Source organism: Denticeps clupeoides, chromosome 3 (genome assembly GCF_900700375.1).
Source record: "Denticeps clupeoides chromosome 3, fDenClu1.1, whole genome shotgun sequence".
In the NCBI taxonomy this organism is placed as follows: Eukaryota; Metazoa; Chordata; class Actinopteri; order Clupeiformes; family Denticipitidae; genus Denticeps; species Denticeps clupeoides.
Genome location: NC_041709.1, coordinates 1,172,259 through 1,244,347, shown reverse-complemented (window position 1 = coordinate 1,244,347; position 72,089 = coordinate 1,172,259). Strand labels below are relative to the sequence as shown.

General features: G+C 46.3%; 3 protein-coding genes across 3 annotated transcripts in view; all 3 read right to left on the bottom strand.

Annotated features, from left to right (window-relative positions):
* The window catches only part of urm1 (ubiquitin related modifier 1), a 10,014-nt gene extending 1,187 nt beyond the window's left edge, over positions 1–8,827 (bottom strand). Inside the window, exons 1-4 of the mRNA XM_028970990.1 lie at positions 8,761–8,827; positions 6,203–6,273; positions 1,461–1,542; positions 230–278 (exon numbers count right to left, since the gene is read on the bottom strand). Coding sequence (XP_028826823.1) covers positions 230–278; positions 1,461–1,542; positions 6,203–6,273; positions 8,761–8,795 — 237 coding nt within the window. The 5' untranslated portion in view covers positions 8,796–8,827. The remainder of the gene's footprint in view (positions 1–229; positions 279–1,460; positions 1,543–6,202; positions 6,274–8,760) is intronic.
* An 8,292-nt stretch (positions 8,828–17,119) lies between these two features.
* Positions 17,120–38,721, bottom strand: LOC114786110 (SH2 domain-containing protein 3C-like). Its single transcript, XM_028972950.1, is given in 11 exon segments — positions 17,120–17,295; positions 17,729–17,935; positions 18,032–18,143; positions 18,541–18,579; positions 18,581–18,713; positions 19,477–19,592; positions 20,842–21,308; positions 21,590–21,714; positions 23,123–23,544; positions 24,641–24,769; positions 38,595–38,721. Coding segments are annotated over 11 exon segments (2,007 nt in total). The 5' UTR covers positions 38,676–38,721.
* A 13-nt stretch (positions 38,722–38,734) lies between these two features.
* On the bottom strand, positions 38,735–50,740 carry LOC114786111 (uncharacterized). The gene is made up of 5 exons (XM_028972951.1): positions 50,571–50,740; positions 49,553–49,609; positions 47,766–48,459; positions 42,890–42,929; positions 38,735–38,912 (listed from the first exon to the last, which is right to left on the bottom strand). Exons 1-5 carry the CDS (start codon positions 50,584–50,586, stop codon positions 38,766–38,768), a joined length of 954 nt encoding a protein of 317 aa, XP_028828784.1. The 5' UTR covers positions 50,587–50,740; the 3' UTR covers positions 38,735–38,765.
* Between the last annotated feature and the right edge of the window lie 21,349 nt (positions 50,741–72,089).

The following is a 72,089-nucleotide window of genomic DNA, read 5'->3' as shown; positions in this document are numbered from 1 at the left end:
CTGTGATGTATTTACCTACTGCCAAATAAGAATAAAAAGAACAGATCAAAATTAACTGGTAATTGTTCCTTTTCTGTGACCGTAACACACACAACACGGTACTGTCTGCCGCATTTATGTCTTCTCTTCGCAGCAGCTGGGACACGGACCTCCCCCCGCTGCCTGAGTCCAGACTCCCATTACGGCCAGTGTGAAAGTGAAGGGGCGTGGCCGCCGCACGCGCACTCACCATCAGCTCCCAGTCGGTCTCGTTGATCAATACCAGAATACCGGGCCTCCTGGAGGGCCAAAGAGAAGACAATGTTAGAAATCTGGAGCCACGCGGCGTGTCCCGTTCCATCGTCGAGAGCATCTCTAGCCCCCTACTCACAACAAGCACAAAGAAGGGCGCACATATGGACACGCACAAACACCCACATTTAGCGGCATTAGCAGAGTGCATTAAAACCAAAAACACAAAAGAAACCATCTAAATACATGAAATAAGAGTCACTATTTAATGCAGGAGAAGGATGGGCCCACTTTATATACGCAGGACATTTACAGTATTGTGGGTGCGCAATTCACAGCCAGTCTCTCTCTCTCTCACACACACACAGACACACACAGACAGATTCCTTATTTTACAGTAAGCTATAGAAACGTACACGCCCTCAGAAGCACGGACCTGGCCGACGCCCTCACATGCAAAAGAGGGTCTGCTGGGTCAGGGTTCGGCATTTCGACAAGGCCGCCTCTTCCAGGGTGCGGAGTGGCGGAGGACCCCCATGTCACCCAAACCCCCCAACACGCGCGCACACAAACACGCAGCTGCATATATGTACGCATGCACACACACACATCCAATCACACGCGTGCATAATAAAATGGTGGGAATGAAAATAAAATATTCCATGGCTCTGTCACCCCTTTTGTTCTCCAAGAACACATGAAGGCCTATAAAAGATCCCTTTAAAATAAGCAGCGCAGGGGTACACTGCTGTAGCCAAAGCACCCCTACAGACACACCATCACCCCGCAAACCTGTAACAACCGTCCCACAAGCAGGATGCAGGGCTGCGCTGAAGGCCATTAAAAAATATTTGTAGTTCCTAGATCTCTTACTCTGGGACACCGTCCTGTTGTAACATAATGTGACTTTAATGTATGCACGATTATCTTGAATGAAAGTGGAATTTAGAAATAATTTAATCAGCAACTGCAGAATTGCACAAATAAATGTCAATTATGAGAAGACAAAAAAATGTATTTTGTTTTATTTTATATAATATATACAACTGTACCCATAATTTGAGAATATGAATGTTTGAGTATTGTGTGACAATTATGAGACAAACAATGTTGTAAGGTTTTATTACTCAAAATTAATAGGAAATATTGATTTGTAATATTAAAGTCTCGGTCAGTGACTGGAAAAAATATGAGATAAATATGATATTGGTTTGTGTGTGTTTACTCACACAGTGCCTCCCTGCACAAAGAGCTCTGGCCGTTCCTTCAGAAGGTTACTCCTGATCCACAACAGCAGCTGCCGCATGTCCCCTGCAAAAACGCCAGCCACAGGTCAGAGGTCAGGGGTCAGGGGTCGGAGATCCAGCCTCCCCGCCGGTCGATGTGACGCGACAGAGACCCGACGGGGACAGGGAGGGGGCTGGACGCATTTATGGAGTAAATTAAAAAAACCATTTCATCCCCTTCACGGGCGTTTTTTGGAAAGAGATGTTCTGTCCATTTGATGAATTTAGCTTCTCAAAAACAAAAGTGGCAGCGATGAAATACCAATTTAAAAAAGAGGGACGTTTCAGAAGCTCACATACAAAACGGTCACATTTTTCCAGAAATATTTTATTACACAACATAGAAGAACGACTGTCGGCTCTTTCATTAAAGCGTCTCTTCAAGGAACTTCAGAAGACAGAAGCGCCGAGTGCTACAGAACGGAGATCTGGTCACGTTTCTGGCCATTAAACACATACACAGAATATAAGCACATACTGCGCAGATATGGTTTATGGGCCGGTAACAGCCTGAAACATGATCCTGCTGACAACTGAACGAACAGAACAGAAAAACCGTCTGTGATTAAACTGCTTGTGGCTGTGTGTGTGTGTGTGTGTGTGTGTGTGTGTGTGTGGTGATGGAGGAGAACACGACTGGACCAGTGCCGCATCAGCAGCCAGGCTGGACTCAACCGGCGGAGTGGAGGAAAAAAGGATGCAAACTCTGCGTCCGCTGGGCCGGGCAAGGCAGCGTTGTGCCTGGACGGGCGAGTAGGAGCGTTTGCCGTGTGTGTGTGTGTGTGTGTGTGTGTGTGGCACTGTGGGCTGCAGGTCCATCCACATGAAATGCGATTACACTGATCAGGAATGTGACAACACACTGGGTCCCTCACCACAGAACAAACAGCCGCCCTGCACCCGCTGCATTCTCATTTTAGATGCGCGCACACACACACACACACACACACACACACACACACACACACACACACACACACACACACACACACCCAGACATGTGTTTGTTAGTTGACGCGGCCGCAGCCTTCTCCGAATTCACCTTCTTCGGTGAATAATGACAGTAAAACGACATCTTTGTGATGAATGTGTGTGCACGTTCGAATGAATGCGTTTGTGGCGTTGGCTCACAATGGAGACCGCACCATTCGGGGCGACTTGGCCCGGCGTCCGCCAGCGCCCACTGTTTACCGAGACAGACGCGCTTTTCAGCCGAAGAACGTCGATCCCGCCTCCCCGCACCCCTCTCACGCCGCACAGCTCGCCGCAAAACCATTTCGGGGGGACACAGAGTGTTCCTGCGGAGGGGGGTGTGGCATGTTACGCTGTACGTGGCGGTGGTGGTGGAATAAGCGTTGACACAGGCAGCTAACCGCCATGAGTGTGGAGGGAAGCCCCCCCAGGACCACAGCCTCCTTTGTTTTTGAGAAGTCAGCATACCAGAGAGTGTGTGTGTGTGTGTGTGTGTGTGTGTGTCTGGGCAGCGGCGAGCCGGAGAGGCTGTTTCAGGTTAATTGGATCGCTGTCAGCCTCTTCAGTTGTGTAACGATCGCCGCACCTTCCCGCAGCCGCCAGCCGTACTGCGTGGCGACTATAAAGAAGAGTGATGCTCGCCTGGGCGCGGCGTGAAAGCGATGAATATCGACGTCCACCGCTGCAGCCCCGAAAAGCGGGGGCACTCGCCGCAGCCCCCATCATTCCTCCGCTGCGGCGACTTTAACAGAAAGATAAAAAAAGAAACACAAGGGCGGGGGGGTGTTTATGGGTAAAGTCACCATTTCCACTTTCCGCCTCGATGTGATCAGCAGATCAGGTGGGGGCGGGGTGACGCCGAGGGTCTTGGGAATTTTCTCTCATGTTTGCATTGTCCCTATTTCGTGGCGAGGGGACGGCGGCGTGGGCGTGGCAAAGGAAGGCGCAGAGCGAATGGGAGGCTGCGTGAGAGGAAGGAGGCGAGCTTACGTCACGGTAAACAGGTGCATGCTGGGAGAAGTGGCGAATGTGGGCGGGAGAGGAGTGGGATTTCTTCATCTCGGTTAAATATTTGCTGCATCTGAACCGCCATTATCAGTTTTATCGGCCATTCGCTTTGTTGGGGTTACGCGAAACGAGGGTTACTATGACGCCAACACTGGGAGGCGGGGGGGGCATGGGGTGAGGGGGCAGTCTCAGCCAGAGTCATTAATCACCAGTCGGAGATTCTGGAAGATACGGAAATTTGGTCGGAAAACCATTTTTGGTGGAAACCACATCATTGCAAACACTGATAAAGAGAGGGGTTTAACCCAGGATGTATCCCAGAATGCAACTCACCCAACCTCTCTTTCTTAGACACACACACACAGATTTAATATGGATCCAGCAGACCTCCACCAAGGTCATACCCTGCCTCATACGCCGTTCCCCCTGACCAAATTCCCTCCTGTGGTCAGCTTTTGTGCTCAGGTTGTCGTGGAGACTCCAGCGCCACGGCGACGACCCTTCTGTTGCTTCTGCTCTGGTGTTCTTGGGGTCAGGACAAACAGAGGAATATCAACAACCTTCACTTTTCCCACCCATGGGGATCAGCGCGCCTCTACGAAAGCGATTAGCAAATCAGCACGATTGGCCATGAGAGAGTTCACACACTCACACACACAGCAATTCCTTAACCCACACACACACCTACTCTCGGCAAGCAGGTTCTACTGCGGGTTCTAACATTTTAAAGACCATTATGAACACAGTTTAAACTCATTTATTCACATGCAACATATCAGGTCGGCATTCGCTGGGCATGGAGTTTTTCCGACTTCCCCATGCGACCGTACTGACTTTATGCCTCAAATTCTGACTCCTGAACAGCACACAGTATTTCTGAGATGGTAATTTTCAGTAACTCCTGACCACGCCCTTCCTGGTAATCCTTCCGCTCCAGTTTTTGTTGCAGTGTAAAAATTCTGATTACTGGACACTCCGCATCTCATGAACGGCAAGACTCTGAACCCTGGAGGTTCCCGAGTTCCTTGGGTCCTAAGGCTGCACCAATCCTGGGCCCATGTGCTCGTACCAACACTCAACCAAATTCCCTGAAAAGCACTTCAGACGCTTTCCGAAAAGTCCCAAATTACACAGTAACGTAAGATAGTTTTGTAAATGTTACTGATTCTGTGCCCTGAGGTTAACTCACCAGTGAATGGAATAGTACGCAAAAATTCTAGTCACAGTTAGCTACTGGTATTCAGTCCCAAACTAGACCAAAAATGTTATTACAATTACGGTTCTCTGGAAATGCTTGCTTCACCCAGTCCACCTTCCACGTCGATACCGGCGGTACGAAACAAACTGCAAGCTGGACCCTCCTACAGGGTCTCCAATACCGAGGCTTCTTTTAGCTTCTGTAAATCCTGATTTATTCGGTCGGGCAGGCCGAGGGTCTTTATTTATTCGAGGAAACCGAACGGCACCTTTTGTAGCGAGTTAACGGAAACTGTTTTAATGGAGGAAAACCGTTCATCCTCATATGGCTGCATTATTAGAGAACGACAAACTAATAGATGGGCCACAGAGATGCTGAATGGAACCATTTCTGCCTCCTCCTCTCGCCATCACTTTCACCCCAATGTCCCACCAGGAAGCCAAAGGAATGTGAGGGTGTAGGAAAGGAGGGGGCATTTGTCCTACCAACCGTCCAAAACGATTGCACACAAAAAGGACTTAGTGCTTTGTCACAATTGTCCCCGCTACCCCCCTCCAATGCCCCACCTTCCCTAAACCCATCCCATCTTGCTCCCCCTCAATGCACACCCCCCCCCCCCTTCCATACTTTTCCTCTGACCAGGGCGCCGCGGAGAAAAGACCCATCAACAGTATCACTGGCTGAATTTACAACTGAAAGCCGGCCAATAATGGAGCAGTTAGGGGAAGAATGGCCCTGGCCCGGGGAGCCCCACAGATGTTGGTGGTGGTGGCTGGGTGGGTGTGGATGCTCAGGGCCATTGTTGTTGAGGGGAGAGCGCAGGAGCGCGGTGGAGGCTGAAGGTGGAGGAGTGATTTGCGGTGAAGCCGCAGCGCTGGCCGGGGTGGGTTAGCTGGCTGGTCAGCCCTAATGGAACAGGTGTCCGGGGGAGCGTGTGAACCGGCCCCGCAGGGGTCACTGCCAGAGGGAGGGGTGCAGGAATATGAGTAAAAAAAAAGGCGAGGACAAGCAAGAGAAGAATGCACCTCCGTTCCTCGGTCCAGCTGGTGTGTTTTTTACAGAATGGTTTGTGGAAGAGAAGTAAATATATTTGATCCATTTTATTCCTTTACAATTAATTTATTTTGCTGCGATTTTGTTTTATTCAGTGAATATACAAAAGTAAACCGAGGAACTGTTTACACTCACACTGGCTATCCTTGTCAGGTAATACAAAAAAAAACTATTTCTAAAGCTATATGTGCAAAATTATTCCAGCTGCATCAAGAATTATCGTAGCATCAAAAAATCCGTTCAGTGGATTAAGTCAGCAAAACACTATATTACTATATTGTTTTTGGAAAGGAGAAGCCATTTCTTAAGTGCTTTACTTAAAGGGCCCTTCATTCCATAATTCCCTTTACTCAATTTTATTTAGTGCCTCTGCTTTAATGGAATGGCCAATTCTTATTATTGTTCCTAATTCAATTTCAAATTTTAAATGTAGCAAGTGCCTGTCTGTACTCACAGGGCTCTGATTGGCTTGGCAAAGTCACGTGATGATCTTTGACCCCATCAAAGAGCAGCTCGGCTCCTCCCCTGGAGAAGAAAGGGGAAAATGTTGGTGTCACTTCCTACAAGAATACAATTACTCTTTTTTTTTTTTTCCGTCTCAAAGCTTAAATTGATCCGATTAATTATTAATAAACAAGTCCCTCCGAATCAGCTCTATTGTGTCACCACTGGATCATAAATATGCATGTGGATCCAGCACGGGATTCAGATGAAAACCGCCCAGAACACACAACACTGTGTGGTCTGCTTATTCGCTCCCCACTGCCTGTGGTGGTGAGGGATGAGCAGATAAACGGGGTTCAGGCGACACCCTGCTGAGAAGATCCACGCGGCTTCACTGGAGAAGGTAATCACCCAATAATGGGATGAGTTCTTATCACAGATCACATCCACCCAAGGTCCATTCATGGAGCAACACCATTAACATAACACAACAACAAGGCCCAGCTGTTCCAGTAGAAGCAGACACACGCGCGCACACACACACACACACACACACACACACTGACCCCTCAAAAGGAAAGTGCTGAATTAACCAACTTGTCCTTTATTACTCAGCTAATGATCTATTGGTAACACATTAGGCACAATACGATTTAACTGAGGTGGACTGAGATAATGATCTCTTCATTGTGTCGGGCCTTTTGAGTTAAGGAAAAAACTACAGTTCAAAAAAAGCATGACAAAGGTCACCCAAACTTGAGAGAGCACAGAGAACAGTGAGAGAATGAACGGAGAAGAACTGCTTTTGTTAAGCCTGATCAGATGAGAAAAGCTCATCAGATGATGTCACCATTGACCAGTGAGCCTGAGGTTGAACCCAAGAGTGTTGACGCTGTGACACTGTGGTGGCAGACAGTGACACCACACAGATGTTCATCCTCTACGTCCCACATGCACTGTGCAAACACCAGAACCATTCAGGGCCTACACAAACGTCACTCTATTACTTCACTGCCCTGGGAGAGAGGGAGAGCAAGGAGGGATGAAAGAGGGAGAGAGCGAGTCTGAAGAGGCAAGCAGGGATGAAGGCGCACGGTGAAAAAAAAAAAAAACATGAAAGGGCAAGAAAGCGAGAGAGGGTGTATATACCGCGTGAAGGGAGACACGCGAAGGGAGGGAAAGAAAGCGCCCGATGGCCAGAGCACAGGGCTCTCTTGCAGCAGGTGCAGGAGCCATAAAGGGAGCTCACATCCCTCTGAGAATGCCCAGTTGTCCTCCAGACACTCCGCTGGCACGATGTCTGAGTTCCAGCAGCACAGAGACCCACAGTGGTCCAGGGAGAGGTGCTGGGCCGAGTCCCTGCCAGGGTCAGCTGGTTCAGTCGGGGAACAACATCTATCTCCATTAGGGGATATGTTTCAGGATGGGCTGTAGAGGGAGTATCTATAGGAGCTGATCACCAGACCCGCAGCTCACGGCCCCCGTTCAAAGCGCTACGTAAAACCGTGATTTCATTACTTACGCTCCCAAAAGCCCAGTTACATTTACAGCATTTATCAGATGTGCTTATGCAGAGCAACATACAATCAGTAGTTACAGGGACAGTCCCCCCCTGGAGCAACTTAGGGTTAAGTGTCTTGCTCAGAGACACAATGGTAGTAAGTGGGATTTGAACCTGGGTCTTCTGGTTCATAGGCCAGTGTGTTACACACTAGGCTACTACCAGTTAGTTACAGAAAGGCCAAAATGTAATTTTTCCTTTTCAGCTCCCCTTATTGGAAGCAGAGATTACAAATATTAATGTCTGCTTTTACACTTAATCATGCCATGCTCGTCCTTAATTCTTGCTTCATATGCAAACACCAAATATGAAATGCGCATATATTTTTCACACAAAATACAACAAAACTTGCAAAAAAATAAAATGAATCTATATATTCATTCTAAATTATTTTCCAGTGGCCTCTCTTTACAGTAAGTGCAGTTTTAATTCATCCATGAAAGATCATCATCATCATCCTTCATGTGATTGTGAAATGATGAGTTGTTCCTTGTGTCTAGAGAGGGTCCATGTTGGAGGGCTGATGTCTGTCTGTCAAGACACTGCTTCTGATTTTGGGGCACGAAAACACGAATAAAAAAAAAATGTTGTAGTTGTTTTGAAGAACCCAAACTATGACACAGTTTGCTTTTTCTATATTATTTCAGTTTGCAAACTGTTATCATGTAAAAACCTTGTCATGTACATTACAATACAGTGACAGACAGAAATGTCCACTCCAACAAGCTGCATTTTATAGAACACTGTAATAAAACGCACAAGGTACAGAGTAAAAACTGTCCAGACCTCCACCCCTGATCCAGGGGCTGAAGCATCTTGTTTCACAACGCGTGTTTATATTGAACACCGTGTAAACTGTCGGCCCAATCAGACATAATCAATATTATTATTGCTGCTCGACACTGAAGGTTAACAACAAATGTAGTAACAAGGTAGTATTCCAAACAACAGTTTATGTTCGAGAACAGAGGCGCATAAGTGAGACTGAAAGCCGATTTCGTACTAACCCGAACTCCAGATGAAGTCCTATGGGCGCCGCCATGATGGTCCTTTAAACCGGAAGCACTCGCGCCTCCTCACCGGAAGTGATCCGTCAGCTCGCGCAGCACATTTGAAAGTGAGTTCTGTGTGGTCGGTGTCAGGGGCGGGGTGTTTTTTTTTTCTGTCGAGAGTCCCAAATAATTTTTAATACGTTTTACAACCATTATTAGATGGGTGTTTGAAAGTAAGTGATGCACCGATGAGATAAGACCGTAAGGTTGGCGTTTAGTCGGACGTGTGTGAAAGGCTCGACGGAGATGGTTATTGTGCATTGGCGGTGTGTGATGGTCCTCCGTCCATCCAGCCACACCCCTGCCCCATTTGCCCTCTGTCATATCGTTGACAGCCCCGACCCGATTGGGGGGCGGATTGAATTGCAAATCTCTTGCCTTCTGTTGGCGTCCGAATGTTCAGTGTCCCTTTGCAGGCGTTCATTCATGTGGTAATGGGGAGTCTGAGGCTGGGGGGCCAGGGGTTAGGAGGGGTGGAAGGGTGATGGGAAGTCAGGCGACCGCAGACCAATGTCCAGGGGAAATATAAAAAACCGTGAATAGAGTTTGTTCTAGTGCATGGGGGAGCTTCGAACAAATGCTGCGCTCCTCAGTATTAACACCTGCTTTCGTGTGATGGCAGCACGGCCAGCAGTTCATATAATGATATGAAATCAATTCTAAAAAGCGTGTGTGTGTGTGTGTGCGCGCGCGGATGAATATGCATACATATATCTGTGGGAGGTTGTGAATGGGATTTAGACAACAAAGTGTTAAAGCACCAGGACATGTCATCCAGTCGCTTTACATTTGCTAAGCTTCTCAGAACATGACATGGTCTTCGTCCATCTCTGAGAGCTTTACCAGAACGCAGGAAAAAACGCATCCTAGTGTCAGTAGTTCATAATAAAAGTAGTCGGTTTACACGCTTACTGGTCGATTTAAAGAGAGCCGCGGGAAGAGCAACGTTTGCATCGCGTACCCCTCGGATGTCAGCGCCTCCGATGATAAAGTACCACAGGGTTCGGCTGTCAATCTCAAAATAATTGACAATGGGGGCAAAACGGACAATAGATTTGGCGTGAAAGGGCTGAGAAGATTAGGGGTGAATGGCCGACGATGGCGCTGCTGTCCTGAAAGGCCGTGCTCCTTGATTGACTGAGCACATTGTGGCGGGAAAAAATAAAATTAATATGTTAAGGCTGAAGTTCAAAAACAAGCCAGTCCTCACTCTTGATTCCATTAGCAGTCCTTTTCATGTTACCTGTTTCACGTTTGCTCCGTTTCTGCGCAGGATCAATGTTTTTTTCTTTTAAAATGTATTTTGCTTCTTTTAACAGCGCGACAATGAGCCCCGGCCGAAAAACATCTCAGCACTTGCAGTCCGCTGGAAAAGTGTAACGCGGTGACAGTGATTGACAGGCTGGCCGAGTGCTCTTCCTGTAGTGCCAAGGAAGATGCGGTGGGGTGGGGAGGCGCGGTATAATGCAGCGGCTCCGTCGCCAGGCTACCGGGGTGCGTCAGTGTGCCATGGGGCCAGTCGGGCCTGTCGCTGGCTGGCACACAGCTGTGCCACACATCTGCCTGAAAGAAGGGCTCTCTTTTTCCCCATGCCCCTCCTCCTGACGCGCCCCGACACTCTCCAACTGCACGCCAGGTCCTCCTCGCCACCATCTTGTCTCTGCCCGCCCTGGCCGCACAGCGTCACGTTACCCTGACGCAAACGCAGCACTCCCCCCCACCACGCATGCCCGTTGCCGCATTGCATTCACGCACACATACACACACACACACCCATACACACACTGACATTCATTCATGCCTTTGTGGAAAACATAAATGTACATTTTATTTGACACGTACCCAGTCACACACGGTACGATATGCAGTGAAATGCTTTTAATAGATGTATTAGATGCACATACATAGAGTAATCCTGAAAAGAACAAGTGAAAATCTGAATTAAGATTAAAACCCTGCATGTGTGAAACGTTCTGAAGTTTTAAACTCTATTCTCACATGACTGCCGTCTGGTACTCAGAAGTTCTCTGAGGGCCGGCAATGACTTACACTGAACATCAGCTGGCAATTATAGCACAAGGTCAGGTAGCACGACCAGCTCCTCTTCTGTACCTGCCTCAGCACCATTGGGGGCTGGCACATGTCCTCTGTATGAACCAGTGGCGCCACCTAGTGTCCGCGTTGTAGTACTTCGACGGCAAAAGGACGTTTGCACAGCATAACTAACAAAAAAAAAAGAATGTGAAATATAAAAATATTTTAAAACTTCTACTGCTATCTGAAAAAAATGATCTCCCGGGATAACTATTAAACCCATATGTAATGCATATTTACGCATGGTTCCCTCTAGTGTTGTGTCAGGGAAATACTCAGGTAAAAGATGTGTGTGTGTGTTTATGTGTGCATGCACACGCACACATATATACTGGAGATAAAATAGATGAGTATTCGCTCTCAGATGAGCTGTGAATGTTGTTGTGATCGTGGATGACAGTCAATAATATTCATATTCATATTAGGAATAAATTGTCCAAAATCTGCAAAACGCAATCAATTTAAATGTAAAATTGCCTTTTCTGTAAACTATACATTTGGGTTTAATGTATAGCTGGCCTATGCCTTCCAAATACAATTATATTATTTTAAGTATATATGTATATATTAAATATATATTAGATTCTACCTGTAACTGTACAGATACTATATTTATAGTATCTAGGATGTCTTATGTAGCATTAGTTTGACATGTGAACCTGGATGGAGAAGAGCATGGAGCATAAGGGCAGTGGTGGCCTAGCGGTTAAGGAAGCGGCCCTGTAATCAGAAGGTTGCCAGTTCGAATCCCGATCCACTGAGGTCCCACTGAGGTGCAACTGAGCAAAGCACCGTCCCCACACACTGCTCCCCGGGCGCCTGTCATGGTGCCCACTGCTCACACAGGATGATGGTTTAAAGACAGAGGACAAATTTCACTGTGTGCATCGTGTGCTGTGTATCACATTTGACAATCACTTCACTTTCTTATGGCCTTTGTTGGTGGTTACTACTCCTGTACATTTGACTCATAATGCTGAGCAATGTTGAGGTTGAAGTTTATTGTCATATGTACAGCGTACAGAGCACAATGAAATTCTTACTTGAAAACCTCTCCCACGTAGACAGAACATAGAACATGATACTTTGAAGACATAGAAGACAAAGTGCAGCAGCAATAAATAATAAGTCACAGAAGGGTGAATATATATAAGTTGCATAAGAAAGTGATTTAATTGCAGTGCGTACTATGTGTTGTATAGCCTGATGGCACTGGGGTAGAAACTGTTTCTAAATCGTGATGTGCGTGTGTGAATCGTCCTGAGTCTCTTGCCTGATGGCAGGAAAGTAAAAAGTGACAGTGCAGGATGGTTGGGGTCCTTCAGGATGCTCTTTGTTTTCCTGAGACAGCACGTGGTGTAAATGTCCATTATTGCTGGGAGTTGTGTGCCTGTGGTCCTCTGGGCTGTTTTCACCACCCTCTGCAGAGCTTTCTTGTCCTGAGCAGTACAGCTGCCGTACCAGGACGCGATACTGCCCGTGAGGATGGACTCCACAGCGCACCTGTAGAAGCCGGTGAGGACAGAGGTGGATACCCCAGCCTTCTGTCTATTCTCGTTTATAGACAAGAACAAAAATAATCCCGGATTCCTGTTTAAAACTATAGCCAAACTAACCAGGAATAAGACAGAAATGGATGCGACCACTCAATTTCATTATAGTAGCGATGATTTTATGAATTTCTTTAATACTAAAATTGTCGCAAATAGAGAGAAGATTAAAAGCACAACAAATAGCTCCGCCGATATTTCCATGGAAAATAATCTTCTAATAGACGACCACTGATTAGAACTATTCAACCTTATTAAAGAGCATGAATTAATCAAATTAATCTCGTCATCAAATCAATGTACTTGCGCTTTGGATCCGATTCCAACAAGGTTCCTTAAGCAAATAGCACCCAATGTTATAAATTCTATCCTCAAAATTGTTAACTCGTCGCTTAGCACCGGCCACGTACCAAGTTCGTTCAAGGTAGCAGTCATTAGACCCCTGATTAAAAAGCCGGATCGCAGTCAGCTTTCAAATTATAGACCGATATCCAACCTTCCGTTCATATCAAAAATCTTAGAAAAAGTTGTAGCCCAGCAGCTGAGCACATACCTAGACTGTAACAATATCCACGAAGTATATCAATCAGGATTTAGACCTCATCATAGCACTGAGACAGCACTGGTTAAAGTGGTTAATGACCTGCTGTTGGCCTCTGATCAGGGGCGCATCTCGCTGCTTGTCCTGCTTGATCTGAGTGCAGCGTTTGACACTATCGATCACGCTATTCTCCTTGCCAGGTTAGAGAATGTTATTGGGATTAAGGGAACAGCCCTTGAATGGTTCAGATCATATTTGACCAACCGATATCAGTTTGTGGACATCAATGGTGTTTCGTCTTCACATAGTAAAGTAGAGTTTGGTGTTCCACAAGGTTCTGTCCTAGGTCCGTTTTTTCTCTATACATGTTACCTTTAGGCGACGTCATCCGCAAACACGGTATTAGCTTTCATTGCTACGCTGACGACACACAGTTGTATCTGTCAGCAATGCCAGATCAGAGGCAGCAGCTGAACAAAATAGAGAATTGTCTGAAGGACATTAGACAGTGGATGCTCACAGACTTTCTCCTGTTAAACCCTGACAAGACAGAAGCGCTCGTAATCGGGCCTCAAGCAGCCAGGCATAAGCTGGCTGACTACACAATAACCCTGGATAGCCTTTCTATCTCACCGAGTATTGAAGTGAAGGATCTAGGTGTCATCATTGATGCAGGTCTCTCATTCAGTTCGCACGTAGATAATGTCACTAGAATAGCATTCTTTCACCTTAGAAATATTGCGAAAATAAGAAATATCATTTCAATGCATGATGCAGAAAAGTTGGTTCATGCATTTATTACATCAAGGTTAGATTACTGCAATGCATTACTGTCTGGATGCTCTAGTAGGTGCATGAGTAAACTCCAGCTAGTACAGAATGCTGCAGCCAGAATCCTAACTAGAACATCACCCCAGTCTTACAATCACTGCACTGGTTACCCATCAAATTTAGGATTGACTACAAAATCCTACTTTTAACCTATAAAGCTCTAAATGGTCTCGCCCCACAGTACCTGAGTGAACTTTTGGTTCTTTACGAACCGCCGCGCCCCCTTCGATCAATGGGTCCCCCTGTTAGACACAGACAAAGTTAAATTCACCAGTTAGGCTGTCCTAGTTAGGGTACCGGGCCACTGTAGCACCAATATACCACATATTTCAGTATCGGTGGTACAGTGCAACCGTCTGCCGCTGCTTCTGTGTGTTTTTCTCCGAGACACGGAATCAAGCGCCCAGACTACTGGCAGACCCCAGTGATCAGACCAGCAAATAAATCCTGGTTCCTGACAACTGCTTTACAAGGACAAAACATGAAACAAACCAGAGGGTCACTACAGCCACCACCACCGTTACAACTACAGCTTCAGGAATCTTCAAATGGACCAGTAGCATCATTATGGACACGTAATCTAGACCATGACACTGACTACATCCTGGACTTCTCCAACCCTACAACCGTAGGACTTCTCATTATATCATATCCAACCCTGCACTGACACCATTTGCAGGCTCACTCTACCCTGGAAGGGGGTCCCTCTCTGTATCACTCCTTCCCAACGTTTCTTCCTTTCTTTTTTTCTCTCTCCTAGAGTTTTTTTTGTGTGGAGTTTTTTTTTTGTGTGCAGAAGGGTCAAGTGTGGGGGGTGTCACCTGTAGGGCCTGTCAAAGCCCATTGAGACATACTGTATGTGATTTTGGGCTATATAAGAAATAAATGTTGTTGTTGTTGTTGTTCTTTAGGCGTCTGAGGAAGTGGAGTCGTTGGTGGGCTTTTTTGGTGACCGCTGCTGTGTGTTCTGAGGACTTGAGGTCGGAACTGAGGGTGACCCCAAGGAGCCTGAAGCTGCTGACCCTCTCCACAGCACCTCCTCCGATGTAGATGGGAAGATGAGCTGTATCCTGCCTCCTAAAATCCAAAACCATCTCCTTGGTTTTGCTGACGTTAAGAGAGAGGTTGTTCTCCTGACACCACTCTGCCAAGAGTCTCACCTCCTCTCTGTAGGCCGTCTCATCGTTGTTGCTGATCAGGCCTACAACGGTGGTATCATCAGCAAACTTGATGATGGTGTTGGAGCTGTGTCTGGAAACACAGTCGTGTGTAAACAGGGAGTACAGCATTGGGCTCAGAACACTTCCCTGCGGCGTTCCAGTGTTGAGGATCGTTGTGGTGGAGGTGTTCTTGCCGATCCTCACATGCTGTGGTCTGTTGGTGAGAAAGTCCAGAACCCAGTTGCACAGAGTAGAACTGAGTCCCAGCGCCCGCAGCTTCTGGATCAGCTTGGAGGGGATAACTGTGTTGAATGCAGAGCTGGAAATATCATAATAACCCTGTTACCCTGCTTATGAATGTATGTTTAAATATGACACCATTTATAAAAAGCAAAACCCACACGTGCTCTCACAAGCGAAATGTATTTTATTTCCTTGAAAAAAGATTGAAAAAAATATGACATACCAGAATGTATATACAGCACATAAGAAAAAAATGTGATCACATACTGTTTTTTTCCCCCCGCTTCATTCAAGAATGACTATTTACACCATGACGTTACCTCACACCATTCTGTACAATAATATGTGACAAAACACACATTACAGTCCCTAGTCAAAAGGCAAAGGTTTTCCACAACTTTCCAAAAAGTTCTCCGGCACACCTTTTTCTTCTGGCTCAGTAGCCCCTCTTGTGGCAGAAGGAGGGGCTTACACACTGTCCTCCCCAAAAAGTAACACACTGAAGGTCTAACAGAAAGCCCCTTTCTGGGTAAATGGTTGTGGCGCACCCAACAGTGCTGTGGAGGTCTTCTTCTTCTCTGTGGTTAATACGATGAGAGATGTGGTATAAATGAGTAGAACCTCGGACCGACAGAGCTCTAGACTTGCTGTGATTTGTGATCTGAACCCATCAGACAATAGTTAACGTATCCTGCCCAACGCCAGAGCATTTCAACATAATACAAAAGCTTCTTGCAATGCTAACTTGCTTATTTGTGTGTTTTATAAGATTCCTGCATAGTCCCTGAACATAGTTCTCCATGTTCTGAACTGCTATGGAGTCGAGGCTCCGTCACTGGGTTGGACGCAGGCTTCGTGCTCAGCTTTCGGTTTCTAAAGATGAAATCTAGTAGCTGCGCACACAAATACATGTACACTTCCCTGAGGGCTTGCTTACTGGCATTGAAATTCATGCACACTCTCACCCTGAACAGAGAAAGCCTGCAGGCAACGTTGTGTTTGAATGGAAGAGAAACGCTCTGTGCGTGCAATAGCGGCCGCCACTAAGCCACTAAGAAACAACCCTGACAACCTACAATCATTCACCATTTAAAGATTGCTTGTACTATCTGTGTGTGTGTGTGTGTGTGTGTGTGTGAGAGAGAGAGAGAGAGATGGTACATTTGTGAAGTTATGAGGCAGTGTGAGTGAATGTAGGGCTTTGTATTGTCACTGTGGCTGATAAAGAGGGGCTGAAAAGTTTGTTTTTTTTAAGCGTGTCAGCATGTAAAAATAAAGCCCTTATTCTCATGAATGACAAGGGTCAGTTGAGTTGAAGAATAAAGAATAATTAGCAAAACATTCAGCATATTAGGGCCAGTGCCAGCACTGCATAGCAACAATCCAGCCAAACAAAACAAAACAAAACAAAACAAAACAAAACAAAACAAAACGACCATGTTCCGTCGATATCTGTTTTGGCAACATACATTCAGGCGTAAGCTCTTTCATAGGAGACCAGTGGTTGTGTGTTTTACATTTACAGAGCCTCTTCCGTAGAACACAGCTGAGAGGCAGGAACGTTGCATCCACACAGTTTCACAGCATGAACTGAAGATGACAAATCAGGTGTGAGGGAGGTGTCAGTGCCCCAAGACTGATTTTTTTTGCTTTTTCACAGATATTCAGGGAGCAAAAGCTACACATTCCCTCTCTATGTCCCATAGACATACACGCCTGTCAGACCTGCATCCCATGATGCAATTTTGTAACGGTTTCAGGATTTTCAGGAAATGAGGAGAGTTCACCCCCCCTTGCAGGTCCCTTTAGTCTTGTGGGTGGGAACTGCAGTGAGAAGGGGCCTGTGCCGGGTGGGGAAATGGTGTGTACGGTGGAGGTGCAGCAGGCTGGAGGTGCTATAGTTCGCTTTGGCGGACAGGTGGCTCCAGCTTGTGAGACAGGGCGATGAGGACTTTGTCAAACTTGTCGTAGCGCTCACCCTGGCTGCCCTCTGAGCCACGGCTGCCCCACAGCAGCCTCATCTGGAACTCTGTGCAGAAGATCTCCAACACCTCGTCCTGCTCTTGGAAGCCTGGTGGGACAGAAAGGACCACAGAACATCAGTGGCTTCAAATACATTCGTCATCAAATTAGGGCAATGCAGGTTAATCTAATATTGTAATAATCTGATATTGATTATAGTGCTTGGCTATCATCAGAGGCAGACTGCGACTTTGTAAAACATTCGGATCCAATCATAAAAATTCCTGATCAATGTAATTTGCACATGTATGCAAATTTGTATGTCAAAATGAAATTTGAACGCTGAAGTCCACATATTGTTTTAATATAAATGGTATTGGGATGTAGTGGTTCCAGGGAGCTTCCCCCTGCTTTAAAAGTTAAAGCTGTTTCTTCAGTGATTCAGTATTGAACAGACTGGGTCTGTTTTTCCACAGCTCGTAGTCCTGGTGGATTTTTTGAGTTTAGGTTGTGAAAGTACACGACAGCCATACAGCTCGTACCCTGCAGTTTGCTCTCTGTGTTGGTGCGGTAGATGGCGCTGTGCTGGGCGACGGTCCGCGCCGCCTCCAGGTGGCTCATCACCACATCCACGCCAGACTCCACACTCTCCCACGGCTCGAGCCCCTCCCCTCCTGCCACGCCCCGCTCCAGCAGGGACAGGAGAGGCACCACGGGTGGGAAGGAGGTGTTGGAGAGTACGCCACACTCTGAGCAACACAGACACACAAAGATTCAGTCCATTTTTTAAAATGATAGAAACTTAGAACATTAAATACATGTTCAGTAATATTTCAGATGTTTACCTTTCCCTTCGTTCATGGCCTTCATAAACGGCTTGAGCTTCTTCTCGTACAGGACGGCTCCCTCCGTGTGTCTCTGCCGCAGAGCCGTCCACGTCTGCTCCAGCCTCGAGATCTGAGCGAGACAGCGAGAACGGGGTTAATTAAAAAAAACACTTCCCTACTCACAGTGCTTATCAAATATTACACACAGACGTATGCACACATTTTTTATTTAATCACTTCTCTCTTCCTTTCGAGGTTAAATGGTGTAGAATTGGGTTTGTATAGAAAAATATTAATCCTCATTTAAAGGACTGAGCCAAAACATTTAACCTTCCCCCCTTCTTCATTGCACCTTTAACTCTCTCTCAATTATTTTCCCGTCCTTCTCCCACCTTCCTGTCCCTCGCTCTCAGAATCAATTTCAGGTTTCAGGTGTACTTGATTGGCAAAACGCTATACGGTGCATTTGCATAATTCGAAAAATGTAATGAAACAGAATGAAATTGTTCATGCCCCGTTCCTCCAACCTGAGGCAGCTCCAGCGCCCTCATGACGGCGGCGAAAGCCGAACATGTTGCCCATGTTGCACTTGAGCTCGGCGGCCAGCTGGATGGTCTTGTGCAGAAGTGCAGCCCTCTCCTCGGTGCTGCCCGTACAGCCCAGCACGTCCACCGCCAGCATGATGGACATTGTGTAGAACCTGCACCGTGAAGGAGAGAACTTCAGAGGATGCATGTAAGCTCCCAGAGGCAGTTCGGATGCTAGCACTAATCTCAGTGTCTTGTCTGTGTTCCTTGTGTGTGTAATTAGCCTGAGAACACTGACTGCAGGCCCCACCCCCAGGATGGCCTGCATCTGTGCACGGAACCATAAAGGAGTTCATTCACCAATAAGAGGAGGTTTTCTTCATGACAATTCTATACAGTATATGTGTGTGTGCTCTTTATGTGCAGGTGCATTTGTGGGGAAAAAAATATTACACTGGAGATAAAGCCCACATACTGTTTATCAAAATAAATGATATCCGATGCACTACCATGTGGTGTAATGGTAGATTTCATGTAATTACACATTGATTGGTTTATTACAAAGGTATTAACCGATATGCAAAATATAAACTGTGTTTACAGTTTATTTGACATGTACAGCATTTGGCTCTTATCCAGAGTGACTTTAAGATCACTTTGTCATCAAAAACCCTCCTCTGGTTAATTCAGAACCCAACCCAACTAATGTTGTAGAGAATGCATGGACACGTGCAAGAAAGATTGGAGTGTGTACACACATGTGTGTGTGTGTGTGTGTGTGTGTGTGTGTGTGTGTGTGAATGTTTGAGTGTGTGTGTGAATGTTTCTGTGGGATTTGTAAGTGTATGTTTGTTGTGCGGTTGTGCTTATGAATATGTATGCAGACTGTGTGTATACACTCGTTCTATGTGTGTGCCGGTGTGTACTTTCTCTCACCTCTCCAGCAGATCCAGTCTCAGCTGGTGTCCATGTGGAAGAGTCAGCAGCTCCAACCCAGAGGCCACTCCCATCATCCGCTGCATCTCCTTGGTAACGCCCAGTATCCTAGCAACCTGCAGGCCAGCACATATGGAGAAAGCAAGGGTTACATTTTAGTTCTCATTTCTTCCCCTAAAATAAATTTGGGTTACCGCAGTGACCGTTTAAGGGGCTTTTAGTCCACACTTTATTAAATAATGACGGGGTGAACACTGCTGAGCAGCTGATGCGACGCTATGCTGGATCAGTCCAGACTAATGCCGACCCCCACATCCATCAGTGATAAAAGATGGGTCATTTTCTAGGTGGGAGCTTTGTGTAACCACCTTTGAGATGCCCACCTTTGGCTCAGTTGGAGAAATCCCCGAAAGCAAGAAGAGCCGAGCATTCCTTCAAACATTCAGTACTGATTCACAAAGAGGAAATTGTGCTGAAAGTGTCTAAATGCATCTAAATGAAGTTTGTACATTTTACATTTACATTTACAGCATTTATCAGACGTCCTTATCCAGAGCGACTTACAATCAGTAGTGACAGGGACAGTCCCCCCCTGGAGACACTCAGGGTTAAGTGTCTTGCTCAGGGACATGATGGTAGTAAGTGGGGTTTGAACCTGGGTCTTCTGGTTCACAGGCGAGTGTGCTACCCACTAGGCTACCCACAGTGCTTATCAAATATTACACACAGACGTATGCACACATTTTTTATTTAATCACTTTTCTTTTCCTTTCGAGGTTAAATGGTGTAGAATTACGTTTGTATAGAAAAATATTAATCCTCATTTAAAGGACTGAGCCAAAACATTTAACCTTCCCCCCTTCTTCATTGCACCTTTAACCCTCCCTCAATTATTTTCCCGTCCTTCTCCCACCTTCCTGTCCCTCGCTCTCAGAATCAATTTCAGGTTTCAGGTGTACTTGATTGGCAAAACACAAAACACCCATAAAAACATAGAAACATGTTTGATAGGACTTTTTTTAATTACTACAGACTATAAAGTATTTTAACCTGAGCAGTTGAAAGTATTTCGAATGATTTCTTGAGCATTGGGCCAATCATCTGTCCTGTAGTGTAAATACCAAAAAAATCTGCTTTGTTGCATTGAATGTATTCTTATGTCATATATCCCAAGACTGTTCATTGACATTGAATTCGTACTTGATGCTTGCATTAATTCTTGCACAAATGCTTTGTGCTAAATAGTTTAAGAGCTTCCATTTTGAATAAATGGTTAGTGTAAGGTTAGGACTGTCTGGGCAGGACAAGAAAATAAAATATCTGCTGCAGTGTGTGTATTAGAGGGCTTTCATGTCATGCCCATACCGTGCAGTCAGCTTTGGTGATGTGCTTGGCCAGCATTTTGGGGTCGGTTTCGGCCATGAGCTCCTTCACCCTCTTCAGTACGCTCATCTCCAGAGGTTTGTTCTCTGCGGGAAGGAGGGAGGACTGGAACCGTCCCGGCCGGAATGAGGAGCTGGTCTCCACCATGGGAAGCATGAAGGGCTCTCCTCCCTGCTCCCGCTCCCCGGGGGATTCCCCCACACTGCCCTCCTCCACCCTCAGTCTCTCCACGTAGCTTTTGCAGGGTGGGGTGGGGGCGCAGGGGTTGGGCCTCAGCTCACAGTAGCTTCCCGTTGGATCCGGGCCCTCGTGGGCAGGTTGGGCGGTGGTGGGCAGGTTGTTGTTGGATGAGGAGGGGCTGAGGTGGGGGTCGCTGGGGTGACGTAGGATGGGCGAGGGCGGGACCACTGCAAGAACGCGCCCGCCTGAGCCGTGCCTGTGCCGAGAGACTGCAGAGAGAGGAGGGGTGTGGCAATAAATTAAGATCAAGTCACACATAAACACGGTTTAACACACGACCATTAGAGGACACTGTATACACAGAATTTATGAGGTGAAAACTGACCAATATAAACACACACACACACACACACACACACGACCAATCACCATTAATCAGGTCACCAGACTTCTTTATGTCGTAATGAAATGTGCGGCGTCTCTAATGGATACTCAGCTAGCAGCCAGAGAGAAGGGTGAGGAGCGGCATCTCCGTGGTTACGGCACTCACCAGCACTGTAGGCGGGGGACAGCGGCGTCTCGCCCACGGGGGACAGGGGGCAGCGGTATTCCTGGATCTGATCCATACTGAGGGCGCAGTTTCTCATAGACTCCTTATGGTGGATGGTGGAGGGGCTGAAAATCCAGACACACACACACGCACACGCACACACACACACACACACACACACACACACACACACACACACACACACTATTAGATGAGATGCTTACAAACCAAATCACCAGCCTAACTAAAGCATTTATGTACTGCCGATGGCTCACATTACATGCCAGGGTCATTTTATCTAGAAGGAGCAGTTTATCTGGGCCCATGCTGAGCTGTTCCACCACATCAGTGTCCCGGCGTCAAATAAATAACTCCCATATGAGCACACGCTGCATACAAACATAATTAAATGCACGCGCATTTTCCTCATACTCCGGCAATTTCACTGCAATTCAAAAGCCATTTTAGAAAACGGTAATGAAAGATCGGGTTGGTCCATTCCATTCTACTGAGATGAATTAAAAACACACATATTAAATATCACTGGGGGAGGGGCTGTATGAGTGAAAAAAATGAAGCACATCACAAAACTGTGAAAGATGCACAAAAAGTGATAACCCATATGGAAATGATCTACAAAATCTTTTTTATATTTGATTTATATACATATTGACTGATCAGTGATTGACTTGACATTATCTTGTCATAAGTGTTTATATGGCAAAATGATTTTTGAAGCACACATGGGATTCATACACAATCTATGAGACCATTTGAGATTTTGATGAAACATTTCCACACGGGGTGTATCGTGTGAATCAGCAGCAGGTCGGTGAGGCAGTGAGGGTGTGTGTGGGTGTGGGTGGGGTGAGGGATCAGGGTCGGCCCACACAGCACCTCCTGCCCTCCACCGGCTCCGGCTCTGCCTCCAACCGCAGGGACTCAGCTGGCTCCACGGGTTCATTATCACTGACAACACAAGAGTCCTGTTCATCAGAGCTGTACACGCACACATACACACACTCGCTCTCTCTCTCTCACACACACACACACACACACACACACACATAAATAGCACACCTACAAAAAGGCATACACACAGGAGCTCACACTTTCTCAGACACACACAGACACATTCAGGTGGACATTCACCCTCATTACCCCCTGTCTGCATCTTTTCTACCACTTGGTCTCATTTAAACTGGCACGACATCCTGCAGCCTGTTCTGTATGTGGCAGCAGACTTTATGCTCAGAAGAAAATGCATCTACTTTGCACCAACGAATCTGCCAAATAAAAAAATGTAAATGTAATAGTGCACGCCTTGTGCAAAAGGTCCTTCGTGTTCATTATTCAATTGTAGAAGGTAAACATACACCCCTTCAGGCACAACCAAGTGCTGATTGTTCGAATGAACAAGCCTTTTAATGCAATGTCAATAACATACATGATGTTTTTTTTTACTAATATTAACAATATTCAAATGGCAAATGTAAATGTGCTGTCTATGGCGAATGGCTTCCCCCTCCTCACCTGTGAGGGATCATCTTTTCCGTGGTCAGGCCGTCCGTCATGGTAACACTCCGCCTCTTTATGTAGGCCCCTCTCGGGCTGGATGGCGAATGCCCAGGCCTCCCGTTGGCCAGTGCATAGGTGGCTTCCAGGTAGCGTAGTGGAAGCGTGCGGTTGATCGGGCAGTAGATTTGAGCGCCGCTCTGCTGCGACACCGGCCGCTGGCCACTGACATAGAAGCGCACCAGGACGGGCACCGAGTCGAAGCTCTCGTCCTCCAGCAGGTACTGCACCTTCGACTCGCTGCTCTTCACCACCACCTTGCTGATTTTGAAGTGGAGGACCTCGTTGTTCCAGCGACTTGTCAGCACGTAGTCTCCGGTGCTGGTCAGACAGTCGCGCACCAGGAAGTCCGCGTTGCGTAGGACAAGTGTCTCTGACACCTTCCGATATCAAGGAAAGAATAAACTTACAAACAGGCCATGGCCACTTTATTAGGTAAATCTTCCACTACTGAGCGTGGAGCATAGTTCACCACCCAAAATAAACCTTTAATAAAGCATTAGAAGATACTGAATACAAATCAAATAAATCATTGTAATAAATTGGTGGATTCTAATACACAGTTAAAATGTTGTTTGATTTCCTTGCATATTTTCCCTTTAAAGTCTATACTGATTTGGTTGAGGGGTCTGACAAAACCCTGTGTAAGACACCATTCTCCAAAAGGGGGCGCCCTTGGCACAGGATTGAAGGGGATCAGCTGTACAGCAGTGCATGGCTGCTGGTTGCCAGATTTCCCTCTTTTTACTCTGTTACACTCTGTTACAGTCTGAATGAGCGAGAGGGCCAGATGGTTAACTTCAGGGAGCAAACTCTGCCAGGGAAGTGTGTGTGGGTGCAGAGTCCGCTATATCTACTCATACATGTCAGCTATGAAAGTGAAGCGATTGTCATTGTGAAACAATGCAGCACAGCACATGGTGACACAACGAAATGAGTCCTCTGCTTTTAACCATCACCCTTGGTGAGCAGTGGGCAGCCTTCTGATTACGGTGCCGCTTCCTTAACCGCTAGGCCACCACTGGCCCTATAGACACACACTCAGGTAATTACTGCAAATGAACATGCACCATTTAGTGTGGACATTCATGTAGAATCAACCAAACAAATACCAGATTATAAAGCAAAAGCGTGGAAGTCTTTCTACTAGCTCCCCAGAACAGGGATGTTTAGTGTGATTATCAGTGTGTATTTCCTTCGCAGTATGTCAGTATTTGGGGTATTCACAGTTTATAGTATACATGCACGCACAGTGTGTATGGTGGTTCCATACAGTGTGTGCATATGTATAGTGCATATAGTGTATAGTGTTAATGTGTAATGCATGTTAACCAAATGCCCTGATTAAATAGTCTGTGTTGTATACTATGCATGAAGCATGGACAGTGTTAACATTTATATGCATGTGTGTTGTGTTTCCCGCAGCTCTAAGTGTGTGTGTTTGGTGTTTGCAGTGTTTGAAAAGTGTGTGTGTACCTCTCGGGGGATGTGTCCATGGTACCAGCCATGGCTCCTTATGTCACTGCTGCTCAGCTTAAGCTCCTCCTCCAGCTCCTTCCGCAGTTTCTCCGGTGGAGACTCCAGCAGGTACTTCTCTTTGGAGAACTTGGGAAAGGGGAGAAAGACCCCGAGATGAGTTGGCAGCTACAGCATCAGATAAGTACATAAAACATTAACCCTCATGAACACACACACACACACACACACACAACTCCATATTGGCAGAACCCTGCACTCTCGCTCACCAGTCCATATCGTAAAAGAGCACTGAGAGTCCCAGCTTACATTAAAAATGCTTCCCCTTCCAATCAGAATCCAGAACAATGGGCCCATGTCAGAGCTGATGGCTCATGGCCATGACCTTATCTGGGACAGAAACAGAGGGGCTGTGGCAGACAGACAGACCATTGTAACGAGTCAATAAAAAAAAGACAATACTGTCCAAACACATTAAAGCGACAAGACCATCCCTGAGCTTAATGGATGGAGCCCGGCGGCCCGTAGATCACATGGTAACAGTCAGTAGAATCCAGAGGGAATTTTGCTGGAATCTCCTGAACTGTGGCCTTGTGGGTATTTTTTGGGTATTTATGGGTATAACGCTGCTATGTCCACATGTCTCCTCCACTCCATCCACTTCATATCTTTGTGTAGGTGTGTGTGTGTGAGCATTAGAGAGAAAGAGAGTGTGTGTGTGTGTGTGTGTGTGTGTGTGTGTGTGTGGGGGGGGGGGTGTTTGAGGTAAAAGGGAGCAGTGAAATTGCCAGTTTCCACTCAAATTTGATTTGCCAGCAGGCCTGTGAACCGCAGCTGACGTGAGGAGGCGGGAAAAGGGAGGGATGGAGGTGGCCAGGGAGAGGTGACGGCTCTGGAGGGGTAGAAGGGTCAGCCACCTCATCACTCAGAGAGCGAGGAGGGATGAGAGCTCCCCCAGGGGGCAAGCCCGTAATCTCATGTGCGCCCCCCCCCCCAAACCAGGTTTCACAGTGGTGAGGCAATGGCAGCTTCCATGCGTCAGAGGTAGAGTGTGGGCTGAGACTACAGAGAAAGACCCCGTGCTGGAGACAGATACAGATGAGGGCTCGGGTTGACAGGACCCCCGCCGCGCTGAGGGGAGGGCGAGTGGAGTGACCCCCTTTGCCTGCCCTTTCACGGGGATGCAACACATTTGAACCCCAAAACATTCAGTCTGCATACAACCATCCTCTTCTTGTACGCATGTGACCCCTGAAGTTCTCGTACAGAACACTAGATAATGAATATTTTAAATTATTACTAATACAAGGATAACTGTTACAGCTAAATTCCAGTTAATCAAGACAGACATTAAAAACCTGAGATCAAAGCAACACTGTATGTCCCATATCTCTGTACGTCAGATAAAACCTAAAAATGGAACAGAACTTATTACATAAAAATAAACTAAACTACACATGTGAGTACATGTATGTAACATTGTCCCTGAATATAAGAAAATACGAGCCCCATTTTATCAAGACTAATTAAAGCAATTGTTTGCTGCTTATTGTATTGTATGTACTATTGTATTTGGCACCAATTACTATTATTGCATATTTGGTCTAAATTCCACATGTAAAACGAAATAAATCCCATTTATGCCAAAATGGTATGTATGTACATTTTTAAATATAGTGCTTACATTGTCAGCAATGTAGAATCCAAATACACTGAACTAAACTGTAATGTTCCCCAATTCATGAAGGAAATCAGTAATATGTCTTTATAATTTCTAATGCTCACAATAACATGAAATGAATAAAAACACAAGGAATAATGCATGAGACCTGGTTTATGGTGTCATATCCATTGCTGCATCATCATAGCCACTGGTTGATGGTTTCACACGCCACTGACAAGCTTCACCACTCTACTATACTCACTGTAGTATATATTTCTTTATTGTTATATAAATGAGATGATGTCGGTATTGTACAGCACTGCTGCTACAGCGAGGGGCTACTATAGTTCTGGATAAATATATCATATATTATATATCAGTTGAGCAGCGGCTGAACGCAGGCCCACATGCTCATCACTGAAACCCAGGCAGAGTGAGTCCAGAGGGTGTAGATCTGATCTCAATCTCCCCCGGTTCCTACTGACAGGCTGAGCAATAAAATACATTTAACAGGAGACTTGCTGCTGCTGATGCAAGCATGCTCGTGGAAAATGGATACGAACGAAAAGAAGAAGGACAGAAAGAAAGAAAGTTAGAAATGGGGCCCAGAGCTTCAGCACGTACATCACAGCACATCCACTTTCACACTGCAGGGGGTACACAGTTGAGACACACAAACACACACACACGTACTCTACATACGCCCTCAGTCTCGCTTACTGCCACTGCAACCCAATCATTAATCGCAACAGTGAGCCCGAGTCCAGATCACCCCACACTTCCCGCAGTACACATACACGCCAGCTGGAAACAGCTTTTTACTCACCACTGTATGTGCGGGAGTGTGTGTGTGTGTGTAGTCAGGGGGTGAGCTTGTTAAAGCGTGCACCCTCATCCCCCGCCATGAATAATAAAAAGCTATGACTCATTAGCCACCAATAGCAGCCTTCCGTGTAATGGTGTCCCCGCCCCCTGCACCAATGAGAGCAGGTGTTGCATTCGGTCAAATGTGTCTTGTGATTAAGTGCGGCTGCTCCGCCATGTGAGCTCAGCGTTGTTGTGACTGCTGTGCGTCTGGCTATCAAACACACACACACACACACACACACACACACACACAAAGAAAGAGACAGAAGTGATTAGGCCTGGTCCCTGGTCGCCCGGTGTTGGTGTCTCCTCTGTAAACGAAATTTGCTGCGATAAGAAAGGGGGACAGGAGGAGAGTAACCACCAGAGACACAGCGAGATAGCGGCCACTTCCCTGAGATCAAAGCTGCAGATAAAAATGCCAGTTATTGTGACTGGGACAGCCCATTGTCCTGTTGCCACGGCAGCAGTTTCGCTCCGAGGACGCATCCCCCCAAAACCCTCCAACCACCACATTGTTTCTGCTGATCCGGGGGTCTCCTTCTCTGGACCCCAGTCCATCTGCTGACCTCTTGCTGAGCAGTGTGGCCTAATTTAGTGGCCGGGGCATTTTAGAAAGACCATATCTCCACCCTGGCAACTCATCCGCTCCCAAATCCCCCAATCCGGGCTTCATCCCTCAGTTTAATATCATCAGTTCGCTTTCAGCCAAAGATCCTACTAATCCCTCTCCTCTTGATCATCACCTCACTGACCCGAATCCTTCCCTCCCACTCTCACACTTGACCCCTGCCAGGTCCCTGTTATCCCACTTTCTGTACAGGGGCTTCGGTCACCATTGACCAGTCCACCGGTCAACTTATAGCAACAACTCTGAGCGTTGCAGTGCATGCATCAGCAGCTCTTCTATTTCAGAACCACAGATGTGAGCGTGAGAAACACAGACTTTGGAATGCAGCACTGCAACTCCCTTCTAGCTGGTCTACCTCCATGTACCATCCGACCTCTACAACTCATACAGAATGCAGCAGCACGACTGATCTTCAACCTTCCCAAGTTCTCCACACCGCCCCTCTGCTACGTTCCCTCCACTGGCTCCCAGTAGCTGCATCATCAGGTTCAAAATACTGATGCTGGCCTACAAAGCCAAACATGGAGTAGCACCATCCTACCTCACAGCCCTTATTACACCTCACACTGCACCTCGTATACTCCGAGCCTCCAGTACTGCTCGCCTGGTCCTCCATCTCTGAAGGTAAAAGGAAGACGCTCATCTAGACTCTTCTCCGTCTTGGCCCCTCGGTGGTGGAATGAACTTCCAGCTCAGTCACTGAGCACCTTCACACGGCAGCTCAAGACCTTCCTCTTTAGAGAAGATTTAGAAGAGATGCAAAAGACTCTGGGACAACTCCGGGACTTCCTGTTTTGTCTTGACTGTGTGTGCTGAACACGACCTTGCAGTTGACAGCCAATCAGCTCTCGTTCTAGAGCCGTAGGGAGAGATGGAAGGAGGCCGTGTGAGAAGGAGGGAGTAATACGGAGGCCAGTGTAAATCTAGCCCTAGGCTTCAGAGGCCTGTTGGGAGTCTTACACACTTTCATGCCCTCTCTCCCTCGCTCGCCCGCTCTCTGAGTCAGGCACATGTCAAATGACATCATCTCAGCTTTCCCTGTCCCCTCTAGTGACAGCACACGCCTGGTGTGCCAACCACACCCAAGCACACACTGGAACACAAACACTAAAAAAATACAACACACTTTAAAATACAGTCACACCCTTTACTTCTTAAGAACACACACACACACACACACACACACACACCTTAGTGTCTCTTTCTTGTTTTACACTCATTCTCGTGCTCCTGCAGCAGATCCACTGAGAGCTCGCTCTGTGTTCAGCCCTAATGCTTTCTGACGAACATGTCTGGAGGCCGATTCGGAGTCCCGGGACTCATAACCTCTGCTTGTACGACTAAGTAAAGCCTAAAGGCAGGACACGTCCTGGCTGCAACAGGCCTGTGAGTAGTCGCCTGGGGGTCAGGGTCCCTGTCATGAGCTGAAGTGTAATGCACATGGCCATTTACCCTGGAGAACGCTCTATTTTCGTCTTTTAATGAAAGGAATGTCTGATTGTTTGCATTCATAAATTCCCACACAGCAAGTTTATATGTAAGTAAATTAATAGCTTCTGTGAATGTGTTCAACTGATATAATGTTCTAAGCAGGGGCTAGCCGCTAAGAAGCGGATCCATAATCAGCAAGTTTCCGTGTTCAAATCCCGAGCTGCCACCGTGTTTCCAGTGAAGCTACACAGTAGAATCTAATGTCATTATTCTGGCTCCGTGCTGGACCGGCTTTAGCTTCCTTGTACGTGAAGTCGTGTTCAATAGCCAGTATGTCCTCTGCAATGAAAGCTCCAGGGGGATGTCATGCCCAGAGCTGGAGTCTTCTCCACGGTTCGCCAGGCCCAGGCAGGTCATTAGTGGTCCTGTGGCATTCCTTAATGAATGAAAACCCACGCCGGCCAGTCGCTTGCATGAGACCAACCACCATCATCCCTGCTGAAGTCCCCCCGGGGGTACTGGAGGAAGTAAAAGATCGACCAGATCGCAGCCATGTTGAAGAGCTACTATGTTAGTGCACCACCCACTGCCCCAGAAGGTCCAGCTGCAACAAGCATCTGCTCTGCTCCAGCTGTGCCAGATTGCATGCGTTTGTTGGTGAGTAGGGGGTGAGGTGGGCAATGTGGACACCAATGCATAATACTTCGAATACATTTACATTTGCAGCAGTTAACACCCCACCACACTGCATGCTGCATTCTACAACAGAACATTAAAATATGCAACAATACCACAACACCAAAATGAGCCACAGTATACAGGAAACTCCAGATTACAGTCTATTACTGCACCCTGCAAGCTATACACTAGAAACACACAACACCAGGATGAACACTACTGCACTGTACAACACACCACATACACCAGCTCCATACCCACCTTACCGAGAACCCCCAGCAGTAGGCCTATACATTATATATCCAGGCCGATGCATTATTAATGCCAACATACACAGTCCTGCCTGTAGTGCACGGTGTGGGATCTCCACCCATGATGTGTTCGGTCTGAATCCTCGTGTACTCTGAACTCTCTCCAATGAGACGTCATGACCAATTGTGGAGAACTGCAAGGCATAAAACCAGGAGTCACTCGCACATTACTGCGGGATTAAGCAGCGAGCTGGAGCAAGGGCGGGAGAAGAGTCAGACCAGAAGCCGGTGCCAGCAGAGGGTCGGGCATATGGCCTCTACGGGTTGCTTTTTTAGAGAGAAGAAGGAGCAGGACAGGAGGGTGTGAGCATTTCATTAAGGTCTAGGGAGAGTGTGTGAGAGGTGCTGAGCAGAAGGCAGGAGCTTTAATGCACGGCGAATGGGCGTGGCCCAGCATTGATCTGCAGCACGCCGCATTGATCAGTGGCCCCTTCATCGATACCGGCCTTCCGAGCAGCACACGAGTTAACAAACAGACAACCAACACACACCTACTGCACCGTGTGAACATATCGACGTGAGATTGGGTGTATTTAAGAGAGTGAGAGGGTGATTGGATTGTTGTGTGTGTGTGTGTGAGAACAACTGTTTTATTTGTTTTCGGGTGTGGCCAACTGGATGATTGTAGGTATGTGCATATATCATTACGCTTGTTCCTATGTTTTGTATTTGTATGTTATCGGGGATCAAATGTCCCTAAGAAAACTGTGGGGACATCTGTAGTTCACATTGTGGAACATGCTTAGTTACAAGATACATATATACGTGGAAAAAAGTGTGTAAAAACCATCACTATGTGTGTGAGTGTGTGTGTGTGTGTATGTGTGTTTGCGTGTGTGTGTGTGCGTGCGCTGATGCTGAAGCTGAAGGTGGAGCTGGCACTAAGCGGATAAACAGCTTGTCTGTGCGGTGGGCGGATGGTGATGGATGTAGACGTGTGCTGGCATTTATGAGAGTACAGAACCCCCCCCCCCACCTCCCAGCCTTCAAGCTGCTGCCCATTTAAGGACCAATTTGCAGTTTGCAAAAGGTCAGGGGTCACACCACTGATGTATTGCGGGTCATGGAGCCACATCAATACTAACGCGCTATTGCCAGAAAATAGACAATCACATGCACACAGACTGCTGTTTCCATGACATCAAACAATAAATAAACGAGTAAATAAATACTTTCAGGAAACCCCAAATCCCATGATGCAGTGTGACACTGCCAATAGGAAAAAGCCTTGCAAGGAAGCGTTCAGGTTCAGCACCGAAATATCACAGAAGCACACACAATCAATAACCGTCAGTGGCAAATTAATTGTGCCCTCAATTCAAAGACATAGAGCCTGAAACTATAACTCCTATAAGAATTCAGCATCTAAACACCGTTCAAGTCATTCATCTTAGGCCATGTACAGCCCTCTTTATGAGTCAAACTGGGCAAAGACGCGCTCATGGGAGATTTCTGGGCAACTGCCTATTATTCACCCATGTTTTTGTTCATTTTTTGGGGTTGTTTAGGAGCATTTTAACGGTATGAGGCTGCTGAAACGCTTCCTCACAATCAGCATCTGTCGAATCGAATCAGGACTGATTCTGATGGCTGCAATCTGCATCCGCCACAGTTGCCAGTGCTGAACCGACACATCTTAAGCCCCGACTCTCAGACGGAGCTCAATCAACAAACAGAGCATTACCCGGAGCGCTTGATGGAGTAAATCTGCCTGACGGCTACTAATGGCAGCCCACTCAGCTCCCCCCATCCATCCATGTCAACACAGGAGAACGGGTCAGTCAGGGCAGCGGTGGGTGTTGGGCCCTAAAATGAGATTTATCGCAAAATGCACCGCACCGCATTCGCTAAAATCACCATATTGTCTTTTGAATATGACGAATGACTAAAGGAGCAAACAATCAATGTAATAATCTACGATGGCTATATATATTAAATAATAAGTACAGAAGCACTGTTATTTTTACTCATAATGATGATAAGAATGAGTTTTATAATAATCTCTTCTTTTATTAATGTTGCTTAGATGTGTTAACATTGAAGCCTGTGACTTTTGTGTGAAGTGTGTGTAGGGGTGTGTCCACCACATACATAAGACTTTTGCACTTTTGCTCAGGACTTCTCTTAATGGGTCCACCACTGCCCCATCTGATCAATACAGCATCCGGAAGATTTAGTGAGACAAACACAGAGAGAAATAATTCTCACAGACTTAAAAACACAGACATCGTGCTCTGTGACCTATTGACAACCCGACGATGCACTGTGACCAAAAACAGAGGCACTTTTCAGAGGAGAAGGGGACATTTAAAGGGTAGGGAGGGCCGGGGCTAAAAATGGATTCATCTTAGAGTCACAGAGGACGTGTGCACTAAAGAGAGACAGATAGAGAGAGAGAGGGATGATGGGAGGAGACGGCGAGGCTGGGCGGGATCCAGAAGTAAGGTCGGTGCCCACATCAAAACCGTACGGAAATCTCCCCGCGCCACCGTGGCCAGATGAATACAGATCAGGGGTGGGCATGGAGCCGGTAAACCAGCACAGGTGCCGAAGGAGAGAGAGAGCGGAGAGGGGACGTGCACCTGCTTGCTAATGCCAGCTGACAGGTCACTGAGAGAGATGATAACAATCTGCTTCCTGACACACACACACACACACACACACACACGGACACGCTGCACACCTGCACCACTTCTGGACATGACAACATGCCGAATACCTTTGAGGTTTTCCGCCTCGATTCAAGTCTCTCCTGTTCAAACCGGCAGGAGAAAATTTGACCTCCCGTCCCTCCCTTTTCATCTCCACCTCTCAGTCCCTTTCCTGCACCCCCCCCCCCCCACCCCCAATCTCATCCCCTTTTCCATTTATCTCTCTCTTTCTCCACTCCCATCATTACCGCCGAGGCTGCAGCATTGGGCCTCAGAGCTGCAGTGCCATTGGCTGGCGGTGATGTCATCGCTTCCGGAGCGTTCTGCAGCAGCCAGTGCCAGCGGCCGGCAGGGGAGGCGGCCGAGAGGAAAGCTGAGTTCTCACTTCCATTCATGCAGAGCTGGGCTTTGTGCAGCAGACAAACATGCCAACACACACACACACACACACACATACACTATACATTTGTGGGGGGGAAATTATATAAAAACACACATTTGTTCTCTCTGATGGGGGGTTGGGGTAAAGAGGAGGGGTGTTGTCCCAGAGCTGAGACGGTTGCCATGGAAATGTGCAGATGAGAGTCTTTGTGAAGGGGGTGGTGGCCACTGAGAGGGGAAACACCCTCTTCCATCAGCCAAGTATGTGTGTGTGTGTGTGTGTGTGTTTGCATGTGTGTGAGATCATCTCCCACAGGAAGCTCCAGGACTCACCATCACCCTCCTGCATGCCATGTCTTCCAGCACCCAGGTGCATGGTACCTGCCTCCCTCCACCACCATCTCCTACTCTCTTCAACTCTCCCCTCTCCACTTCTCATCTTGTTCAGCCTCTCCGGCACCTTCTCCCCCCGTCCTCCCTCTCCATCTCCACCCAATGCATGATGTCACTGTCTCACTTGGGCTGCTGTAGCCGGAGGCTCTGAGAGAGAGAGAACATGCTCCATATCTCTCACAGGGTCATATCACCCACACACACATCCCTGTAGGTGACGTAGGACCCTTTTCTAATTTACTCAAGACCTGTAACGGCCTGCGATATAATGTATTGTAATGTAATGTATACATGTATACATTATAATGTATAATGTATTGTAATGTATATATTATGTATATATAATATATACATTATAATGTATAATGTATTGGAAGACAGCAACACGTCTGAAGGCAAAATTCTCGCGTCCAGACCCCCCAACACACCCACACACACCCGCCCAATTGGACATTATCTGCTGATGTTCACTGGCCACAGTTTAATTTGCGCCTTTTAATTAGTTACTGGTAATTAAGGACCATATTAAGGACCATATCGCGGCAAATCAGTGTTGCGTTGCGGTATGGAGTCAGGGTGCATAATCGCTGTCTTAATTCCAGCGGTGATCGTGCTTATCGTGTGCCGGCTAATTCTCTGCTCCCACGCGCTCTTCGCCAATCACGTGCCGGCAGTTTTATGGTGACGGGCCGCAGTTCTATAAACCAAAATGATGCAAGGCTGTTCCGCCGGGGGTCTTCAACGGCTTCGGAATGGAATGGGACGTTGGTGTTGAGCGAAATGTCGCAGGAATGGAACACGGCATCCTGTCTGATCAAATAAGGGTGCGGCTGGGGATCAGCGAACACGGCAGAATAATGAGCTGCGTGGTTAAGGGTCCTGCATGGTTTCACTCTCGGGCACATTATGCTCCAGGGATCTAATTAAAGTCTCTTCAAAATGTGGCTGGGAACCAATGGGAAGCAGCCATGTTTCTGAGGTTCTATACTATGCCTGAAATGAACCAGCACCCTGAACACAATGCAGAGAAGTGCTGGACTTAGTCTAATAATCCAAACACAGACCCCACATCATTCCTGAGGGGTCAAGTTAACCAATGTCAGGGGCTGTGTTGGTGTGAGGGGCTACCTGACAATAAGAACCCATTTGTGTGTGTGTGTGTGTGTGTGTGTGTGTGTGTGTGTGTCTGAGTTATATTGGACATGAAAACAGAGACGACCGAATGTCAAGGTGAAGGTGGTGGTTGTATGAGAGTGTGTTGAATGGGCTGATCTCTTTGAATTCTCTGCAGTCTTCATAAAAGGTTGTTCAAGCAGAGACAGGGGCAGGAACACAAATGTTTTACTAAATCTAAAGCCACATTTACATTTACAGCATTTACCAGACGCCCTTATCCAGAGCGACTTACAATCAGTAGTTGCAGGGACAGTCCCCCCCTGGAGCAACTTAGGGTTAAGTGTCTTGCTCAGGGACACAATGGTAGTAAGTGGGATTCGAACCTGGGTCTTCTGGTTCATAGGCGAGTGTGTTACCCACTAGGCTACTACCACCCTACTACCGCCACTTTTTACTTTCAACACACACACACACACACACACACACACACACACACACACACACACACACACACACACACACAAGCACTGTAAGGACAATGGTACATATAAGGACAAACACGTATCGTGTAAATGCCTCCATATCAGAAGAATCCATCTCCAAAACTGCAGGTTTTGAATTGCAGGTACATTCCAATGATATTTATAACAGGAGCACAACCCAGCTGTGCAGATACTACAAAATCACTAAAACTCCACAAAAATACACACACACACACACACACACACACAGAACAAATGTGTGCACGCTCCACCAACGCACACACCCGAACCCACGCGGTCCGGCTCTTATCTCACACACTAAAGTACACACCACACCAGACTCACTCTTCAAACCGCGACAGCGGCCGGTCTGATCTCCCGAGCGCCGTCCTGCCCCAGCAGCCTGTCAATCAAGCCCCCGGCCCCACCTGTCAAACAGCCCGTCCGTCAGGTCCGCGGAGCTGTCCAGCAGCCGCGCATGATTTAGACAGCACCAGCTCGATAAACAAGGCAAGGCGCGCACACACACACAGACACACACACACACACACACAGCTTCCTCACATTCGGCCAAAAAGCATAATTCAACTTGAAACCCGGGGTAAGTGAGATAATCCTTGCTTTGGGGGAGAAACCCCCTCATTTGAGGGCAGTTTCTACGTTGTTTATTCCCGGCCATCGTGGCTCATTACTTCTGAAGCGGCCGCGGCGTAATTGGCCGCTCCTGCTCGGCACAGCCCCGGCTCGTCTCTTCAACTTCTGGTTAAACGGGCACTTAGCCGCCGCTGCCTGGGGGAGGCGGCGGGAAAGAGGATTTGCGGAGAGACGGCGAGACAGAGAGAGGGAGAGAGAGAGCGTATAAAAACAGGGATTACAACATGCATAATTCAATATTAAAGGCGGGAGAGACAGAGACAGGGAGGGGTGAGAGGACCACAGCTGGGACCCTGACCATGATGATGCGGGGTGCGGGACAGCGGGTGACACACACACTTACATGGACTAATGAAAGAGGGAAGGAGGAGGAGGAGAACAAAGAGAAGAACTGCTCCAACAAATGAGACCAGAAGAGGAGATACAGACTGAGACAGATAGAAAGAGAGAGAGTGAGATCAAGATTGAGAAACTGAGGAGGAATGATGGACCAAGGGATAAAAAGACATGAGATAGAGAGATGGATTGAGATAAACCTACCAGAAGACTCATAAGGCCAAGAGAAAGATAATGAGAATACAAGGAAATGGCGAGAGAGGGATAAATGAAGATGGAAGAGATGGAAGAGAAAGTGAACCACCCACAGACCCACTAAATGGGCCACATGGGCCAGCTGGGGATGCGAAGGCATCTTAAAAGAATGACTTTTTTTGGTATTTTATTTCATTCACTTATTTTTGTCTAGGTAAATTAAGTTAAGCACTTGCATATTTCTATTTGTATTCGTAGGGTTTTGATTGTATGGTTAATTTAGTTGGTTTTAATGTCCTGCGCCCGGTGTCTCCAGATGGGCTCTGGCTCCTAAGTTAGTTGGTTACTGAGCGAGTGACTACATGTCGATGAAATTAATATTTTGTAATGCAGCTTGTATTGTCAAGTTGAGAAAGCATCAGAGTCAGTGGTAGAAACGGGGTGAAAAATGAGAGAAAGGAAGGAAGGAAGGAAGGAAGAAGGCATCATAGCGTGAGACGGGGTAAGCTGGCAGACGCAGACACAAGAGGATTAAGAATCTCTAAACGAATCAAAGTGTGACGGCAGAGGGGCCAGATGGGGAGACTGGGGTTAAATCACTCGGCAGAATGGCCCAGTTTAAACGACTTTACACACACACACACACACACACACACACTTGAGCTGGAGCGGGATTGGGTTCAAGGGGGATCGGTGATGTTAAGGTGATGGTACTGACCTCAATATGACAAACGGAAGTGAAAGAGGCCGATGCTGAAACCGTTTCTCCGACACGGACAGTAAGAACTCTGCTGATCCCCGGCCGTGTTTGGGTAACGGCCCAAATCAATAACCTGCTGTGACACGCCGCTGTGACGCCGCTGTGACACGCCGCTGAGACTTTTCCCCTGAAACGACTGGGGTCCCACACCTTCAACCCCGATAAAGTCAGATCATTTCTGACTCTTTAACCCTCTGGAGTTTATTTATTATCAGTTATTTCTCACCCACAGCACAGCACACATTCTGAATGTATGTTTTAAATCTAAGCAGGTGCAGCCTTCTGTTCACCTTTACACTCTATTTCACATCCAGATAAGATATGAAGGTGATTGGTATTTTTTTACACACCTATGTACCTATGAATCGTGCTTTTACCAAACAATAAAACATGACAAATGTAATTTTGTAATTTTTGTAATAACTAATGTTTTATTAGAGCAGCTGCTAATTCCACCAGCCAATCACAGGGCTTCATAGTCACACGGCGTGTCAAGCATTTTCTGAAGCCACTCATCCAGGTCCAGGTTACCTGGGGTCTGAACTGCATGTCTGTGAACTATGGGAGTAACCAAGCTGATCGAGCATCCCGCCCACCTTGGCCTGCGTGGAGCTTCACCAGACTGATGAACCCTACTGAGAACCAACTGGACGTTTCAAATAGACGCACAGACAGAGAGAGAGAGAGAGAGAGGGTGTGTGTAAATGTTTCATTCAGGATTTTATGGCGGGAACATTGTTCCTCTCAGATGTCCAGCATGACATCCCAATGGACCACAGGAGAAGGTGAGACAGGAGACTTAGACCTTGACACAAATACACTTCTCCAGCTCATCAAATCTGCCCAGCTCTCAAAGTCAGTTCCACCCGGCTGAGCAGAAGCTCAAAGATTCCAAGGTGTGTGTGTGTGTGTGTGTGTGTGTGTGTGTGTGTGTGTGTGTGATAAAAATCCCCAGAACTTCAGCCATTATGGCAGTCAAACACGGTCGAGCGGCCCCGTGTCCCCCACCCGACGGCCTGATGAACCCACAAAGGGCAGCTGGGGCTTCAGGACGCGGCCCTTTCGTTGGAGGAACGGGATAGTGGAGCTTCTCTTCTCGGCCCGATATATAAAAAGCTCGTGCCGGCTCCGGTTTCAGCCCTGCGTGTCCATTCCTACACACGACGCGACACAGTCTCCCTCTGCCAAGTGGCGACTGAGGGACCGTAGAGGCGACTGTGTGTGTGTGATGGCGGAGACGCGACAAAAAGCTCAGAAGCACTTGACCACATGCACAGACGCACAATAACAATAAAGCACATGCACGCTTTCAATCAACTAAACACAGCGATGTACGTGTGTGACAAAGCGACACACACACACACACACACACACACACACACACACACTCAGACGCCCCGCTCACCTGCACCTGCATGAAGGAGCTCCGGTAGAAGCAGCAGGCGGCGGTGGAGAGCGCGCTCCACAAGCTGCACCTTTCCGTCATGGTTCCTCTGGCTCCCTGACCCTTTACCCTAGAACCCCCTGGGTCACGCCCCTGGACCGGCTCCGCTCTGCTACGGCACCGGCGCGAACGTCATCCCAGCCCGGCGCCGGCAGATCTGGCTCGCTCTCGCCGAGCCGGCAGGATTACCTCATCGCTCTCCGATGAGCGGAGCGGGTGGGGGAGGGCCGAGGGAGGGAGGGATGCTCCCGTGCTCTGCCGGCGGACCCCACCCACCCCCTCCTCCGCCGGCCACGAACAATACCAGGGGGAGAGAGAGAGAGAGAGAGAGAGAGAGAGAGGGAGCGCCTTTCATTCTTTCTTGAAAAGGACCCGGGGTGGTGCGGTTGAGGACCCCACAAACACACACTAACACACTCATGTGCGCTCCGACCGGCTGGGCACAGACACACAGTGGAGGTGTGTGTGTGTGTGTGTGTGTGTGTATTTAAATAATGCAGAGACAAGTCATTTGTGCCTGTGAGCAAACGACACACACACACACCAGGCGAACCTCCATCAGTCCCGGGTGGAGGCAGCATCTCCCGGGGAGGAAGAATGACATCACACAGGACGCCTCGCCATGGCAACCGATCCACAGCCTCGACAGCGGCATCATGAAATTCTGCCAGAATTCTGTCAGCGCTGCACTGCAGAGTACGTGTGTGTGTGTGTGTGTGTGTGTGTGTGTGTGTGTGTGTGGGTGTGTGGGGGGAGGGTGTGTTTGGAAATGTCCTTATTTTTGAGGTCACCTCTGCTGTGTTTGGGAGTGATGTGCACGAGGAACCGGCCAAGTGGGGCTGGTGGTTCGAGTACAATAAGAAGGCGCTCATTAGTGCTTGATGCAGCAGTGGACCCAGATGATCCCAGAACCCACAGTGACCAGAACCACAGAAAACATCTTTCACCACACACACTTACACACACACACACACACACACACACACTTACACACACTCACACACACACACACACACACACACACACACACCAGTAGTAGCCTGCTGGTGTGTGCATAACTTTTTTAATAACCTGCTGTGGAGAGTAGTGTGTGTGTGTGAGAGAGAGAGAGAGAGAGAGAGAGAGTCATTTGTGACTTCCATAAATAATATTTCTCAGCTGGGGCTACACACACTCACACAGACACACACACACAATTTGAAAGTTGATGGGAGTGCCAGGTATAATAAATGTGTTATTAATTAATGTAACTAACTGTACACTGTAGCTAATGCAAGACTTATCTAACCTAAACTGAACCTCAGTATACAAATATTTTGGCTTATTTTCTTTTCTGAATATGAATCTTTTGTGCTATTCCTATTAGCATACAAATACACACACACACACAAATTCCTCTTCATTGTCTCTGAATCACTCTTTTCACTCTCTGCGCTCTGTCATGTTTTCCCCACCCCGCTTCTCCACTCTACTTCTCCAGTGATTTTTTCCTCTCTTCACACACCAAATGAAAAGTAAAGCAGGACCCTTACACACTCACTCTCTCTCTTGCATGCACACACACACCTTCTCTCTCTCTTGCTCTCACTATCTCCTCATCTGCCTGTGTCAGGAATCTGAATGGAGTTAAATATTAATTAGCTTGTTGTCATCTTGCAGGCAGATTTTTAGAACACAATAGAAGAGCTCCCCCTGAGCCTATGGGCTCTCTGATAATGAACACACACACACACACACACACTCACAATCAGCAGCCTCCGCCACTTTCCCCACCACCGTATCCACCCAGTACCAGTAAGTGTAACTCGCTCTCCACTCCTATTTTCTTACACAGCATTGCATCCTGGGATATGTAGTTATAGTTGTGATCAGTATGTAACTGTGGCGGTTCAGTCGGTGGGTGTGATTCAGTGTTGATTTCATTGGCACATCTTCTCAGTGCTCAGTGGACATGGTGTGGATGAGGGGTCTCCCCTCCTCCACCTCATAACACCAGCTGTGTCTTTCATCCCTCCTTCCCAAAATCGCTCCATCTCTCCCAGGTGGAGTGTGTTTCTGATCCAGAAGTCGCTTGTGAGTGTGTGCGACAGCCCATAATTATCTCCAAATACACCTGCTCCCTCCATTGCCTCGGCAACCACGGTGCTGCCCCACCCCCAAAACAATTCCTCCCCCCTCTCAGTGCCCCCCACCCCCTACCCCCAGTATCTATCTACATTTACATTTACAGCATTTATCAGACGCCCTTATCCAGAGCGACTTACAATCAGTAGTTACAGGGACAGTCTCCCTGGAGCAACTTAGGGTTAAGTGTCTTGCTCAGGGACACAATGGTAGTAAGTGGGATTCGAACCCGGGTCTTCTGGTTCATAGGCGAGTGTGTTACCCACTAGGCTACTACCACCCCACTATCTCCAAATACACCTGCAATACACCACTATCTCTCTTTCTGTATTGTTTGGATCAGCTTTACCGGTGTAGACTAGTGAATAAATGCCCCCCCCCACTTTCCTGGCCCCTGCCATCACAGCTGGGCACCTCCACCCCCTGCATTCGTTTCCAAGCTGCTCCTGCTCTCCGCTCTTCTCATGCAGCTCATTCCTGTAGTTCTTTTCTTTTCGTTCTCAACGCCCCTCAGCGTCAGTCACCGCTCGGCTCTTTTCATCCCCAAAAATCTTCCCCCTCCCCACATCCACCTCGTCTCAGCCCGCTTTCCTTCCGTACCGGCCTGTCCGGGACATTCAGGCCAAAGCTCTCAGTGAAGCGTGAGTCAAGCATTAAAGTTTCAGAGTGTTGGGATGCAGCTCGGAGAGAGCAGGGTGCAGGCGGAGGGAGTTCCGGCCCTCACAGAGGCCAGAGACGAACCCCGTGAACACTGCTGTCTCTTCTGCACTTCATGTGAACTGGTGAACTTTTCCTATTTAAGTGGGTCGGTCTGTGGGTACAGGGTCATGTCGGGCTACGGCCACGTTACATTATCAGGAAATAAACTGGCTTACAGCACCATCTACTGGCCACGTAACAACTAAACCAACTAAAACCAACAAGATGATTCTGCAGGGGTCCTGTTACCCTGATGGAAATTTTCATTCAAACCTTCTCTAATCCCCACTGTTTGCACCACAGCAATGTGGAAAAACTAGATTATTCATTTGGATTCGAATCAACTTCAGTGGACAGTCAACAATGTCTATAATACCATCGTCTGGTCTGGTTTGGGGTGCTAGTAGCTTAGTGGGTAACACACTCGCCTATGAACCAGAAGACCCAGGTTCAAATCCCACTTACTACCATCGTGTCCCTGAGCAAGACACTTAACCCTGAGTGTCTTCGGGGGGGGGACTGTCCCTGTAACTACTGATTGTAAGTCTCTCTGGATAAGGGCGTCTGGTAAATGCAGGAAATGGAAATGGAAATGTTGTTTAATTCAAGACAGTGAAGGTATTTTCACCTTAAACCAACCTTTTTAACCTTCACTAGGCATTCTGCAAGAGATCATCTCTCCCCTCTAAAGGGTACCTGGCATCTGGATCCCTGAGATAATGCAACCTTCTGCATTTTAAACCTCTTTTCTCGCAACATCATCCGCAAACATACTCCCATACACCACAGACAGCACGTGTATCAGCCTTTATTATTTTGCAGTCGTTCCACATATGCCCTGAAAATGTCAAAGCATGGAAACAAAAGCCCCCCCCCCCCCGATCTTCAGAAACTTCAGACCAACAAAGAGAAAGTTCTGCTTGGAGAAATCTGCACCACGGCAAGCACCCCTGGATCCCAGCCTCCCTCTCTGCTTTTTATCGAGCAGAGCTCTGGGCAGCTCGCTGGCCATGTTACCCCCCCGACTGCCGTGTGATGCACACGTATCAGAGGAGAGTTGACGGCTTCTGCATTGCTCTACATGATGCAGCAATTCGCCTATGAAGTCACAGGTTCAAACCCCCCAAGACACTTAAACCTGAGTGTCTCCAGGGGGACTGTCCCTGTAACTATTGGTTGTATGTGGCTCTGGATAAGGGCATCTGCTAAATGCTGTAAATGGAAAGAACTATACTTATAGTTCTAACAATAAATGCTAAATTATTGTTGAATATACTATTCAAGCTTAATGTGGGATAATACTTACAAGATGCTAAATTGTGCCTGAATCTTCCCATCATTTATACCCATGCAGCTCAATTCCACCGCCATAAACCGAGACGGAAAAGAAAGGATAGAGAGACAGACGGAGAGACAGACACTGATCAACTCACGTGCACATATTCTCCTTGGACCTCTGGACACTCCATGTGGCTGTGAACGAAAGAGAGAAGATTCAGTACGCAGCCACTGAACGTTCTAACATCTGAGCTCCGAAAACAATAAGGCTGCGCTCTGTCCAAACAGGAAAACACATTGTCCCCTTCTCGCATGAGCTCACTTCCCACTCCTCTCCAGCCCGGTGAACCTGATGGTGGGACCCCATCCTCTACACGCTATGTCATGTCTGGTGTCCGTGAGAACATCAGTAGCTGGGTCCCTGTAGAGATTGAGGGATCCGGCTGATTATTGATTGTGTATAATTGATATTTGATAATTGAAGTTTTGTGATTCTACATAATGGTAGAATTATTTTTGACCTGATCCCATTTTTGTTTGTCATACTGCTTAAATAAATACAAATTTGTGCATTTTTTGGGGCTCTACCTGCCTCTGTCTCTCGCTCACATCGTGACATCTCGTTAACCAGTTGTGTGCGAAGGAAATGGGGACAAGGTTCCCATTCAGATCCATGTGTCTGTAGTTTGCACAAGGTCCACAGTGGTTTTGTTAATTCATTTATGGAATCCCTACATGAAATTTGCACAAATTCACAACTAATTTGTCATTTTGCTGTGACGTTTTAGTGAAAGTCTACCAAAACATAGAAGGGAAAAGTATGTACAGCAACTTAAGTCTAATGATTTCAGGCATCATGCAACATGACGCACCAGCTGATGCTGGGTATCCATCTGCAGAAATACAGATGACAAGGGGCCATTTTTATCCTCATAGCTGCTAAATTATAAATACAGAGAGGTCTGTGAGTCAACAGCAAGCTCGGGCCCCAAGGTCAACTCATTTCATCTGTCAGCCAATACGGGGCTGCAGTATTAATGACGGTCTCTGAGGGAGATGGGTGGCTCTCTGCCTCTCTCTCTCTCTCTCTCTGCCTCGTTCTCTTTATTCATAGTCCAGTGTGACAGAGAGCTGCTCCGCTGAATGGAGCATCAGTGAAAAAACGACAGAGCAAACTGCCTGGGACAACACACTGGGTGTCTGAGAGTTCTTCATGTGTGCTTTTTTTATTAAATAATAAAGATTTGCTGTCTGTAGAGCTGAATATTTAGTCTTAGCCTTGCAGGGGTGATGTTTTGAGATTTATGTTGGAGCTGTGGTTGCACTGATGGAAGACAGCTAGAGATAAAGGATGAGGAGACACTAGCCTGGTGGACACCCTGGCTAATGTTCTAAACTTCTCAAAAGCTGCAAAAACACATGTTACAAATAACAAAATGATAATTATGACAATTACCAATGGACAAATGACCTTAGAACATCTGAGTCAGAATAAAAAATGTACATAAGGAACATTGGTCAACACTCTGTTCTCCCACTATGCCCAAATTTAAGAGACGGTTGCAGTCCGACCACAAATACAGTTTACAAGAGCCTCCTGGGTAACTGCTGGATGAGCTCAAAACCCAGAGAAGGGGCTCCCATGTAGGGCAGGATCAATCAGCCCCGGCCAGGGAACAGAAGCCTGTTCTGTATGCTTGCTGTAGAGCCGGATCAAATGCCCGGGTCTCGCTGCAGATGAATCGCACATGAAAAACGCGCTCATGGCGAAGCTGGATGGCGCCCAAGTCCCCGTACGGCTCGCCAGGCGAGATTACACGCAGGGCGTCACCAAAACGGCTTTTAAACATCGAGCCGGTGGAGAGGATACGCAGCGTCGCATCTATGTCAGAGCTCCCCCCAGTGGTCTCTATGTGCAAGAATTTCAATATAGCCACAGTCATTTCATTCCACAACGTATAGTCTGCTATCTTAAAAATCTTGATGTCATTTATAGAGAAAGGTAGGTAGATCTATGGCAAGAACAGCTGATACTTGTCTTGCTTGTTTATTGTCAGGGAATTAATAAAGTTTTCAGCCCATCTCTCAAGTCTCTAGTTTGTTAATGAGGAACCTGACCTCTACCTTCTGTACTTGCACCTTGCAGATCCAGGATCACGTCTATCCTTTATATTACCCTGACTCACTCTCTGGGCTGCATTTGAAACACTTAAGGACAGAGGTATCTCCTCCCTTCTTCTGAGAGTGTGAACCGGCGAAAGCCATAACCTCTCCTGCCAAAGATCAGGATGGGGGACATCCCAGAGCCTCACTGAATTCAGGCCTTTTGTTTAAAGACAGGCGAGGACAAAAGCAGGAAGGCTCAGGAGTTCTCCAAGCTTCCTGAGAAGGCCCCTTCTCAACCTCCGTATTCCCGAGCGAAGTTTCCACTCTTTTTTCATTACAGTTCCCATCAGTTTCCAAAGAAGCCGGCGAGTCGCGCTTAAAAGCTCGCGTGAATGGTGCTGCACCACCTCTACAGTGAGAACTTTAACCATTTGTCATGGAGTAAAATCCAGACGGGAAGCATCTGTTGCTGTCCTTCAACGCCAACCACAGACATTTATCTTGATGGGACATCCTGACCTCCAAACTGGATTTCTGTAAAAGCTCCGGCTCCAAACTAGAGAGCATAGATACAGTTTTTTGGACAAATGTCAAGCAAAGTTTCTTCAGGAAAGGATTACCGTCAAAGTCAAAAATTGGAGCCATATGTGTGTGTTCACTTGGTTTCTAGTCACTGGTAGTGGACACACACACACACACACACACACTCTCCAGAATCTGGAGGATTTATTGGCTGATCCTGCTCGTCCAGATACTGAGCGGCTTACACTCTGCCTTCTGCATGATTGGATTTTTAATCCCTGAGCTACATGGCATCGGGGGGAGAATTAAGTGAGCGCAGTCCACAGAGGAGCTGTGTGCAGGAGCACTTCACAAAGGACCCCATAACCTGCGCCCCACTCAATAAATCAGAGCGATAACGCTGGCCGGGAATCCGTCTGCCGTGGGAAGATGCGAAAGTTCAGAGCCCTGGAATGACAGGCAGGCATTTCCTCCCAGTCTCTCCCACATTCACAGCCCACCATAACTTTATAAACTGTTTGTATATTAAAGAGCCACTGACCTGTGCCTTATATGGAAAATGAAATTAAGATAGCTTCATAATTTTACTTGCTTGATGAGGAAGTTGGATTTATCATCCCTAAGACAACCGAACCCAGAAACTTCAGCTTTGAAAATAAAAAAATATATATAGAGAGAGCTTTAAAAAGTTTTAAAAGTGAAGTTTCAAAAGTGAAGTTTCAAAGCTGAATATATATATATATATATATATATATATATATATATATATATATATATATATATGAAATAATTGAATACAATACGGTATCAGTTAATGGTGAGTTTTAAGAAAGAGAGGAAGTCTCACCTTAAACTGCTCTCTGGGCTGCTCCCAGAAAACATGCCGGATACTCCGGACTGGACCAGAAAGGAACCGGCAACCGCGGTACTTTAGAAGTTTGCTCCGTACCGAATTTAGGCACGACCCCCTGTCCAACAGACGGATCCTGGTTCAGGGCGGTGATGTGAAGCCCGACGCACAGACCTGTTGAAAACCTTCATAACCGAACCCATCCCGCGGGTTGCCAGGTTCAGAGCGGAAACCACGCCAACGCGTCTGTGAGCCAGTAGGGGTAAATGGATGAAGATTTCTAAAAAATATATGTATGTATTATTTGTATTATTTGCAAGTTTTAACCTCACAATTTTTCTGAGCATTCGCTACTTCAGGCAAAAGAACAATAAAGCTTTATTGGAGAGGCTGAACCACTTGAAGCCTGCAGAGAGAAAAAATAAAGGGTCTGAAATGTCATTTCCACCACAGAGGGAAATCTTAAAAAGAAGATTCTCAGTTTTCTAGAACTGCCTTACGAATACGAATAAACATCTTACAGGCATCAGACACCAAAGAACTCACTCAAGTTAAGTCCAAGTTATTCACCACTAGGAAAAACTGGATAATTATAGTGAATTTCTGCTGGCACTTGTCCTTCAGAGACCCCCATCTGTCTAAATGTCCACCATAGCGAGACTGAATAAAGCATGAAAGCCAATAGCATCTCTCTCGTCGCGGCTCAATTCAAACATTCATTCTAGAATGTTAACACCTCTGTATCATGGGAGGAAAGACCTGTACAGAAGAGTTTAAGATGATAATAGTGCATTGAAACATTTTTTTAATAAAATAAAACTTTGAATTGATGGATCTGTAGTTGTCATCCATTTCATATTTCATATTTCAAAGATACAAACTGCTGACAGATACTAACAGCAAGTTACAAATGATAATTTTAAAGATTGTAAATAGTGGTTTGCAATGTTTTTTTTTATCATGAGTAAGAGATTGCATTTATTATGTGCATTCAATTAATTTGTTCAAATAAATCACTGTGATTAAATCCGAGCACGACTATTATTTGCAAGTTTTAACCTGCCAACTTTTCGGAGTCTTCACGACTTCAGGCAAAAGAATATTTTTTTAAAATGCTTTATTTAGACGGACCTGGCAACAGCGTCCCAGCTCAACTGTTTTACCAGAATGTATGGGAAAAATTCCAAACCATGTTTGTCATATTTGTTAGTGAACAAGTGACTTTGGGACCTGACCTAAGATTAAAATATAGAAATAGAAATCTCTGAAAAATAGCTAAAAGATTCAAAACAAAACAGCTTGGTTTCCTGGTTTTACACCCAATGTGTGGTTTGCATCTGTAGATTTATACAGCTGCTTAATTCTTTTCAGCCATATGTGTTTTGTTTTAGTTCATTATTTTAATTTAACATTTTTTTGTATATATCTTTTTAAATCTCTTGTTGTGATCGTCTCACTGTGACCCCCCAGTGACCCCCCCAGATCCTGTATAACCTATGTCTAGGTTATATAGGATCATGGCAACCCTTTATTAGTCACTTAAAGTGTCTCACCTGTTCCCTGGCTCTATCTCCGGACTCATTTTTTCAGGATTAGCCTGGGATTCTTCTGTTTTCTGCCCCAGCCTCCTGTCAGGCTGATGGACCCTCTTCATGGGCAGCACCATTTGGTACGGGGTTTTAGGTGGTGGTGCCTTGTCTTTTATAAAGGCATCTGGAATTCCTAGAATCCCTGAATCTGAGTTTTTGTTTGGACCACATGGGATTGCTGCTGCACTCAGACAAGGCCTGTATGGACTTCTGCATGTGGGCTCCATCTCCGTAGGGGTCGCCACAACTCTTCCACTGCATGCACCATCTGAACCACCTCCAGGATTTTGGAGGCCAGCGTCACCAACAGTGGTCTCCTGCAGAGATGGAGTAGCCTGGCTGGACAATACACTGAGCAGAGGGGAACTGGGAACATTGTCCCCCATCCTCCTCATGCCCACCCCAGATCCAGACTCACCAGGTGTGTTCTTGCTGCTTTTATTGCTCTTGTCTTTCCGTTTGGTGAACAGGCGTGGCATGGTGCCTACGTGGGTATAATTCTCATTTGAGCGAACATAGCTGTGGGTACGCTCCCTCATGTACATGTCATCAACTGATGTCTCTGAGAGGGTGGGCTCATCCTTTGCTTGGGATTTCTCAGATTTGACCAACGACGATCGTCGAAAGGAGAGATTGGAGAGGCTGAACCACTTGAAGGCTGCAGAGAGAAAATAAAGGGTTGCGAAATCTTAAAAAGAAGATTCTCTGTTTTCTAGAACTGCCTTACGAATACGAATAAACATCTTACAGGCATCAGACACCAAAGAACTCACTCAAGTTAAGTCCAAGTTATTCACCACTAGGAAAAACTGGATAATTATAGTGGATTTCTGCTGGCACTTGTCCTTCAGAGACCCCCAGCTGTCTAAATGTCCACCATAGCGAGACTGAATAAAGCATGAAAGCCAATAGCATCTCTCTCGGCGCGGCTCAATTCAAACATTCAATCTAGAATGTTAACACCTCTGTATCATGGGAGGAAAGACCTGTACAGAAGAGTTTAAGATGATAATAGTAGTGCATTGACAATTTTTTTAAAATAAAATAAAATTATATTTGTCACCCATTTTATATTTAATATTTCAAAGATAAAAACTGCTGACATACTAAAAGCAAGTTACAAATTATAATTTAAAAAATGATACTAAATAGTGGTTTACAGTGCATTCATTATGTGCATTTAATTAATTTGTTCAAATAAATCACTATAAATTCTGAAGACTAAAGATTTCGATAATATTTAAATATTGCTCTCTGCACCACAGTCACTCACCATCAAGTGTCGAAACATATTAAAAATATAAAATATTTCAAACTGATCTCAAGAATGAACACATTTATTTTCACAAACCTAACACCTATGTAATAGCTACATAAAGTAAGATATTGCCTGATTGGCTGAGCCGTGTATCATATATAAATTAATGACTTAGTAAATCAGATTTCAGGGCTACAAGCAGTATTTTAAATGCTAGTCAGTCTGAAGATACCGTCCTGGCCTGGATAATGGGGATGGATGGTGGAGGTGCTTGAGTTTTAAGCAAGTGGTTTTGTAAAAAGTGACAGAAAACGCTTCCAAAGTGTGTACGTCCTCAATATTGCATGGTGGGTAACAGAGAGTTTAGGTTTCATCGCTGTTATTCATGGAACATCCAGCAGTTCCACCACTGGATTTTAACAAGCTCAATTCCCTGAAAGTGGAAACACACACACACACACACACACACACACACACACACACACACACTTGCCTCCTATTGATGTAAAGACCTTCAGTAGGACAAAGGAGACACAGATGGAGAGCGAGACTGAAAAAAAGAGCAGAGGGCTCAACAGGTCAAGACATAATAGGAGGCAGGAGCTGCTGAGAGGTTCTCACTACTCGCTGTCAGACACCAAAATCTGAAGATCACGGAAAAACTTCGTATCATTTTTTTATGAAGCTGAGTTTCACAGAAAATCGTGTCATCAAATTCTTGTCTGGCGAGCTGTGAGACTGTGCAGTTGAATCATCAAAATGTCCTCATGTCAGAGAAAATTTAGCACCAGTTCTAGTTTCTTCTAGTTTCTCTATTTGCTGTTCTATGCTCTACAGAATATGAGTGTAACACTTTTTCCCACATTTTCACACTTTTGTTACCGCAAAATAGAAAAAACACTTAAAATAAAAGCCATTTGAGAATTCCCAGCATGAGTGTGTCTGTCAGCGTTGAATACTAATGTGATTATTTGCATTTTTCACTGTTGAATATTAAAAACATATCTGCAGCTTCAAATATATCCCCTTTTCACACTTTATTGAACTGGCAGGTCCCTCATCCCAACTTTTTAATATCCTGAACCCTTAGAATCATTTTTGCTTCATTCCAATCTTCCTTCAGGTCTATATTTTTGTTGTTGACCTGGGGACGTCCCCAAAGTCATTATAAGGAATTCCCCTTGCTTTCTATGGCATTAGCAGACTTGGAGAAATAGGTTTTCTTTTTTCACAAATTATAATCTTTCTAAGATCAATGCTAGACATACTTTGCTCTTGAGCAATGTATGTATGTGTTGTGTGTGTGTGTGTGTGTATACACACACACACACACACTCTTTCAAACATATATATTGCCCCAGTCAATTGACTATATATCAATGACTATATATATAATATATATATATTAAAGTACCTTAGAAAAATGTGGGTATGTGCTTAAATGCCCACCATATCACTTTTACCAATCTCACAACTGCTCGTGGCATCCTGGCCATCACAACGATACTCACTCTTGCGTTTGCTCATGATGCTGCTGTAGTGGGGTGGGCTCTGGTGTCCTGGTCTTGGTCTTGGAGTCCTGTGCTGACTCTGTGTTCATGTGAAGGTTTTGGAGCTGCACTTCCTGCTCTTTAGCTGTGCTATAATAAGTGTCTTCGTGGTGCATCTCACAGCTTCCTGTGTGGGGTTGATGGGCGGATGTGTGTGACAGGGTGACACAGAAGCTGCACTCTTTGCATTTTTGTAGCTTTGCAGCTGCAGGCGTTGAGGAGTTTGACCTTGGTCACCGCTACTTCTCTTTTGAGGGTGAAATTTGTTTGAGTTGTAAAAGCAATCTACAAATGAAGTGCTTTTTTCACACGGCCCCACTTGTGCAAGACTGAATACTTCATTTTGACCCTTTTACTGAACACCATGTGAAGGAGCCGAGATATAAACACACTGCGTTGGGAGGGACGTTAGGGTCCAAACTACAACGTTCCTGGGGGCACATTAATGACAGAACAAGTGGTAAGGATGCAATGTTGTAGCCTGAACCTCACTTCTGGCACACCCTCAGTGGGTGTGACTTCCTGCTGAGGCAGAGGGAGGTGTGAAAAGGCCACAGACAGGAGTGATCAAACAGCGGAATGAGAGACAGTCGGTGGCGCTTTTTAAATCTAAAAAACACGACATCATATTCCAACCCGTTGTGATTCTGCTCTGCATGGACAAATCGGACTGCATTTCTGTAGGTGTGCCAGAACTTTTAAGGTTTTATTCAGAGGATTTAAAGTCCCTGCTGATTCATAACAACAAATAAAACTAAAAAGGACCGAATATGGAACGACAACAAAATATATCAAAGGCTCAGAATACAAAAAAAACAATATAACCACATAAATACTACAAAGTGCAAATCGATGGAGAATTGGCATTGACACTGCAGTGGAAGGCATCAGCGAAGACTGTTAATGACTGAACTTTTATTCTTGCACTGGTACTGATAAACTAAATGCATCCAGATCAAAATGTATTCTCACAAAATACCAAAAAAAAATCGAATAATGCAATGGCCATTTAAACATCCTGAGCCCTCCCCTTCTCCTCTTCTGTTGTGTTCTGATGAGGGTGGTGGAAAACACTGTTTAAAAATGTACATTTCTCAAGTTCTCATTTCTCAATTCTCATCATCATCTTGGAAGAAGCAACACAGGATGTGACAAAACATTAGTCTTGTAACACTCTCACTTGACCTGTGTCACGACGGATTAATATTAATGTGGAAACAGTGTAAAACTGAACAGGGTGTAGAGTAATGTTGAGTCATGGCAACTGGACTTTCTTTCTTTAATGTAGACATTGAGAAAGTTCTGTGGATGCAGAATGAAACGTCCCCACGTTAAAGAAAGAAAGTCCAGTTGCCACGACTCAACTTTCAGACAAATTCCCCTGGATGACTGAGAATCTTCACAGACCACAGACTGTATTTACTTCCTACTGTACCGCGTTTTGTGGTCAGTAGGGGGCAGCAGCGGTCAGCTTGCTGCACACAATGCACCACAATGAGGTCAACCTGCCGGCTCATCTCCTAAAGGGCATTCACTCATTGCACAAGTGCAGTTTTATTCATCCTAGTATTTAAAGCCCTGGTCATTTGAAGAGGTGCGCTTTTCATGTTAATGGAGCTTTTTGTGTCTCCAAGGCTTCTCAGCTTGACTCCGGGGATTTTATTCAGGCAGGCTATTTGCCACCAAACACCACTGGGCTTCATGGCATTTGGTTTATATAAACCTCTTGGTGTGCTAGGGTGGTGCATTTCAGACATGTGGACCATCACAATGGGTCTTGGACCTAATGTCACCCTTTACAACAACAAGATATGTTCAGAACTTTTCATCCTGTCTTAATTAACCTTTAATTAGCAGTTGTTCAGGCAAATTATCAAGCTTCATATATGCATTCATGATATTGAGGACATTAGGCAGCAGGGGAACTGACAGGAAGCTGATGATCCAGGATTCCCTCTAGACTAGACAAGAAGATGTGTGAATTAAGTGCAAAGGCCCCTTACCAATGCTTTTATTAATAGAAAGTACAATTTGCACTCAAACTGAATGACTAAAATGCAAAAGTTAAACTGGTAATGCCAGAATAACCGGTATGACTGGCCAAGTATGATGTTGTTTTGCATGGCAATGGTGATCATCTAGGAAAACCAGCAAACAGTGATCTCTTTCTAAACCTCATAGTCGGCATCTAGATTTCCTCAACAGTGCATCATTAATAGGGTGTCTCCAGGGGGGGACTGTCCCTGTAACTACTGATTGTAAGTCACTCTGTATAAGGGCGTCTGGTAAATGCTGTAAATGTAAATGTAAATGTCATTAAAGCCGGTTGGGTGAGCTCGTTTGCATTTGTACCATCCTCTTTGCAGACATGAATAATTCTTAATGTAAATGTAACATGCTAAACATGCTGTCTTTCAGATGACATAACTCCTAGATGCTCCTATAACATCCCCGGCCACATGTCCGATTCTATGTTTTCCAGACCGGTGCTTGAAATTTGCATTGTCTCATTATCTCATTACTGCCCGATTACCTTTGTTATCACCTGTGGTAACACATGTAAATTCATCCCTGGCGCACCAAGGATGTCCCCTTTCAGTCCCTGTCTGTTCGTGTCACGATGGCTTCGGCCACTTTTACAAATCCTGCTACAACCATATAGTGTTCCTAAGTAACACACTACTGGCCTCCAGCTTTGCTCGAACCCCTGCATCCCAAGCATGCTAGCTTATGCGGCTGTGCTGAAATCGGTAGTCCACAGTCGCCGAAGCAGCCCGGTGTGTTTGATGTCGGTGTTTTTCTGTTCACCGCCACTTATTTACTGTGAAAAATGCGGCGTTGTGTGGTACGTGTTGGCACATGACAGCAGTGGGGGGACGAAATGCTGTGTGAACAGCACTGCTGATGTCCTTGACGCAGCATCCATCACCTGCTGCAATGGGCAGATGATGAAGAGGCCACGCCCGCGGCTTCCGTTTCTGCAGGTGCGACATGGCGCGGTGAAGGCCCACCGGGTTCATTATGTGCACAGGGTGAGCGAGTGACATGCTGGGGCATGCTGGTTTTTTTTTTAAAGCATAACGTGCAGTTCATGCAACTTATAACTTATAGATAATAGTCATCCAAAAGGACACGATCCAAGAAGATCATTCATAACCTGTTATTCACAACCTGTCCAGACATGCAACATGTGTACACTGAAGTCCGGCCTTCATTCAAGGTGACTGGACATCTGGAAATGTTATTCAATGTACCGATCAGAAAGAAATCAGTCCTCATCAAAACCAGCTCGTGTCCTCGATACGTGAGAAACGCTGGGATGTAAATGTGAGAGTCTCAGCGCCTGTAAAACCAGGCTGAAGTCATTAGCTGCTCCTATTTCAAACAGGATATCAATAATTCAAAAGGTCTCCCTCACACACACACACACACACACTACAAGTCCCTGGAAGTGAGGCAAATAGGTCAGTCCTCATCAAGGACACTGAAGGCTCACCGACGCAAAGTCCCACTAATCCCCCTGCATACAGAGCGAAGGGCAGAGATGGTGCGCTAGAAGCGGAGCTTCTAGGAAGAGCATACAGATAAATGAAATTTACCTGTTAATGTCCTTTTCTATCTAGAGAGACAGAGAGAGAGAGACATGTCCAATAGAAGAAGTGGCCAGAGAAGCACCCGAGGCAAGAGCAACGGAATGAATGAAAGAACAGCGAGGCGGTGAGGGAGAGAAGCACGAAGAGCAGGGAGTTCCTTGGTAATAGCCGCCCACAGTGGCCTGTATGGGGACAGTAACAAGTGTCAAGTAGCGTCTCAGCCTCTCTGGGACCAGACGGAAGGACCAGCATACAAACAAAAAAAGGTCTGCTTAATCCGACAGCTGCTTCAGAGTACCTGACAGAAAGAAATGTCTCAACTGCACACAGTAGTTTGGTGATTCTGCAGCTACCTCAACTCAAAAGCAATTTAAAATAAAAGTTGGCTGTATATTTCACTTTCCCATGTCTCTATATCATATATAATTATTCTAAAAAATATATTATAAAAATGCCAAATCCCAATATAGCCCATTATAGTTTGTCTGTACAAAAGTGGTAGCACAATGCTAACAAAGCACCACATACAAAGGCCGCCTAACAGTAAAGAATTTGATGGAAGTGTCACTTGAATTGTCACTTGAGACAGAATCAAGGTCAAAGTTCACAGCAGAGTCATGTTCAGGGACGGCCGCGGAAACAACGCTCTAATGTTACAGCGTTAACATCACCCTAGATGGAGGATGAGACCGCGGCAGGAAGCTCTACAAGTTAGTGTAGGACAGGAGGTAGTTGCAAATGAGGCTGCCTTGTCCTCGGAAGATGATTAAAGCACGCACAATGTGCCATTGTTTTCCTTCATGTTGTCTGATGAATGTAGAACCTGCACATCTAGTCGAGGGTTGCAGACAGGCTGGGACGCGTGTGTATGCATATTAAAAGTCGAGAGTGTTGCTAAAAAGACGGGAGGAACATTATTTGAATTGGCGACAGAGTAATGTGTCCCAGTGCTGCGCTCATCAGCACTTACGGAACTACTCGTGCCCTATCAAACCACTGAGCTGGAGCTAACTGTTCAGGAACTCAGTTATTCCATTATGTGTTAAAGCACAGGAGTTGGTCTGTTGCACACATGGCTACAACAGATAACAACACACAAGGAGGTGATGTAGAGGCTACAGGAATCTGCTGGTGTGTTTAGTAATCTCAACCTCGGCACTTAAAGTCCCATTATCCCCGGGCTCTAATCAAACATTCCCACACGTGGACCAGTGCGCTGATCTGGGTTCACCCAGAGCTTAATGCTGTTGTATTATCAGGGGGAGGACACATGCTGCTAACCTACAAACCTGCATGAGATTAGACAGAGGGGTCAGATTTCAGCCACAAGTCTGTCACAGTTCGTCTTAAGCTGAGGAAGCATCTCACAGGTCCAGGTCTGGGGTCAAAATTGTCCTGCTCTGCATTCAAACTTTCACAGGAAGTAGACCCTGAATACTCACATCTGTTCTTTGAAGTTTTATGAACGTAGGCTCAGCAGGGCATGTTGTCCTGGCCTCTAATTTGTCATAATTCTGCAGCTTCTCCTCCTCCTACACTCCAACAGTGTGTGAATAGAAGACCACATGTCAATGCTGTCTAAAACAGTCAATATAAATCTGTGGAGGGAAACCTTTGTGGGAGGCACCTTTGCTGGTGTGGTTGGGACGTGTGGCTTTTATTAACCGGGGGTTAGGATTGGATGAGAATTAGAAATAATTATCTTTTTTAACACAAGGTGTTATTACAGAAGCAGAAACTTCATCTTATATCATCTTACACTCAAAACTACAGGTTTTGTCTGTTGAAAAAGTGAAGTCATTGTCCTTATGATACACAGCTCAGCACACGGTGCACACAAAGTAATGTGTCCTCTGTATTTAACCACCACCCTGAGTTAGCAGTGGGCAGCCATGACGGGCGCCCGGGGAGCAGTGTGTGGGGACGGTGCTTTGCTCAGTGGCGGATCGAATTTGAACCAAAATCGCAGTCAGCTTTCGAATTATAGACCAATCCCCAACCTTCTGTTTATATTTCAAGAATTTTCGTAGCCCAGCAGCTATGCGAGTATCCAGACAGCAACTACATTCATGAAGCATATCAATCGGGATTTAGACCTCATCATAGCACTGAGACAGTGCTGGTTAAAGTGGTTAATGACCTGCTGTTGGCCTCTGATCAGGGACCCAACTTGCTGCTTGTCCTGCTTGATCTGAGTGCAGTGGTTGACACTATTGATCACGCTATTCTCCTTGCCAGGTTAGAGAATGTTATTGGGATTAAGGGAACAGCCCTTGAATGGTTCAGATCATATCTTTTGGAGACATCAGTGGTGATTTGTCTTCACATAGTAAAGTAGAGTTTGGTGTTCCACAAGGTTCTGTTCTAGGTCTGCTGCTATTTTCCTTTTTCATGTTACTTTAGGTCACGCCATTCGGTATTAGCTTTCATTGCTATACTGATGACACACAGTTGTATCTGTCAGCAATGCCAGACTAGAGGCAGCAGCTGTACAGAACAGAGAATTGTCTGAAGGACATTAGACAGTGGATGCTCACCAACTTTCTTCTGTTAAACCCTGACAAGACAGAAACTCTCGTACTTTGGCCTCAAGCAGCCAGATGTAAGCTGTCTGATTACATCATAATGCCGCTGCGAGAGTTCTAACTAGAACTAGAAAATCCGACCACATCACCCCAGTCTTACAATCACTGTACAAAATCCTATTTTGACCTATAAAGCTCTAAATGGTCTCGCTCCACCTTACCTGAGTTATTTACGACCTGCCACGCTAATTTGTTATACTAATGTATTATCAGCGGGTAACACTTTTACCTGCGAATCAGGTGATCATAAAGTCACAGGTTCAAACCCCACTTTTTACCATTGTGTCCCTGAGCAAGACACCTAACTCTGAGTGTCTCCAGGGAGACAGTCCCTGTAACTACCGATTGTAAGTTGCTCTGGATAAAGACGTCTCATAAATGTTCATGTGTTTAGCACATTCACAAACTCGCTTTTCATCTGCAATGCAGCCTGTCTGAGATGCTCTATGTAAAGCGCCCTTATTTTTATTTATGAGCAGGTGCCACCCAAACTTGACATTGACAGCATCAGCACATCTCTGAGCTCAATTGAGGCTTGTCAGTAATTACTTGTCCGGATTTGATGGAGCTGGTTGTCCCCTAAAGATCTGGGTGTTGGATGTAATGCTTTGTTTCTACCAGACGCTGCACCCTTAACCCCCTGCAGCCATAACCTTTGACGGGAGGAGTCAGAGTGGCCCTTCAACTTCTCTCCTCTGTCCCTAATCATGGCAGGGATCTCAAGGTGACTTCTGAAGTGGGCTCTCTTCTCAGCAGCTGAATGAACAGCAGGAGGGCACTCTGACCTCATTCCACCCCCTCCCGCTCTTCTCCCTCCACTTCATTCCTCTTCCTGCTGGCCTTGATAACTCTTTCTACTAATCTTCCTCCATTCCTCAAATTTCTATGTCTCTTTTAATGAAATATATTTCTCTTTTTATCACTTACTCCTTGCTAATTTCATCATTCTCTGGACTACCGACTAGATTTTTCCGATGGGCACCATCTCTGGGGATTGTTTTCATGTTTGACTTAGTCCACTGGTCCACAGGTGAAGCCCATTAGTAATGGACTCTTTTTTTTTCGCGTGGGACAATTCCAGTCGGGGGGTGGGTGGGGCAACCCCCCACCTCCTTTCTAGTCTCTAAGTTTGACAGTTTTCTTTGAGAATGAGTGACGTGGCTATTTGACCTTTGATTTGTGTGATGGATGAAGGGGTGAAAGTGAAAGACATGGGGAAGGGGTACAAAAAGTGACTAACTTTCACAGCTACTCACACATACACATACACCTGCACAAAACACCTGTGAAATTGTTAATACTCACTATTGTCACTACTCACTACAGTTCAGGACAAAGTTATCTTGTTAATGGATCAAAGCGATTACGTCTGTTATATTTTTACCAAAAATGTCTCAGTATTCTGCATGTAGTCTGGACAGTGAAGCACGTCAAGCGAGTGCAGCGATCTACCGATAATCCTCAGCACCCATGCCCATTGCCGAATGGGCTCTCATCTAAGCCAGTCGGCCGAGCGTCAGCCCTGCTCCCTGTACTCCAGAGAATTAACCACGGCAATCAGAGCCTCTCGTCCGCCACGCTCTGAACAAACAGGCGCTGAGCGCACGAGCCGATCCAGCTCTTCATGTGCTCTCCATTCATCTCCAGCTGTAATGAAGCACTCGTGTGCAAACGTCTGGCCATCGAGCCCTTGTCGGTAATTACTGTTCCCACTGACATTTTCAGATCTCTGTCTCTTATCGCCCTGTCTCCTCTGTGTCGTAATGCCATGTGAGGGGACAAGCGAGTCTGAAAAAGCAGCCTGCAGATGCCCTCCACCCCACTTCCGTCCCCTGGTGGCGCTACCTGTCTCCTAGACACCAGGGGGAGCAGAGAGATTTATGGCATGTGGGGGTATCATTAGTGGCAGAGGGGCTCATAAATCAAGCCTTTATTCCTCCCTGGAGGAGCAGTAGGGGGAGCACAAGGCTCCGCCCTCACAGAGAGGACCCGGTCCAGGGGTCGGGGAAGGATCTGGATAAAACCCCTGTCCCAGACACAGTCAGGTTTGTTGCTTCCAAATACACAGGACACGATGCTCTAACCTTTCTGGAACTGAAATGCAGAGAGCTGGTGTAGGTAACCATTTTCTTTCTTCAGCTCAAACCCAAAGGGCAAAGCTATTAAAAACAAGGCGGCAGTGTGCCTGACCAGTGCCAAACCTCAAGCCTGTGGGCTTCTGCTTGCAAGTCTCAAATCCTCCTTCTTCAAACTCTCAGTTCCCTTTTAAACAGGCCTGCAGCGGCCTGGCTCAACCCAGTTTGTAGACAAATTGCACCTGCAGCACGCCAGCGCCGAGCTCAGCAACACGCTGCATCACAGGCTGATTTTTATCTCTGCACATTTGAAACAAAAAGGCCGTCCCCGAGCGTAAGTCAGCGACCGTCATCGAAGTATTCGGGCTAAATTCCAATGCATGAAAATGCACTCTCAGTACTACCGGGGAACAGGTTTTAATGAGCCTGCTGTTTACTAAAATACGTTGCAAGTCGCTCTGCCAAATGTCTTAAACTCAGAACAGGCCTGCATGCAACACTAGGATGCAGTTTTCAGATGACAAAGGTGCACTGAGCACAGTGAAGTTGATGCAGTAAACCCCAAAGCATCCTTAATCAAGGGTGGCCGTTGGCACAGGCCAGGTGTGTGTGCGCGAGTAACATATATTCTATTTGGGTTCATTATACACATCATGTTATCAGAATCAGATTTAGTGGGTTTGGGCCATTGGATCAACAGCATAAAGTCTAGCATGCGGGGGCAAAAATGTATACGTTTTTCAAATGAAATGTTTCTGAAATGCATATATTAATTCAAAGGAGTCCACGGTATTTACATAAGTAAATAGATAAAACAAGGAAGAAACACCTGTATCTTGAAGAGACCTCATCTATGCATAGCGCCAGTATGAAAATAGTGCCCTTGGATTTGGGCTCTGACTGAAGCAAATAAAGTATGTACAGCGTGTTACCGTGCAGTCACAGCAATATATCAGGGAGCATCGAACGCACTGTGAGCAGAAGAGCTCTGGGCCGGCGGGACTTGTGTGAGCGGAAGAGCAGATGGTCTCTCTCTCTCTCAAACTGGCCCCCTTTCCCCTTCACACAGCAAGCCCACCACCACAGCAGGGCCAGGCTTAAGGCTGACTGAGCGCCAGACGCCGGAGCCCACATCAGACCCTTCTGGACGTCTCCTGCATCAGACACAAGCTTTATTCTGGGAGAGGACGAGATGGACGAGATGAGAGAAGCGAAATATTTAGCATCTCTGGAACTCGGGGGTGGGATCGGTCCAAGCTCTACAAATAGACACTTCATCTCGCTCACACACACCAACACATTTCCGAGAAGAATTCTGTTTTCTAAATATCTTTTTATCCGTATTTTCCTCCTCATCTCATATGCAGCTCTCTCGTCTCGCCATCTGTCTCGCTTTTTTATTTTTTCCCCATGCTCTTCTTCCATCTCCGGTCCCTTCCTCACTCTCTTGGTAATTAGAAGAAATGAAAAAAACTGCAGGAGAGCGCAATGTTGTTCATCTCTCCACAGACGAAGATGATCTCCGGACGTCACTTACATGCCGTCGAGCCGCCAGGCCCCTCCCCCTTTCCCGCCTCCCTCCACAGGAAGTGTTGCAGCGCTCCGTGACCTTGAGCGCCTTTCGCAGTGGCAGATTGAGTCCTGCCCTCGGTGGATCGGCCGAGTCATCAAATATTTACGGGCAAATCTAATAAGAGCCGGGGGTTCGGCGGGGGGTGGGGGGGGCACTCGCAAAGCTGCTACTCAGCAGGATGATGGGGTGTGGACGCGTGGGGACGAGCGGGCCTCGGATCAATCCGTCAATCAATCCCCCCTTTTATCCAGGCTGAAAATTACGACCAGGCAAACAGTTCCAATAATGTACGAAATATAATATTTATATTATAAATACGAAATATAATATTTATATTATAAATAATGCTCGAAGGTCCAGCAGATCGCGCCGTGCCACGTTGCGGTTCGCACTTGTTAGCTCTTAGCATGGTGAAAGGAGGAGGTGATGGCTGATTAGCAGAAGGACAAATTGCAGCTATAGAATCCTGGGACAGACACGAACATCGTGGTCCCCTGTCCTCTTTTGTCCTGCTCATCCACCTGAGCGGCCGTGTCCAGCGAACCACGCTGCACATTAGAGGTGAATCGATCCCGCGCTACGTTAGCCGGTGTTGGCACCAGCCGCGGCGCGTTCTTTGGTGTTAAAAGGCTTTGATTGAGAGCCGATTTGCTTCGTCCTCATCCTTCACGATGTCATCATGCTTGCTGGGGGAGGGGGTGGCGGGTCTGGCATGTTGTGGCCGCGCCTCTCGATTCGTAATTAAACCTCGTGTGCTCGCACAGACATATTTCCCTGTCTGCCTGATTGCCCTGTGGTGAGTGAAGCTTCCCGAAAGGCTTCATTAAAAACGTGTGTGTGTGTGTGTGTGTGTGTGTGTGTGTGTGTGTTTGGGTCTTGCAGTGTCAGGATTGTTGCCCACAATGTACATGCATTCATCACACAAAGCTGCATTAAGTGAGCGCTCACTAAAAGCTCTCGATCCGGCTCCGCCCACCCCAACACGGCAGACAGCGAAGCAGTGGGCAGACTGTGCTCAGAGCACTGGGGTAAGGGGGTTGTCATGCCGACCGAACCCCCCCTCCCGTCACTCTCCTGCCCCGTCTCGGAGCGAGTGACAGCCGGAGAATAAATGAATTCCCCTTCCTCTCCCTCGCTGTCCCGTGGTTGGCTGCTGAGCTCCGTTGTGCCAGTTCAGTGCTTGGTGTGGTCAGGTGGAGGGGACCAGACAGCTGGGTGTAGGTGAAGGTTGTTGGAATGACCTTCCAATCAACCAATTACACAGACTCCTCCCATGGAACTGAACACCTTTATCACGGACTGGTTGTGAGAAGTTGTCTAAAAAAATCTACACCTGCACCGACTTTTCACAGACCCTCGACCCCCCACCACCCCACAACTCTAATAGAGCTGCAGCTGAAGGCTTATATTACCTGAGTCAAACTTACCGCAACTCATCATGCAGTCTGGATGGAGGAAATGCATCCCGGCTCAGTTACAGGCAGACAAAGCCTCTTTACAAGCAAGATGGAGGTACACACACACACACACACACACACACTCATAAGCAACAAGACAAACATCCATCAAAAAGACAATCAGTGAGATTATCAGAGCAGAGCTGCTCCCCTCTCAGAGTGAAACGATGTGGGGCTGAACATCCGTTCTGATCCCATAATCGCTATGTCTTAATGTGTGTGGTAGGTACAGTACAGGAGTGTGAGAGCAGTGTGGGTATGTGAATCGTCACTCTTGTTTGTAAAAGGGTCAGTGCTGATTTACTGGAATCAGCATCTCGCTGCTGGTATGTCCTTGTACTTCTATTGAATTCCAATTCCAATACAGAGAGCTACAGAGAGCTAATGCCCCTGCGAAGCAGGTCGGGGAAAATGGGCCCTGCTTTATAATTCATCAGCTATTTGCACTCGAATCACATAATGGCCAGGCTGAACTGCCTGCTATTAAGATTCTTAATAAAGATCATCTGATGTGTGATACGTCAACGCGGCCCCTTCACTATTGCATGAAGGTAATTCCATGCATTCACTATTCCGCACAGCCTTTTAGGTCATGGCGCCTGCTTTGTGTGTGTGGAGTTTGCATGCTCTCCTCCACCAGGTTCTCCGTTTTTCCAAAGCAGTGCGCTTTTAAATTGCCCATAGGTGTGCGTGTGTGAGTGAATGAATGGTGAGAGTCCCCACCCTGATTAGGAACTGGTGGTTGTGGCGAGTGACTGTGTGATGTCACACCCCAGCCTTCTTCCCTCACACTCAGTTACCTACCTACTGATCTTCTGCTACTCTCCTGAAAAGTCCACCTCATTTGCTCTTCTCAGAATGCAAGCCCTCTGCCAAGTCTGGTGAAATGACACGTTGCGCTGCTGTATGTTTTCTACTAATACGTCTTCTCTTCCTTTCGTCCTGCACAGATGATCAGTGCACTTCCTTGTTTTTTTAACATAGATGTGCAAGCCCAGATATTTTCTTTATTTTATTAGACTTTATTAATCCCGAAGGAAATTGCTAACCATCACCCTTGGTGAGCAGTGGGCACCATGACAGGCGCCCGGGGAGCAGTGTGTGGGGACGGTGCTTTGCTCAGTGGCACCTCAGTGGTACCTTGGCAGATCGGGATTCGAACCAGCAACCTTCTGATTACGGGGCCGCTTCCTTAACCGCTAGGCCACCACTGCCCCATAATGGCCCCTAGTTGGAGTTTATATTCAAAATGTGGCAGAATGTTAGACATATATATACACAATATTGCTACATAAACAATGCCATAGACCATTCAACATCAATATTCATAATTAAATGCCATGAAGGACAACCTGGATCCACTGAAGGGCCCTACAAGTGAGAAGGAAAAGCGATCCCAGAATTCCGTGCAAATGACATACACATTTTTCACCTTGTCCAAACATCTAATCTACATTTTCTGTTAACGGCCACCCATAAATCCCTCAGCCCCTTCTGTGTAGGTGCGGTTTGAACTCATTAAATGGAGCGTGAGGGGATCTGAGTGCCAGAGAGAGAAGGAGTGAGATCGAGAGCCGGAAGGATTAATCTTTGACCTCCAGCGGTGGTGCTTCGCGTTGGCACCAGCAGCTCCTTGTGTGAACAGGGTTTTCCTGACACCACCCTCTTCATGCTGATGTTTGATCCCCACGGACGAGGGGAGGATCAGCTACATGCGCTGCTTTAGGAAATCCAATCAGACATGGACTTGCCCGTATGCCCTTATGTGACATATGTGCAGTTCGTACTGTCTGGTATGCAGACTGCGTGTGTGTTTGTGTGTAGGTCATGGCTGTGTGTTGGGGTCAGTGAAGTCAGCTGGAAAAGCTCTGAAGACAAATACTATATTTCTATTTAATTACCTCAAATTCTTCAAAGATGCTGAACAGAGTTGACCAAGTCATATCATCACACGTTGCAAGGACACACTTATTAAAATGTCAATTTTTCTAACCAGTCAAGTGCATCTTCAGGTTACAGTGACGTTTGATGCGTTTGTTTCTTTTAAATAGCTGCAAAATAATCTGAATTGGATGAAATTGCCATTTTAGAGTGTCACATTTGCAAAATACTCAAACTTGTGAAGCCACAGATTTAAATGTTTATCACTCACTCATTCACTTACTTGCCGCTGGCATCACCTCATCTTTTCCCTCAGTGTCCCTTTTTGTCTTTTTATGACCTTGCTGCATAATTAAAGCTGCGTGCTACACGCTGGGTTTTACGCTCATTATGGGTACTGGGAGACTGACGCCTCCCTGTGTCTCTCAGCTTCATTATTACAGCACAGCATGGCAAACATCTTCTCTTTCTATTATGGTCAAATTATCATTGAAAAATCCAAATGTGGATTGAGATCTGGGAAACAGTATTTAGAGTCATGTCGAGTGTCTCTCTCTCTCTCTCTCTCTCTCCCTCTCTCCACCTCTCTATATTTGTCTTTGTAAATTTGGTGTCAGATGTCCATATCTCAACAACAAGGCTAATGTGTGAGTATTTGTATTGTCCTTAGAATGTATTTCTAATGCTGGTATGCAAAAATATCATAATTAATAGCAGCAATGAGCTGGCACATACATATATACAGGATACATACAAATATACGGGAGCCAAATACCAGGCAATGCAGTAGGATGCACTATTTCCATCAATTTAAAAAGCCATCCAGTGCAATTACCAATTAACAGGACCTGAACAAATCTATTCTGTCTGTTAAGACTTAAGGTCAGGCTCGGAGGGCTTCTGAAGCTGCATGCATGGATAATAGAATATTACGTGTGTGTATACAGAGATGGATAAACCTATACGAGACAAATTTTTTTGGTTTGGTCTGATGTTAGCTCTCATCAAATAGCCCCAAGGTCACAGCAAAATGAATATTGGTAATAATCAGGAGCTTATTATTATATTATTTTGTTTGATTGTCTGCAGATGGCAGGTTGTCCTTGATGTGGTGATCATTTTACCAGCCACCTGTACGGATGTAAGTTATCAGTCTCCGTGGCTCGTGAGCGGAAAAGGACACGTTATATTGAATGACGGCTCCGGCATCCAATTTCCATCCTTCCAGGCGTTCCTTTGTGTTTGGCTTGCAGGGCATTGCCTGCAACTGTAACAGGCAGATTGCTATGTGTGGATATTGAATTTCATGGGCTGCTATTTTCTATTATTAATGTTTATGCTCCAAATGTGGTCCCAGAATGCACCGCGGTGAACTGGAATCATGGCGATCCTTGTTCTCGATCAGCCAGTCTGTAGTTACTTGTCATGATTTTGTAGACTGATTGAAGGGGGCTCCAGCTGCAGTGGCTGAGAACAAATTTAAATTTGAGCCCTTGGGTTGGGATTTATGTCCATGTGGGCTGTTCAAGGTTTTTTTGACAGTTGTAAGGTTTTCGCAAGGTTGTTTTAACAATTCTCCTCCCTGTCAGACGACTGTCGTATTTCTCTTGTTATTAGTTCTGCACTCTGCACATAACAGCAGTCGCATTGTCCTTTTTATACAGGATTTCTGCCGGAAAGCTACTCTGAGCATAAATGCTTTGCTTACAATTTACTGCACACCCTACAAAGAGCAAAAATGTGCAGGTGCTGGGAATGGTAGCAGCGTCTCTGAAAGGCCTTCGAGAATGAAAGTTATTTTAGAACCTCTGAAAGTTGAGATGCCATAAAACATCAGGCCAAGTGGCATTCCTTTGGAGCTCGGTATGAGGAAAAAACTTTTTTTTTTTTCCTCTTGCATCGTACCTGGCTGGTATTTATTGCAAATCATCATCATCAATACTAATTAATTTGTTCATACACAATTGCCAATTTATTCATTTATTATCAAATATCATATGCACCCACGGACAACTAAAATGCACCCTTCACACATCTGGGTTATATGACCTACGCTACATAGGAAGTGGAGAGCTGGCAACTGGCACATCAGCCCCAGCATGAATAAAAAAGCAACATAAACATTATTTTTCATTGACTGAAATCCACTTTCTCATTTGATCGTGCAGCGACCTTTTCAATTTAGCTCTTCTTGGTGGAAAGAGATGAGCATCTCAACTGGAAGAAGGATGTTGTAACACTCTTCTGTGAAGTGTGAAGTAAATGAATAAGGAGAGATGAAGGTATTTGAAGTGTTTATCACTCAATAAAATATGTGCTTCAATCTTTTCTGAATTGACTGTAGTTACAATAAATGACCCGTTTAAAAGTCTGTCTGTGTTTGTGTGTGTGTGTGTGTGTGTGTGTGTGTGTGTGTGTGTATTGAGACCTTCAGGAGATGCTCCAAGGTTGCTCCCTAACACGATCCCAGATAACCTGACAGCTCACACATAATGGAGGTGGACGAGTGAAGCGTGAGAGGTGGGGGGAGGAAGACACACGGTGGACACGCGGCTAAACCCTGAATCTAATGCGCATCCACAGGTCCCTCTTCTGGCTATGGTGAAGTGAAAAAAAATGAAACCATCAGATTGTATGAGTGTGAAAAAACCCCAACTCTTCCACAGGCTCTTTCATGCAGCACGACATGCTAGATGCTCCAGAGACAAAAACACCCTGAAGGCAAGCGGGAAGAGGGAGTGATGGAAGAAGGGATGGAAGTGTGGTCCCTGAGGGCCCGGGTGCAGCGTCAGTTCTGCCGGCTCAGGCTCCTCTCCTCAAATCAATAGCAGCGCTGCATCCGTCAAAACGCGGGAGGGGAGAACAGGAAGGAGGAACGCAAAACCCGAGCAGGAAAAAGGCGCGAGGAAGTTATTTTATCAAAGGCAGAGAGATAGGAGATAGAGATGAGCTTAAAACAGTGTGCTCCGCTCTGTCCTGACACCTCCAACCTGAAAATGGCTATAAACTTCCCCTCTGCATCTCTCTTCTAAGCCTCTCCTTTTCTTTCTCGTGCCATAACTGAATCTCATCTGCACCTCTCGCAAAGCCCCACATTTCCCCCCCCCCCGTGTCCACATCATTCACGTGGCTAAATGGCAGCATGTTCTCTTTAACGATACCTGCCGCACGAGAGGCCATTAAAATGAAAGTCTCTGTACCCCACAGGCATGAGTTGCCCGATCCCGAGCAGCGAGGGACCGGCCTTTCATCTCTGCGGCAACGGCGTCGGCCCCTCCCTTTCCTGCCTTCCTCTCCAGCCCTTTCTGTCACTTTTCATATCCCTCCATCATTCTTCAGGCTTTTGCATCCTCGAGAGGGTTAACCCGGGGGCTGGGGCCGTCCCCCGTGCCGGCGCTCTACAAGCGACCTTCAGAAATGAGTTTCCATCCCCGCTGCGCTGCGCCGTTAATTGCGTTGTCTCCGCATGCTTGTGTTGTGCCAGAATTAAAGCAGAGTCACAACCAGGCTTCAATAAAAGCGCCGTCTCGCAGTGCCAGACAGTAATGAGAGAATTTCCGTCCCACGTTCTGTGCTGCAGCAAGACACAACATGCAGAACTCATATGTACTCATATACACACAAGCTCACACACACCTTGCTTCGAATATAAAAGCTTTATTGTCGTTGCACCAAGCAACACCAGAAATAACACTCACACTCATTTCACATCATTCTACTAAAAATACACTTGGTTACTACCTTTAAACCTATACACTACACACACACACACACACACACATCTCACACACTTAGAATGCATAACATTCATATACATTCTGTCTTATAAATGCCACTGAAGCACACAGACACACACAGCTGTGCTAGACAATGTTCAGAACACTGAAGATGGCTGGCAGGAAATGAACTGGAGGTTCGCCTGCCAAAGAAAACACCTGGATGTTAATGTTCATCATGTGTGTATGTGTGTGTGTGTGTGTGTGAGAGAGAGAGTGTGTGTGTCTGTGCACATGTATGAAAATTGTACACTACCAAAGTTTGGATGCACCTACTCGGTGTTATTGGTGCCTTCATGACTACTTCAGTCACTACTGACATCATCAAAAGCTGCTGCATGAGATTCACATGAGTGAACGATACGTGTTCAGCATAATAAGACTTCAGAACTCCACGTTGCCTAATTTAATGTGAAATGTTGTCATCACAGCAAAAGCTCCCTGCTTTGGAGAAACTGAAATGAAAACCCATTTTTGCTATTTGTTCTGTTTATTTCATAACCTCACGTGTGTCATTTCATAGTTGTGTCGTAAAAAGCTTTTGACTGGTAGTGTATGTGATACCATATTGTGTGTGTAAACAAATCTGGTGTATGTGTCTATGTGTATGTGATGTATGTAAATATGTTTTTTGTGTGTTTTATGTGTGTACATTTATGTATGAATGTGTTGTCTGTGTTTATGTGTTGTGTGTGTGTGTGTGTGTGAGATGAACTGGACTGGTTCTCTATTGAGGGAAATTATCATGTGTTGTCACACAGCCTGAGGGTCTTCTCTCTCAGTGCTGAATAATTCAGGGCTGCTGCACTTTAATCACATCATTTATTTCAGTTCATCGTCATCTTATCTTTTTGTCTTTCATTTTTGTTACACCATTAACACTATTAGCTATGCACTATTTGCGTGTTAAATTGAGACTCCTTTTTTCCTCTTCAGTCGGACATGGGCCCTTCATTCAATTTAAGCAACTTGAGTATGTACTGAAGTGACAGATTTAGATTGGATGTGGACAGGTTACACATGTCAACAACAACTACACATCTCAGTCAGCTAACTGCTTCTAGAAGTCCATTACAGTACATGGCAAACAATGCTGTAAAAGCAGAACATTGCCATCGCCACGGCCCCCATTAAATGGCATTAATAAAAAATGGTGCGGCATTAACTCTGCAGCAGCGTCTTAAGCAGCCCCACCTGGCAGATCTCCATTTACCCCGCAATGTCAGTGAGAGCGTGATGCGTCGTGGGGCTCCACAGACGGGGACAGTGTGTCCTTCTCATCGGCATCTTGCTTGGCCAAGTGGGGTTCTGTGCTGCATTAGGCTTCGCTGCTGCACTGCACTCTGTCAGCAGAAACAGCTTCCTGTAGTAGAACTCCTATCAGACCACACACAACGGGGAACTGAACCATCTCCTTTCAGTCAAATCACTCGGTACAACACAGGAAGTATGGGAGAACCACACCTCTGAATGCCCAGCTGAAGACACCTTTAATCAAGCCAAAAGTGGGTAAGGAAAGTACTCAATGTTTCACTTTTTGTTATATTGCAGCCATTTGCTAAAATCATGTGATCAAGTGATTATTAACGTACACACAGCACCCCAGAATTGTTGGCATTTTTGCAGATTTATTAACAAAGAAAAAACTTCCTGCCTGCTCTCTATAACCCCAACTTCCAGGCAACAGCCCATTAAATCAACACATGGTCCTAATATCACATGGTCCTAAGTGTTCAGACTATTTACTGTGGCACTCATATATTTAACGCTGTTGATGTCCATTTCTTCTGATCTCAACACCTTTATTTGAGTCCAGCTGTGTTATACTGATTGGACTTGGTTAGGAAAGCCACACACATAAGACCTTCCAGCTCACAATGCAGGTCAGAGCAAATGACAATCAGGGGGTCAAAGGAACTCAGAGACAGAATTGTGGCAGGACACAGATCTGGCCAAGGTTACAAAAAAAATCTGCTGCACCTAAGGTTCCTAAGAGCACAGTAGCCTCCATTATCCTTAAAAGGAAGATGTTTGGGATGGCCAAACTGAGCTATTGAGGGAGAAGTGGGTAACACTCTCGCCTATGAACCAGAAGACCCAGGTTCAAATCCCACTTACTACCATTGTGTCCCTGAGCAAGACACATAACCCTGAGTGTCTCCAGGGAAGGACTGTCCCAGTAACTACTGATTGTAAGTCGCTCTGGATAAGGGTGTCTGGTAAATGCTGTAAATGTAAATGTTGTAGACGTCCTTTAGGGAAGGAGGCGATTGCGAGTTGAAATAAGATTCTCTGGTCTGATGAGACAAAGATATAACTTTTTGGTCTTAATTCTAACCATTATTTGTGGAGAAAACCAGGCACTGTCAGGATCCGGTCCGAAATGGGGGTTACTCCGGTCCGGATCAGGATCTGGACCGGAGTTTAATTGTTGTCCTGTGTAATGTTCCCTAATCGTTTTCACCTGTGTTTAATTGTATAAAGCTGCCCTGTTTGTTTCTGTCCGCTGTCAGGTCTTTGAAGTTATGTTCCGCGTTCACTAGTGTCTACGTCTTGGATGTCTCCCCTGTCCTGTGATTCACCATTAAACCCCTGTTCCGTGATGTCAGGTGAAAGCGTCCTTCATTCCACGTCTTCTCGTCACTCTTCGTCCTCCTCTCCGTTCACCCGCTGCGTCATGCCCGCTTGGACGTGACAGGCACTGCTCATCACCTGTCCAATTCAGTCCCAACAGTGAAGCATGGTGGTGGCAGCATCATGCTGTGGGGTGTTTTGCAGCTGCAGGGACTGGGCTGAAGGTTTACCTTCCAAAAAGACAACGACCTGTAATGGGGCAGTGGTTGGCCTAGCGGTTAAGGAAGTGGCTCCATAATCAGAAGGTTGCCGGTTGCCAAGGTTCCACTTTACAGAGGACACATTTCGTTGTGTGGACACATTTCGCAATGACAATCCCTCCACTTTCACTATGTTTACATTTACAGCATTTATCAAATGCCCTTATCCAGAGCGACTTACAACCAGTCGGGACATTCCCCCCCTGGAGCAACTTAGGGTTAAGTATCTTGCTCAGGGACACAATGGTAATAAGTGGGATTTGAACCTGGGTCTTCTGATTCATAGGCGAGTGTGTCACCTGCTAGGCTACTACCACCCTGAGCACACAATTAAAATAATGAAGGAGTGGCTTCACAACACCTCCATGACTGATATTGAATGGCCCAGCCAGAGCCTGAATTTAACTCAATTAAGCATCTCTGGAGACACCTTAAAATTCACTGTCCACCAACATCCAACCTGCCAAAATTGAAGAGGATCTGCAAGGAGGAACGGCAAAGAATCCTCAAATCCAGGTGTGAAAAACAGAAATGGCTGTTTTAGATCAAAAAGCTTCTACTAAATACTGAGCAAAGGGTCTAAATAATTAGAACCATGTGATATTTCAGTTTTTCTTTTTTAATAAATCTGCCAAAATGTCAACAATTCTTTTTTTTTGTCAATATGGGGGCTGTGTGTACTGTAGCAATTTGTAGCCGATAGGGCTGCAGCATTTGCATGGGGCCGCCTCTGGGGGTTGCGGGGCGAGCTTCTACCCACCGTTAGAGTGAGGGTTAGTTGATTTAATGGGCTTTTCTTCAAAGAGGAATGACACAGGCTTGAGGGCCCCACAAAAAAAGTGTATTCCGTTCAAGGCTATGGCTGGTCTGCGAGGAGCCTGAGGAGGGGCAGCGGAGAAGCAGGGGAGGCAGGCCGTTGATCAAACGGGGGATCAGCGACGGCAACGAGGACAAGAAGGAGCGACAAACGGGTGCAGATGCGGTCAAGTGGACCACTAGCTACGGGGAAGAGGTCATTCGCCTGAAGACGTTGCGGACCCGCTGTGAAGAGCGGGTGTCCTCCAGAGGCCACCGTCGCCAAGGCCCTGGGGAGGAGGCCACTCTCCTGAAGATGACATGGACCGCCAAGGCAGGCGCCAAGGCAAAACAAGATACATTTACAGCCCACTACACGACATGCAGCAAGGACGCCAGGGTAGTTGGGCGTCTCAAGAGATTTCGGGGTGGTTGCCGCCTCTTCCCATCGCTGGCCAGACACAGCACAAGCCAGCCCCCTGCCTGCAGGAACTCCTCCAGCCCCGGAAGGTGACGGCTGCCTACGGGAAGAAGAGGCTTTGGGGGCGAGAAGAGAATGTGACTGTTTCTGACATCCTGGGCCGGAGAGTCTCCGGTAGCCGGTGTGGGGGCCATGATGGTTCATGCGATGGAAGGCCCTGGAGGTGCACGCCGTGAGCGAGAGGACATTGCTGGGAGACAACTCCAGAGCAGCATCCAGGGAGAAGGCGGCAAACTCCAGGGTGGTACCAGGATTGATGTTGGGACTGAATGTTTCAACTTGGGTGTTTTGGACTTTCATGTCTTGGACTTTGTTGTTGGGGATTTTGTTTTTGGGGTTTTAGCACAGCGAGGACACTGTGGTTTGTTGGGGTGGGGTGGGGGTGGGGAGAATTGTTTGTGAGTTGCAGCCAATAGAGCTGCGCTCATTT

Coding starts and splice junctions, on each gene's coding strand:
- LOC114786111 (XM_028972951.1), bottom strand. Junction 48,460..49,552: donor GGTCTTTACATCAATAGGAG/GCAAGTGTGTGT, acceptor TTCTCTCTGCAG/CCTTCAAGTGGTTCAGCCTC. Junction 38,913..42,889: donor TCCAAGGAGAATATGTGCAC/GTGAGTTGATCA, acceptor CCGGCGGAGGAG/GGGGTGGGTGGGGTCCGCCG.